Here is a 72089-nt window from a genome sequence, read left to right as displayed (position 1 = left end):
TGTGACCGGAACACAACAAGAAAACTGGGAAGCGATTACATGTGGTGCAAAGATACTAGAAATTTAGATTAGATATTTGATGGAGATTAAAAATATACTTCCACATACCTAACATGATCATACATGAGACAAAAATTGCTATGGTAGTATGTTCGGAAAATTTGTCCATAGAAAATGGATACATTTTCATTATGTAAACAAGGATTAACTTTGCGAGTTGTTTGACATTTCATTAAGGCTCATTATTGTGCATTGTTAGCTATGTTGTGTTCCACGTCCACGTTTCTTTGGGCTTGCAGATCAATGAATTGACATCATAAGAAATCCATTTCTTCTTCTAATTCATTAATATATACATATACATATACATCTACATATACATCTATATATATATATATATATATATATATATATATATATATATATTCTTTTTCTTTCTGGAATTCTTTGCATAGGAAGAGAATGTGCTCAGACTATTGGCTCACCTAATCCTTAACTTCAATGATCTTCTCATTTCCACCAATTAGAGGATGAGGGAAAATTGGGAAATGAAATGGACCCCGAAAGCATGAGGGAGGAATGTCTTGGTTTTCCATGAGCTTGAGTATCAGAAGCTCAGCCCCACAATATAGTCATCTTTGGAAATTATTATATAGCTGGGAGAGTGAGTGTAGAAAATGATTAACTTTCTAGTTGTTGAGATGCAATCTTGTCTCTCTTGGAGTGGCTACAAGCTTGGCCAAAAAGATCCACAAGCGCAAGGTTGGCTAGAATGATCCACAAGCGCACAATTCATTGACTAAGATGAAAGGTATGAAAACACTAACACTGAGTATGTTACTAGAAACGAGAAATGAGAAACAGATTGAGAAACGATAATGGGACAAGAAACAAAGTTTGGAGGTTTCGCATTCAAGAAATGAGGAGAGAGAAAAGACCAAGAAAAATATGAAAATATAAAAAAACTCATTCATTATCAACATTATATAGTATTATGATTCATAGTGAGTTTCTCATAAGCTTCAATTGCTTTCATGGACCATTATCGAATACTCATAGTGAGCAACAAAGTTTTAGTTGATCACATGGGCCATTATGATATATTCATGTTTGATCTTCTAGGATGGAAAATATAATGGTGAAGAAACCCTTGGTACTTAATTCAAGATTGATTTGGCCTTTGCATTTCCACTTGATTTGGACCTACTGAGAGTAGGATTTTTCTGAAGGCCAAATTCCGAGAAACTTCTTGATCTATTGTATATACTCTCTGATGTGACCTGAGTGGGCTTCAGATTTGGGGTCTATTGTAGCATTTATAAGACATCTAGTAGGTTTTTATTTCCCTCATTTGGTAATATGATTGTGGAGATTGATTTGATCTCCATTAAGAATAGAGCTAGAAGTAGACGCTTGTCAGGAACTATTCCCATCTGCAACAAACTTACTATTAAAAGGAGTGCCACTTTCTCCACTGGCATTTTCTATAGAATGAATGGAAAATTTGAAAGCCATAAATGCTACAACTAGTGTTTAGAGAGAAAATCTAAACAAATTTATTAGTAAACTTTCAAAATTTTATTATTAATCCATTATAATAGTAAATTAATTGTTATAAAAATAAAAATAAAAATAATATATTTTAAAAGTATAATTGAACTAGATACTGAATTCAAAATTTTATTATTAATCTATTGTAATAATAAATTAAACTTTATAATCATAAAAACCATATATTTTAAAAGTATAATTTAACTACATACTAAATTGATATATAAGATTTTTATTGTTTTTTATTTCTTAATAAAGTTTACTAAATTATTATTTATATTTAACTGTTCGTTTATAAAATTCTTTATAATGTAACAGTCGACATTTAAATTTAAATTTATAATTTTGTATAATATAACTTTGACAAAGAAATCCCTAAATGGTCGATATTGTTAAGGAAATATTTTTTCACCAAACCTCTATCCACTACACTTGTTTAGTGACCGCGATTTCTTTCAAAGTCAATTTTACAATAGAGATGACTTTATGCAACCATAATTACTCATAGGCTCATCTCCTTTCACCAGACTTCCTCTGCTATATATGTTTTAGCTTTCCCACATACACCCTATGCAATATAAAGCAATGCCTCTCCAGCAGAACTGGAGTCTGCTTCCCCAAATCAAGCTCAGAATCTCATCAAGGCTACTGCCACATACCTTCGGCCACTACCTCCATGATATATAGTAGGTCTTTAATCACTGCCACATATATAGCTGATTTTCAAACATGTTAAATACTCGTTCCCACCAAATTTGGATCGCTAAATAATGTGACTGGCTGTTTCCAAAATAAGACGGCCAAAATTGGACTTCCGTTGTTCGACTTCCAACAGCAGACCATGCAACCACCTTCGAAAACCAACCCTGGTACATCACAAAAGAACTAGAATAGTTTTTGTCAGAAAACTGTATTCGCTTGTGGAGAAACCATTTCTTAGTGTAAGAAACGAAAACGGTGGTACAAAACGTTGTTTTCCGTGTTGTGCCATTTTCTGTACATTTTTTCCTGGGAAATAAAAGCTCCCATCCTATTTCTAGTAATCACTACCAGATAGAAGGATCTTTTATTTGCAGGCCTTTCAATTTACCAAAGAAAGGGGAATAATTGGGCACTCTAGGATAATTTCCAGATTTTGTTTCCTTCTTTTGTTGCTTCTAATGAGGATGAGCCCACAACCAACTTGAAATTCTGACTAGACGACACTGGAGTGATGAATATAATTATCCTCTTAGGCACTGGACTAGCTAACCTGGAGGGATTAAGGACATCCAATACAGTGAGAAAATACCAACCAATCGTTGGATATTAGGCTCATAAACACCAGTTAAAATATATTGAATGCTCTCCATTCCCGTTGATTTATCTGTTATGTTCTCCTTCTCAAAAACTTGATTTGATTGAGGATAATTCAAACCATCATTTCCCACCTTGAATGCCTCATTTGTGCATGGTGTTTCCCACGCTTTGGGATGTCTCTCATTCCTTATTGGATTGAATTTGATCTGTCTAATCATCAAGGGTACTAAGGCCATGCTGTAGGAGGAGATCCAAAACAAGTCGAAGACCAACCTTCCTTTGTGCATTACCTCAGTTTGTCTAATTCCATACTGACGAATTTCACCCACCTCACGATTCATGACGTGAGTTCGACGCCAATTGTTGGACTTGTTATTGATTATGAGAGAGATGTGGAGAACTCTGGGGAATTTCAAAGGATTATTATTGTATGTGCCTATTTTAACCTTGTTCTTTTTTCCAATATGCTCATTAGGGAGGGAGATTATAATATACCTGCTAATATTCTTCATCAGATAAATTTCTGTTCTGATGTGCCATTCAATTCTTGTTACCCTTCCACTAGCTCATAAGCCCTGCTGGTTTGTGGCTTCCTCTTGGTTCTTCCCTTTGGACATATGAAAATAGGCTTTAGATGACAAGGCCTCCAACATGGTTCTAATTTTATTAAGGAGGAGAGATTTTGATTTTTTCTGAATTTTATATTTTGAGGAGGTGTTGGATGGTAATAAGAGAGTCCCTAATAATTACTATTGAGGATACATTATGGTTCTTTCCAGTGTAGAGACTGCCATACAGACTATACATCTCTACAAGGTTGTTTGGTTTATGACCAAGCCTCTAAGCATAATTAATTTCCAATTTTCCTTCAAGATTTAAAAGAATCCTTCACCTCTTACAACCCGAAAACATATTCTAATTTGTTAGACTAACAAAGCACAGCGGAAACAAAAATAAGCATAGACAGCACATTAAAAAACCACACACAAAACCATAACACAGATTTAACGTGGTTCACCCAACCAATCTGGGCTACGTCCACCAGAATAGAGGCATTGGCAATCTTATTATTCAAAGGAGATTACAACAATTCTAATTTCTCACACATACTCACATATCCTCAACGGATTTTACATTTCCTTTATAGCTGGAGTATAGAACTGAATCATAAATTCCCTCACATCAAATATAGGATGCATTAACTCCTCCTCAAAAAATACTGGAGCTAATATAACAACTAATCCTATTGTTGTCACATACATGAGATTTTTGCCCAATTTAATAAAACCGAAAATCTCAACAATCTCCACCTTGACAAAAATTAGCATGATACCCTGTTCATTTATTATTTTATATTTTCTGCAAGCCAAGAGAAGCCAGACACCAACATATCTTCTCTAAAAAAACTGGTTTCTTGAACATGTCTGCACAATTTTCCTTTGTATGCACCTTTTCAAGAGAAACACCCCTTTCAGTGATAACCTGTCTTACAAAATGGTACTTGATAGATATATTCTTTGATTTACTATGATAGGCTATATTCTTAGCCAAATGAATTGCACTTTGACTATCACAAAATAACTTGATGTCGTCTTGTAACCTACCAAACTCACCAATCAAACTTTTCAACCAAACTGCTTCTTTGCAAGCATGTGAAGCAGCTATATATTCTGCTTGAGTAGTGGATAAAGCAACAATATTCTGTAGCTTTGACATCCAGCTAATAGCTCCACCGACAAGAGTAAGGACATACCCTGAAGTTGACCTTCTCTTATCCAAATCACTTGCAAAATTGGAATCAACATAACCGCAAACAAATTCACTACTTCTGCTATAAGTAATACAATAACCACTTCTGCCTCTCAAATACTGAAGCACCCATTTCACTGTTGACCAGTGTTCTTTTCTTGGATTTGCCATATACTTGTTGACAACCCCAACTGCATGTTAAATATCTGGTCAAGTAGAAACCATCGCATACATCAAACAACCTACTACATTGGCATATGGAATTTGAGACATATATTCCTTTTCTTCATTTGTACTAGGACATAAACTTGAAGAAAGCTTAAAATTGGAAGCTAAAGGGACTAAAACAGGCTTCACATTGTTCATACCAAATCTCAAGTGTATTTTCTCAATATACTTTTGTTTTGATAGCCACAACTTACCATGGCTCCTATCTCTGGAAATCTCCATGCCCAAAATTTGTCTTGCTGCTCCTAGATCTTTCAGATCAAATGTCCTAGCCATTTGAGCCTTTAACCTGTTGATCTTTGTTATGCTTTTGCTTGCTAAAATCATATCGTCAACATACAACACTAAGATAATGAACATGCCATTACTTAATTTCTTAAGGTAAACACAATGATCATATTCACTTCTTATATAATTTTGACTCAACATGAAAGAATCAAACTTTGTGTACCATTTTCGAGGTGATTGCTTCAGACCATATAATGATTTCTTGAGCCTGCAAACAAATTTCTTGTTGCGATCTTGAACAAACCCTTCCGGTTGTTCCATGTAAATTTCGTCATCTAAATCTCCATGTAAAAAAGCAGTTTTAACATCTAGTTGCTGTAATTCTAAATCAAGCAAAGCCACTAATGCTAATACCATTCGAATTGAAACAATTTTTACAACTGGTGAAAATATCTCATGAAAATCAATGCCTGCTTTCTGAGAAAAACCTTTCGTGACCAGCCTTTCTTTGTACCTGTCCTTTGAACCATCAACACCTCTTTTCAATTTGTACACCCATTTACATCCCACAGTTTTTATGTCTTTAGGAAGTTCTACCAGATCCCATGTGTCATTCTTGTGTAATGCCATCATCTCGTCCTTCATAGCTTCTTTCCACTTTTCACTCTTTGAACCTTCTACAACTTCCTGATAACACAAAGGTTCATAATCATTAGCGGTTAAAGCAACTGAAGTAACATAATCATCATACCTTCTAGGAGGACATTTAATTATCGTGGACCTCCTTAAACATGTTTATGGTACTTCCACAATTGGCTAATTATTATCTATAGGAACTTGTTCATGATCAGCATCTGAATCATGTTCATGATCTACATCTGAAACTTGTTCATGACCTACATCTGAAACCTGTTCATGACTAACATCTGAACCATGTTCATCTTGATCATCATCAATATTTGGATTGGTTTCAAAGTGAGTGTGTTGAAGCTTAGATACATTATCCTATTTCCCTTTATCATCTACATCTAAATTTTTAAGAGAGGATTCATTAAATTTAACATCTCTGTTAATGATGATCTTGTGAGTAGTAGGATCCCACAACCTGTATCCCTTAGTCCCATCACCATATCCAACAAAGATATATCTTTTTGACTTGGGATCTAATTTAGAACGTTGATGTTTTGGAACTAGAGCATATGCATCACAACCAAAAACTTTCAGTTTAGAATAATCACAAGGATGACCTTTCCATACCTCTTGAGGAATTTTGCATCCTATTGCAGTTGATGGTGATCGATTTATCAAATAGTAAATTGTAGCAACCGCTTCTATCCAGAATTCCTTCTACAAATTGGCGTTACTTAGCATACTTCTTTCTCTCTCTAAAAGAGTCATGTTCATGCATTCAACAACTCCATTCTGTTGAGGAGTATACACAGTGGTTTTATGTCTCTTGATCCTAGCTTCCTTGCAATAATTATCAAATTCCTTTGAAGTAAACGCACCACCATTGTCGGTTCTTAAACATTTAATAGTTCTTCTAGTGATATTTTCAACTAATGCTCTAAACTGTTTGAAAACTGTAAACACATCAGACTTCTTCTTTAACATGTAGACCCACACTTTTCTAGAGAAATCATCATAAAAGATACAAAATATGATGAATCTCCATATGAGGTTGTAGGAGACGGACCCCAAACATCAGAATGGATATAATCAAGGATTCCCTTACTAGTATGTTTTCCAGTTTTAAACTTCTGCTTGCTTTGTTTCCCAAACAAACAATGTTTGCATAAATCTAACTTAACAGACTTTAGACTAGGAAGTAACTTGCGATCAGATAAAATCTTTAAACCTCTTTCACTCATATGACCCAACCTTCGATGCCATAAACGAATAGAACTATTGTTGTTTTCAGACACTACAGAAACATAATCTGACTCTGTTCTTCCTTCTAACTGATAAAGATTTCCAACCTTCTTTGCTTTCATTACTAGTAAAATTCCTTTATAAATTTTCATTACCCCACCTTGAACAAAGGTTTTATATCCATTTTTGTCCAGCACTCCTAATGAAATGAGGTTTTCCTTAATTCAGGTACATGTCTTACATCAGTTAAAATTTTATTTGTCCCATCAAACATTTTAAGCTGAACAGTTCCAATTCCCATAATGTTGCATTTGACATCATTTCCCATGTAAAATACTCCATCATTGATTGTCTTATAAGTTTTAAACCATTCCCTATGAATACACATGTGAATTGATGCACCATAATCTAACAGCCAATGTTGATCATGACTAGACAAATCAATTGATAACACTTCATCACTCATACATGTCTTGGATGATGACCCTGTATCTGTCGTGTTTGCTTCATTCTTCTCTTTTGAAGAGTCTTCTTTGGATGCCTGATGTCTCTTCCAACAGTCCTTCTTCAAATGTCCCAATTTGCCACAAAAGCAACACTTTACTCTACTCTTCTTCCCTTTCGATTTTGAACGCGAGTCACTGTGCTTACCAGAGCGTCTTTCTCTAGAATGCCCTCTAGCCATCATTGCTTCTGATGTAGAGGTTTCTGAATTTTACCTCTTCCTTGTCTCTTCAGACAACAAAGCTCCAACAACATCATCAAATTCAATGGTTTCTGATGAACTAAGACTTACAGAAGTAACAAAGTGATCCCATGACTCGGGAAATGAGCACAATAAATTTATAGCTTAATCTTCTGATTCCAATTTTACTTATTTACTTTCTAATTGCACCAGGAGAGTATTAAAGACATTCAAATGATCGGTAATAGATGTACCTTCCTTCATGCGTAAACTGTACAATTGTCGCTTCAGAAGAATCCTATTGGTCAAGGATTTTTTCATGTACAGCTTCTCAAGCTTTGTCCATAGCAGCAGTTTTCTCTGACACGATGTTAAATAAAACATCATCCGCCAAACATAGTCGAATATCGCTCAGGGCTCTTCCATCCAATTCATTCCACTCATCATCTGTCATGGTGTCAGGTTGTTTGGATTTTACCAACAACGCCTTCACCACGGCTTGTTGCGCAAGCAGATCATGCATCTTCACTTTCCAGATTTCGAAATTATTTTTTCCATTGAACTTCTCGATCTCAAAATGGGCACTTTGAGTTTTCGCCATGTTGTAAAAACAAACAATCTTCAATTCCAACTTTTTAATAAATAAAGTTAATATATGAAAATGCCTTTGCCTTATATTACACTGCCGTTAACTTATCATAAAATTCCTCTGCTGTTCAAATTTCAAATTACAATTTAAAAATTGTGTTTTACCAAAATGAAAATGGAATGGCGCGCCGAAAAGGGACTTGGCTCTTCTTAAACAGCAGAAGATCCGCGCCAATCGTAAAAAGGTGCGAGTGACAAGCTTGGCGCGAGTATACCTATTGTTTCCGCACCAATTGAGATCCTGGCGCCCTAGCATGAGAATTATCCTCGGGACCGCGCCAATTGGCGCACCTGTTCATAAAGAAATTGCGCCAACCCGTTCATAAAGAAATCGCGCTCCAACTTCTGCAACTGTACACAACGATAGTGTCTCCAAATGCATTCTTTGGCATATGACTTGAACACTTAGACATCGTAAAAATTTGCTTCGTCCATGCCGATACTCGCTCTTTATAAAGATGGGACATCAACATCCAGAAAACATGCTTCACTGATCACCGTGAATGTCCTTTGTGTGCCTGACAAAACCGCACCAGGCAGTTTCAACGCTCTAGTATTTTGCATATGCAGTCACACGCAGTTTCAACGTTCTGGTATTTGGCATACGCAGTTCCACAACCATGTTCCAACGGTGCAATTTCAACCAGTAGTTGACTTGCCACAAAGGTTTCAATGCTACCTGGTGTCTGTCCCACACAGCAGGTCAACGCCTTAAGTCTTAACCACAGCCAGTCGTCGCTCTGTTAAACTTATGCACGCAGGACCTCTAGTCCATCACACTGAGCGGAGTTCAACGTGCTGGTCCAACACATAAACAGTCTACGCACCTCCAGCAGACTTGGGCCTTCCATGCCTCCACTACGTAGCTTTGATACCACTTGTTAGACTAACAAAGCGCAGCGGAAACAAAAATAAGCATAGACAGCACATTAAAAAACCACACACAAAACCATATCATAGATTTAATGTGGTTCACCCAACCAATCTGGGCTTCATCCACCAGAACAAAGGCATTGGCAATCTTATTATTCAAAGGAGATTACAACAATTCTAATTCCTTACACATACTCTCAGCTCACCCTATTTTCTCTACACACACATATCCTCAATGGATTTTACATTTCCTTTATAGCTGGAGTATATAACTGAATCATAAATTCCCTCACATCAAATATAGGATGCATTAACTCCTCCTCAAAAAATACTGGAGCTAATATAGCAACTAATCCTATTTTTGTCACATACATGAGATTTTTGCCCAATTTAATAAAACTGAAAATCTCAACATAATTTTCAAAAAATATAATAAAATTTCATTCAAATTTTATAATTAAATTTGAATGAAAATAATGTGTAAAATTCTAAGATATTAAAAGTTTTAATTGATTTTGTAAGTGAATTCCATTATAATGATGGAACTGGACATCATTTCCAATTTAATTATAATGAGATTTTATAATAAAATAATTTTCAAGAAAATAATTTTAAAATAACAAATTCAATATTTTTCTAAATTTAATTTCTCTCATCTCCAATTTTATAACCGAGCGTTAAATTTTACTAGACATAACTAAGAAATTAGTTATGGACATGAATTTATGTTTCTACCACCATCATCATATTAAAATATGAACATTAAAACTATATATATATATAGAGAGAGAGAGAGAGAGAGAATTATTTACCATATTCTAAAACATTCAAACATTTTAATTTTAGTTATTTTTAGTGAATTTTCCATTTATATGTTGATTATATTTTTGTATTTATATAAAAATGTGTATTTTCAAGCATTTTAACATTTTACTTTTCTTTGTTGACATTCCCATTTACATGTTGATTACACTTCTTTGTAAAAATGTTCATGTTTATTCTCGTAATCACAAGGTGGATTGCATAAAGTTGATCAAGAATTTAATGAAAATGGGTAATTTCCATGTAGGTTATAAAGCAATTAAACTAGCAATTCCACCAAATGTTGCAAAGGAAATTATGTTAGTCATAAATTAGAGAAAAATCATGATATATAGAAATGATTGAAGATAAAAATTAGTAGACAAAATGTTATTCAAAGCTAGAAGGTAAAAATAAACCACTTACATTATGCCAAATTTACAAATTCTATAACCTTTCCAACCTAGATTTCCTCTTAATATTCAAAGATGCTCTTCCAAGTTCCAATAGAAATATTTCATAGACAAATTCTATAACCTTTCCAACATACATTTCCTCTTAATATTCAAAGATGATCTTCCAAGTTCCAATAGCAATATTTCATAGATTTTGAAGAAGTATAGGCACTAGATGACTTCAGATAAACTAAATAAAATGATATTAATTCATAAACAATATGATGGCTGTCTTTCGAAATCTAAATTTGGATCACAACCTTACAAATTCTAGGCATCATCACCTATTAGATGAAAATGAACTAGACATCAACTCCTAATTATTCATAACTTCCGGTGTAAAATATGAAAATTTGATGGGATCTAGTGCATTACAATTGATAAGGTTTAGTATCTCTAGTGTTCCTGTGAGAACATCATCTCTACTGGTAGTTCAACAAATAAATTGTAAAGAAAGATTTTGAATTGCACTAACGCTAGCAACAAATTATTTTAGTATTTTGCATTTCCTCCTCAATAGTACAGGGTTTACATCTCCTCGTGACCAAAATTATATTATGTATTATAACTTCTTGTATATATCATCAATTTATATGGACAAATGGAACAAATCATTGCAAAAATTTACATGGTGAATAACCCCATACATGGTTGAAGACATTGATTATTCACATAATACAATAGAAAATCTTTACTTCCAATTTTTCTTTAGAAGTTCTTATTGTGTTACAATTAGTAATCAATAATATAATGTTATATAGATATTTTTAGGTTGATAATTTATTTTCAACTAGATAGTATAATGTTATATAGTTGTTTTTGGTTTGATAATTTATTTTTAACTTGATATCACATATTAGACATGGAGTTCTTCTAACAATCAACAAAAATAAAGTGATATCACATAGTTGTTTCTAATTCTCAAGCATTGTTGTACTATAACATCCCTCACCTCACATGAGGGACATCCTTCAACAGTGAGATGTTTGCTCTCTAGATCTTTTAGTATTGGTTTGGAATTTTGTTTGAATTGAAAGAGGTATGAGTTACCAAAATAGCAATCAACAATGGAATGCAATATAATGAAGCAACAAGAAAAATTCCAAATGAAACAAGATGAATATCATTTAACCCATCTAAATATAGGCTTGATAAACACATCGAGATTATGAAGCCCAAGTATACATATTCAGGTTTCATACATGAACCATTTCTATATTGTCAAAATACACAGTTGAGACTCACAACCCAAATATACATATTAGAGCAGGTTTAAATGGATATTTGTTAATATATATATTCAATGCAATGTACCTTGAATTCACCTATACAGACAAAGAGTGTTTAAGTCCTTTAACCTCACCCAATAGAGCACCTCAACATCGACATATGCAACCTAGGATTGATATCAAAATTGGTTTACAATAGTCTTTGCTAATGTCCATATTCAATGGACCCTAGATTTAATGAACCCAACCCCCACCATGTATAGCACATGGATCTCTCAATACAATAACCTAACCCTAAAGTCCTAAATAATTATAGGAGAGAAGGAATAGAGGATAATACTTCCATCAGTGAACTCTTTAGTTGTAACAATGCAATAAATCTAAACCAAGAATCGTAAAAAATTATAGGAGAAAGGCACATTATCATTGGAAAATATTTTTGGTTGCAACTGTGTTAGAGATATTTTAATCCTACCCATATTGAAACTTTGATGGATCATCAAGAATCCAGTAAGAAACAAAGTGGTTCTCATAGAACTTTGTCTCGCAAGCAAAAACATATTTGAAATTCTAATAATTTAACAATAAAAATATGAAGTGAGCTTCACAAATGCAAAAATAGAAAAAATATTGTTGTAATGTTACTCTTCATTAATTTCTTTAAAATGAACAATAAAATTATAGTGAATAAACATTTATTTATTTGAATTTTGTACGGAAGAAACAATGTAATGTAATACACTTAAATTCTAATCACAAAAGATCCACTAATGAATTACATGGTAATTAAAAAATAATGTGATTTCATAAAACTATAATACAATTTAAAACGAAATTCCCTCCTACTAAAAGAGGAAAAGGAATGGTACACAAGAAAAATAACTTACTAATGATTCTTTGAGTTTGGAATGGTGCAAATTTTCGTCATAAACGAAAAAATAAAATAACTTATTAATGATTCTTTGAATTTGTCTTTTTTATTTATTACTTTTCAGGTATAAAAACGAAGAAGTAAGTCAAAAAACTAAGAAGAAGAAAATTGAAAGAACACAAAATTAAAATTGTTGTAACATGCATAAAAATTTAATACGTACGAGAAAAGATATAATATAGTCAAAAAAATATTATATTGATATTGTATTTTTTATAAAAATAAGTGAATGTTAGATAAAAAATATTAAATAAATATTTGTGTGGGATAAGTAGTATATGAAGTAAAGTTTTAATGACACAATGTGAGTAATTTGTTATAATTATTTAAATGAAATTTAAGTTTAAATGTGGTTGGTTTTCAGTGTAACTTTTATATTGGTATCAATAACTTTTCCACGTGTTGTGTTGGGATAAGGTGGCTTGTTTGGGTGAGCACTTTTCACATTGATTGCTATCACCTCCTTCGTTTGGTCAGCCTACAGGACTACTGTCTTTTGGACAGCAGCTACCAACAGTCTTGGATCCTTGGATCGTCTTCACTAACTGCCCTCTTTTATTGATGTCATACTGCCTTACTTATTAGTTACCGGCTTGGGTACATCTTTTTACTTGTCGTATTACCTATGCCTATTCGCCTTTACTTAACTGTTACCACTATCAACAACCTACGTGGGGTCAATTTTTTTAACTTTTGAGTCATTTTTGCAATATTTTTTTGTAACAAAGGTAAAGACTCTGCAAAATGTGAAAAGCAGAGCATGAATCTAAGTAGAGTCAAAGGGGCTTTAGTCCCTTAGGTGGGTAGGTGATAGAGATGTTTTGAGACCCACCCATGGTCTACGGGCCATGGTATTTTAAAGCAAATGCTATAAGTAGTTGAGTCATAGTGAGTCTTAGAAGATAACTTGAAGTGAAGAACCACTGTAAGGGAAAGGTGCTAAGGCAGGAAAATTATGTTTTTAGTACTTAGGTGAAAGGGGAAGGCTCCTGTAGCTAAGTGCGTGGAGACCTTTGTAATTCCACAAGATGAGTTCATGGGCCCTTGTAGTTGAGTGCGCAGGGAGGAGAAGTCTGTAATTGAATGCTTATTCATAATAAAGACTACTTGGGAAGCAATTTTGATGCATCTGTGCCTTGTTATTTACTTCTATTTAAGTTTATGTATCTTCGCTCTGGGATCTATTTTATGTGAATTAATGCTTATTTAATGCGCGAGAAGGGTAGATCTGTAATATCTATGCATAATAAATATAATTATCCAACTTCGCGAAGATCGGGAATTCGTTAGATAGATATGTTGTAGTTAGTTGTTTGGAAAGGGCAGATCTGCGCGTCGATAGATCTAGGCCATAAGGTCTTCAGAATACACATTTACTGCACAAAACTGGTATATCTGTAATCTTTCTACATGATAAGTACAATTAAGTACCTTTGCAAAGATCTGAAGGTCATTTTGATAGAGTTGCATTAGTTGAAAATAGGAAGGAATATATTTTCGTGAAGGTAGATATAAGCCCTAAGAACATTAGGAAACTATCAAACAGGCCTTTAGATGCAGAAACTTGGTTCTAGCATCCCCTAGTACTGCTTTGGGTGAGACTATAGCCTGCAATATGTAGGTTCTTTCTAAAAGAGCCAATAGTTATGGTTTTGTTGGTTGGTGGAGTTAAAGTTGAACTTGGGTCACGACTCCTTAAGCCAAAAAATGGTTTCGTTGTCGTGACCGGGATCAATATAAGGAATTTTCAATGTCGAATAAGTGGTTTCCTACTAAGAAATAAATTGAGAAGTGGCTCGATCGGAAGGAACACACATTCATAGCTCACGAGAACATAAATCTGTGGTTATCCAAGGAACAATGGTTGAATAGATACCTATACTCAGATGAAACCGAATTTTTTATTATTTATTTATTTATTTATTGCGAATTGCATGTTGTCTGGATTAGCAGATAGTTAGGGTATGTGGAGATTTGACGGTCCTATTGTCTGGATGCCAGAGTTGGTGAGGTGCTTAGAAGCTTATGAAAATAACATCGCACAGGTTTTTGATCACTGGATTGATAGTATCATAGGAGGATTTGTCACTGATCTTGTGATTGATATGTCCATCAACTATATTGAAGCAGAGCGCAGGCTTGTCAAGGGACTGCGGCGTAAGTATTTAAAATATCTGAAAACTTGGATCAATATATTGTTATGTGAAAAATGGGTTATGCTGGTACCTTGATGTTTGGGACTATGCGAAGTGAAAAACCCCTCAGAAGGAATGGAGAATCAGGCTCTGAATATAGTTCGCTATTGGGATCCTCTTCAAGCAATGCTGGAGGAACTATTTTGAATACACCGTGAAGTGCATTGTAGTTTGTATGTCAAGGTATCCCATAGATACCTCATCCATCCACTCCACCTCCGCCTCCACCTCCATTGCATACACCTACACCTTTTCCTCCACATCCACCTCCACCTCGAGCATTCAACATGGAAAACGCAATGAAGATGTTGATCTTTAAAGGGGTAGGGAGTCAAGACCTCAAGAAAATTCTGGTTTGTTGGAAATGCTATGTGGATAGTGCACCAGATCACTGATGATAATCTAAAGAATGCATAGTTGGTCACAACGCTGTGGAATAGGGTGCTGACTTGGTATATCAGGTACTATCAAGAAAAGCCTGGTGCGACATTAGCAGAGACTCAACAAGTTTTCAACAGTGAGTTTAGGAAGCCTAAGTCTCAGGCACAGTCTGTTACAGAGTTTAAGGAAATACGAAAAATGGTAAATGAATCCTTGTGGGATTTCGATCAAAGGCTAAAATGCTTGATCCAGCAGGCTAATATGAACATCAAAGATGAACAACACAAATATTGGTACATTGCTTCATTATTGCCTCACCTAAGATTACCATTATCACATCAAAAGATAGCAACACAAGTAGAAGTTGTGGAGATTGCAATGAGGTTGGAAGCCTCACCAATACAAGATATGGACATTGGATTACAAAAGATTCACTCACAGCTGGCAAGTGTAAACCTGGAGTTGCAAAGCCTAAAGAAGGGAAAGGAAGCCCAACTTGAAGTACACGCAGAAGTTTGGTGCTTGAAATGCAAGGGCCACAACCATTATAACGACCATTTTCTGGTTTATCATAATTATCTTATTGGGGGGGGGGCGCTATTCCCATGAAGCTAGAAAAAACTGTTGGGCCGAAAACAAGAGTAGCACCGTGGTGTGCTATTTGTTAGGTTACAAGACAACATGTGACAAACCATTTCCATCTGCTACAAAAGTTTGTATAGACTGCCCAATAGTTGTTTTTCAATTTCTACAAATCTGTAGGTCATGATGAGTGCCACTATTGAAGTTGTAAATTAATTATGGATATAACCCCTACCTATCGAATGCGTATGGAAACTCGAACTTAAGATCAGATCGCGGGTGCAGTGGGTGGAGGATTTCAAGGTCGTGGAAAAGGAAGAAGAGGTGGGGCTCGCAAAGGTCGTGGACAAGTTATTTGCTATAATGGGGGTGAAGCTGAACATTTTTTGTGTGATTGTCCAAACCTAATCCATCCATCTTATCAATATTCCAGGCAGTTCAACCATGTGATAGAATATTGTCCAATACTTATAGAAAAGATGCATGAAAAGAAGACGCAAACCTAGAATCCTATGTAGAATATCCAGATGATGAGGGCGGAGCCTCACGAAGAGGATCATAATATCGTGACGCAAAGTTGTATGGCCATAGGTGAAGATAAGGGAAAGAAACCAGACACCGAGGTATGGGTGTGCAAGGCTGTTGAAAAGGAAGTTGGGGTTGACCTCAACCGGCCTAAAGAGACTTTCATGGAATCTAAGAAGAACTTTGTTGAGGCTTCTACGGTAGGAAGTTAGGAAAAACCATGTGGAAATAGTGAAGTGAAAGATGTTGATCCTTCGTTGTTAGCCACTTTTCTCAAAACTTGTATGAAGTTGTTGGGAGATCAAAAGGTAGTAGAAGGGTTGCAGGAATTAATAGAGAATTTTATGGGTAAGATTAATATTCCTTCATAATAACACGTTATGATGAAATTAGGTAAGCACAAGAAGTGGACAGGGCATGAGATGAGGCTAACTGCGCAGACAAGAGAATATGAAATGGACCAAGTCATCCTGGATTTGGGTTCTGATGTGAATGTACTACCTAAGGAGACATGGGAAAGGATGGGGAGACCTACACTACAATGGTCTCCTACACATCTACGCATGGCCAATCATCAGAAGATCATTCCTATGGGGCACTTGTATGGAGTACTTATGGAGATTGAAGAAGCAAGTGTGTTGGTTGACTTTGAGGTAATTGAAATAGTCAATGATAAGAATCCTTATCCCGCACTACTAGGAATTTATTGGGCCTTCGACATGGATGTAGTGATTAATTTGAAGAAGAGAAAGATGAAATTTGAGAGGAAGGTGATTAGGGTTATTGTGCCACTAGAAATTATAGAGGAAGCGCGATACACTGAACCAGTCAGGGACTATGAGGAGGATGATGATTTGAATAAAATCTACAAGATTACTATGTGTGATGAAGATTGGGTCAATCCCAATGCAGACGGGCGGATCACATGGGATAGAGACAATTCCCGTACCTTAGACTTAGATGAGGAGCTCAAACATTGGCATAATAGGTTACATGAGGTCTCTACACTACGTTGCATTATGATGAAAAAATTGCTTCAATCCATATCTAAGGAGGCAAGAAAACTGTTGGGTTGTGTTATATTCTTTCCACGATTGGCCCACATAGTTAACTGGGGGGTCAGACGGGGGGTGGAGCCTCCCCTTCAATGTGTTGATTGTGTAGTGGCAGGGGGGTCATAGGGGGCTTGAGGGGTGTAGGTAACCCCACTCTATGGGGTCTGGGGCAGCGCCCCAGAAAATTTTGGTTTTGGAACCTATGTTAGGTTGGGAGGACCCACCTATGGTTTTGTGGATGATTTTTGTGCGTGTTTTTGGACGCGATGGTTTTCGTTCCATGGTATTGGAAGTTTCAACATGTATAAATATGTATTATAACATTGAAAGAACATAATGAAAAATCAAGCTGGTAGTCTTGGTTTTGGGATCCAGGGGAAAGTCTCTGTGTATATTTGTTTTAAGTGTTATGCTCTTTCATTCTTTATTTTCTATGTTTTAGAATTCGTATGTAGGTAACTTTTGTATGGGGTTAAAACCTACATTTGGTATTGGAGCTGTTTTGACTTCAAGGGGATGCCTTTGTTGCTGAGGGGTTTCACTTGGGCCTGTGGTAGACCTTGTTTAGTGGGAGATCTGCGAGATCAATTCTGATGGTGAAAGAAGATGGCGAGCAGTGGAAAGATAAAGATCGAGAAATTTAATGGTCAAAGTTTTGAGTTGTGGAAACTGAAGATGGAGGATTTTTTGGTGGATAAATATTAGTGGATCGCGGTAGATCCGAATACTAAACCAACGAGAGTGTCCGATGAAGAATGGAAGAAGTTGGATTGGAAGGTAAAGAGCACAATACAATTGTGTGTCTCAGATTCAGTATTGCCGAATGTATCAGGGGAAGCTATGACGAAGGCTTTGTGGGACAAGTTAGGGACTTTGTACCAATCTAAGTCTCTAGTGAATAAAACGTTCCTACATAGAAAGCTATATAACCCGAGGATGAAAGATGGAGACTCGATGATAGAGCATCTGAATACATTTAATACTGTGGTAATTCAGTTAGCATTTGTTGATATTAAAATTTTAGAATATTCATGGGATAGTATGGTTATTGTAATAGGTAGCAATGCATCTTCCTGTCATTTGATGAAATAGTCTCATCCTTGCTGACGGAGGAGATGAGACGAAAAAATATGGAGAGCCAGAATGGTGATGCCTTGTCTGCATGAGGACGGTCCTAGAATAGAAACAAAACTAAGTCATCGAGTGGGATATCTAAATCTAGAGGGAGATATAAATCTCCAGTAAAAACTGTAAAGCTGGTGTGCTAGAAATGTTGAAAGGAAGGGCACTACAAAAGGGACTATAAATCTAAAGCTCATGATAAAGGAAAGGGATCTAAAGATGCTCCTTCTATAGATGCAAAAACCACCTCAGGTGAAGGTGGGGATGTGTACTTGGCTTCTTCAAGTACACATGTAGATCATGAGGCATGGTTGATTGACTCAGGTGCATCCTTTCACTTCACTCCCCATAGAGAGTGGTTTTTCGAGTATGAGAAATACGATGGTGGTGATGTCTTCTTAGGGGATGATAGGAAGGCTAGAATCATTAGTCGCGGAAAAGTAAAGTTGAAGTTGCAAGGTGGAAGGGTTAGAACACTTCTGGGTGTTTTGCATATTCCTGCGTTGGCCAAAAATCTAATTTCTGTAAGAAAGTTGGATGATGCAGGTGTAAAAATAGTGTTCGAGAAGGATACTTGCAAGATGGTTCAGGGAGCACTGGTATTGATGCGGGGAGTTTGGATTGGAACTCTGTACAAGTTGCAACGTAGAATGGTTGTTGATGGGTGTAGCAGTTCTGTGGTTCCTGAAAGTGGAGTAGAAAATCTAGTGGTCTCTAGAGAGAAGACCATGTTGTGGAATCAAAGGCTTGGACATATTGGAGAGAAGGGCCTTCAAATACTTCATGGTAAAGGTATGGTAGAAGGTATGAGGAATAGCTCTCTGGATTTTGATTTCTATGAAAATTGTGAATATGGGAAGCAGAATCGGGTGACTTTCCCCTCTTGTGGTAAGAGGGCAAAACATATATTAGAACTTGTGCACAGTGACATGTTTGGACCTGTGAGAGTTCCATCATTGGGTAATTCTATGTACTATGTATCATTTATAGATCACTTCTCAATGAATACATGAGTATATTTCCTTAAGAAGGAATCTGAAGTCTTTGACAGGTTTAAATAATTTAAGACTCTGGTGGAAAACTAGACAGAGAAGAAGATAAAGGTGCTGAGGACAGATAATGGTGGAGAGTTTTGCAGTAAAGAATTTGAAGAATTTTTTAAGAAGTGTGGTATAGCACAACAAAAAACTACTCCATATACACCTCAACAAAATAGAGTTCCAGAAAGAATGAACAAGATGTTGATGGAAAGGGAAAGAAGCATGATCAGTGGTGCCGGGTTAGGATAGGAATTCTGGGCAGAGGTGGTGGAGATAGCATGTTACCTAGTCAACAAATCACCTTCATCAGCATTGGAGGATAAGACTCCACAAGAGGTATGGACTGGTAAGAAACCCTCTCTTTCACATCTGAGGGTATGTGGATGTGATTCATATGTACATGTTCCAAACGAGAAACAAACTAAGTTAGATAGTAAATTTGAAATGTGCATATTTATTGGGTATCTGGATGGCTTAAAGGGTTATAATATTTGGAACCCAGTAACAAGCAAGGTCATGTACAGCGAGATGTGGTGTTTAGAGAGCTAAAAGATGTTATTAAATATGAAGTCCAACTAAAGGAACCTAAGAAGATATACTTTGAGCTAAAGGACGAAGAATCAGACTCTACAATAGAGGAGGAATCAAAATATGAAGAGCCACAAACCCTAGGTGTGAGAAGATCAGTTCGAGAAAGAAGGCAGCGAGAAAGGTATTGTCCATCTACCTTCTGTTCAAATTTTTCTTCATATATTACTGATGATCATCCGAAAACTGTGAAAGAAGCAGTAGATTCAGAGGGTGGAAAACTCTGGAAAGAGGCCATGGTTGATGAAATGACATCTTTGCACAAAAATGAGGCTTGGGATCTAGTGGAGTTGCGACCTGGAAGGAAACCCATTGGTAGCAAATGGGTGTTCAAGAAGAAGACAAATGTAGAAGGAAAGGTGGAGAAACACAAAGCTTGGTTTGTAGCAAAAGGTTATTCCCAGATGTCGGGAATTGATTTTGGTGATATTTTTTCTCCTGTTGCCAATGTAGCTTCTATTAGATTACTTTTATCTGTTGCTGCTACTTTTGATTTTGAGGTAGAACAGATGGATGTGAAGATAGAATTTCTTCACGGGGATCTGGAAGAGGAGATCTACATGAAGCAACCTGAAGGCTTTGCAGTGAAGGGTAAGAAAGAATTGGTATGCAAGTTAAAGAATTCTATGTATGGGTTAAAACAGTCACCAAGGATGTGGTATCAGAAATTTGATACATTTATATGGGGACTTGGCTTCACCAAAAGCAAAGTAGATCACTTTGTGTATTTTGAATTAATTGGTGATTGTGTTATTTATTGGTCTTGTATGTGGATGATATGTTACTAGTTGGAAATGAAAAGGAAATTATCCAGGATTTGAAGACTCAATTGTCCTCCAAATTCAGCATGAAAGATATTGGTGCTGCAAACTATATCTTGCACATGGAAATTAAAAGAGATCAGGCAAAGAGGAAGCTTTGGTTAAACTAGAGGAATTATGTCGAGACAATATTGCAGAGGTTTAATATGCAGGATAGTAAACCAATGAAGGTTCCTATTCCTGTAGGTGTAAAGTTATTTGATGAAGTGTCCCAAGACACAAGAAGAGGAAGAGTATATGTCTCGTGTTCCATATGCAAGTGTAGTCAGTAGCCTGATGTAAGCGATGGTCTGTACTAGACCGGACATTGCACATGCAGTGGGAGGATTGAGCAGGTTTATGTCAAAACCATGGAAGGAGCACTGGACAACAGTGAAGTGGGTTTTCAGTTATTTGCATGGCACTTGTGATTATGGTTTGTGCTACCAAGGAAGACTAGGATTGGAAAGAATGTTGGATATTTGTAGCTTTGTTGATGCGGACTGGGCTAGATATTTGGATAAGAGAAGATAAACAAGTGGGTATGTGTTTCACCCATTTGGAGGTGCAGTCAGTTGGATGAGTAAGAAACAATCTGTAGTGGCACTATCAAGTACAGAGGAAGAATACATGGCAGCCACTCATGCAAGAAAGGAAGAAGTTTGGTTGTAGAGATTGTGTTCAAGTATGGGGTTAGTATAAGGAGCTATAATGATATACTGTGATAGCCAAAGTGCAATATTCTTGGCAAATAACCCTGCACATAATTCAAATAAAAATCACATTAATGTTCAGTATCACTTTGTGAGGGATATGATAGAAGACAAAAAGGTGTTGCTCGTAAGGGTGGACACTTTGAAGAATATTATAGATGCATTGACAAAATTTGTGAGCTCTGAGAAGTTCTCTTGGTGTAGAGAAGCAATGGGCATTGCAGGGCTAGATAAATGACTAAGCTCTCTTGTGCCCCCTGTAGAAAGAAAACAACAAGTGGGAGAATGGTGCGTTGTGTTATATTCTTTCCACGACTAGTCGACGTAGTTAACTGGGGGGTTAGAATGGGGGTGAAGCCCCCCATTCGTTGTGATGATTACATAGCGGGTGGGTCATAGGGGGTTTGAGGGGTGCAGGTAACCCCACTCTCTGGGCGGACCCACCTATGGTTTTGTGCATGATTTTCGCACATGTTTTTGGACGCGATGGTTTTTGGTCCATGGTATTCGATGATTCAGCATGTATAAATATGTATTATAACATTGAAAGTTACAAAATGAAAAATCAAGTTGGTAGTCACAATTTTGGGATCTAGGGGAAAATCTCTGTGTATATGTGTTTTATGGGTTATGCTCTCACATTCTTTATTTTTTGTGTTTTAGAATTCATATGCAAGTAATTTATGTACAAGGTTTTGCACATTATGATGGCTTAAATGATGTTAATCTCATTTTGGATGAGTTTGAAAGGGAGGTGCCCAAGGAACATCAATTCCAGGCACTTGAATTAGCACTATGTGCTATGCTTGCTCATTGGTGGGGTACGCATAAGGAATGGTTTGCTAGCTAGAAGGAATACGAGTGAACGAATAAGTTAAGGTTTGGATACGGTAATACCTGGATGACCGAGAAATATAGCAGAAGGGATGATCCACGCAAGCACTTTGCATGGTGGACAGCTTGGGAAGAAGAGCCGCAACCAGAATGGGCACACATCTTCTCTGACATCTTAGATACTATTCCCATGAATTGGTACTTGGAAACAGAGCTACACCACGAGACAACTGAATGGGATATCTTGAGGGAAATATTATACTAACTTTCACCTTTGAGGATTTGAATTCATTGATGAAGCACTACAAGAGATTAAGGTCGCTATCTTTAGAATGCTTGAAGAACTAGTGGAATGGGTACAACCAAATTGTAGTACACATCTGTTCCATGAGCTGGAGTGCTACAATGTGACTATTGAAGAAGAATAAAATGATCCAATAAAAATTAGCATTCCAGAGATTGAGGGACAACATGAGGTTGAGGGACCTAAACCAGAGAACCCTGACATGTCAAAACCTTTGAAGACCAGGAAAGTAAATATTGGGACTGAGGCACTAGGATGAAGATACAATCGATAAGGTTGTGGAGCTACGCACATGTACAAGGACTTGTTTCCTACTAAGTTATTGGACCTGAAAGGAATAGTAGGGGATCTAGGTGTCATGAAGATCACTCTAAAGATTGATGCGAAGCCTATGAAATAAAGATCCTACTGACTGAATCCTAGGTATAAGGAAAAGGTGCGCAAAGAGCTTGATGAGATGTTGGAGGTCAGAATCATTGAACCAGTTGAAGAACCTGATTGGGTAAGCCTTATGGTGGTTCAGGAAAAGAAGTAGCAGGGTGAAATTAGAATATGCGTAGATCTAAGGAAGTTGAACGATGCATGTGTGCATGATCTATTTCCAACACCATTTACAGATGAGGTTTTAGAAAATGTTGGAGGATGGGAAGCTTATTCAGTCATTGATGGGTTCTCAAGTTACCATTAGATTAAGATCACATCGGAGGATCATAGCAAGATAACCTTCGCAATAGAATAGGGATGTCTCTAGTACATAGTGCTACCATTCGGGCTGAAGAATGCACGAACGATCTTTTCAAGGGTCATAATTGTTGTGTTTAAAGAATTTATTCATAAATTTCTCGAAGTATATTTTGATGACTAGACTGTGTTTAGATTGGTAAAGCACCATGTTCCAAGTCTGCGATTGATGTTGGATACTTGTCACAAAAATCAAATTGCGCTAAATTTGAAGAAATGCATATTTTGTGTGTCATATGGAATCTTGCTGGGTCATGTGGTTTGCAAACAGGGGTTAATATTAGACCCCGTGAAGATCATAGTGATCGTTAATTTAGAAGCTCTGAGGAATGTAAAGTAGTTGCATGCAATGTTAGGGCACACTGGTTATTATAAAAAATTTATCAAGGCTTATGCTCAGATAACCATGCCAATGGAGAATTTACTAAATAAGGATGTGACCTTCTGTTGGGATGAAGGGCATCAGCGTAGCCTATATGTCTCAAAGGAAAAGAAGGTTACTGAACTATCTTGGTGTTCCCAGATTGGAAGAAGGAGTTTCACATTCATGTGGATGCCTCCTATATTGCACTGGGTGCAGTATTGTCTTGGGAAGGAGAAGGTGAGACTGATCATATGATAACCTTTGTAAGTAGGAAATTGTCTAAGGCCAAGAAAAACTATTTAGCTACAGAGCATGAAGGGCTTGCGATGGTCTACGCATTGCATAAATTTTGACATTATTTGTTGGGTGCACATTTCAAAATGTATATAGATCACTCTGCTCTCAAGTACCTGGTCAACAAGTCTGTGCTAGGGGGGGAGATCTGCAAGTGGTTATTACTATTTTAGGAGTATGACTTCGAGGTGATTGTGAAGCCTAGATGGTTGAATGTGGGACCGGATCATCTATCCAATATTGAGACAGGTGAAGAGCCAACTAATTTAGATGAAGGATTAATGAATGTGAAAATATTTTTTGTATGAGTAGAAGATGATCATTTGTAGATATAATTCAATTTATAACTAGGGAACAACTTCAAAAGGGTATTCTACTCAGCAGAAGAAGGAATTGATAGTCTGTGTTACTAACATTTCTCTGATAGCGAAACACTTGTATAAGATGGGCACTGATGAAATACTGGGCATATATGTTTTGGAGTTTGAGCGCTCTAGTATCCTCACCGAAGGACATGAAGGAGGGGTGAGAAGACACTATGCAGGTAGAGCGACCATGCAGAAGTATTTACACGTAGGGTTATGGTGGACAACAATGCATATGGATTCGAAAGCGTATTGTAAGGCATGTGATGCTTGTCAAAGGATGCGAAAACCATCACAGTGAGATGAATTACCCTTAAATCCTCAAACTTCATTACAAGTGTTTGACAAATGGACTATTGACTTTATAGGTCCGATATAGCTACCAAGGAAGAAGACAGGTGTGTGTTACATTATTACTACAACAGAGTATTTGACAAGATGGGCAGAAGCACAACTGGTGAAGGAGTGTACCACTGCTACAACCGAGAAGTTCTTGTTTGAGTACGTGTGGACAAGGTTTGGATGTCCAAAGGTACACACTTCCTTAATGAAACTATTTTCGGATTGCTCGAATAATTTCAGGTGTATCATCAGAAGAGTATGCCCTATCACCCTTAGGCAAATGGAACAATTGAAGCATTTAATAAGATCCTAGAGAACGTGTTTACTAAGGTCTATAATGTGCAAAGGAATGATCGTGATGTGCACATACAAGTAGTCCTATGGGTATTTAGGATGACATATGAGAAGCTAACATGACAAACCCTGTTCATACTAGTCTATGAAATAAAATTAGTCATGTCGATGGAGTATATTGCACCAAGTCTACAGATTGCAGCATTGTCTGAGATGGTTGATCGCGAGACTATGGAAGAGTGCCTCGCATGTTACTAGAGCTTGAAGAAGATTGATTTCTAGTCGGATTTCACCAACAAGTGTAGAAGGAATGTGAGAAGGCCTCGCATGATAGGGATATTAATTTGTGCACCTTCAAGGTGAATGATCTCATGCTCCTATATGATAGCAAGTTCACAAAGTTTCCAGGAAAATTTGAAATGTGCTGGTTAGGGCCATATTTTGTTAAGGAAATCACGGATGGTGGTGCAGTTAAACTCGAAAAGCTGAATGGGGAACCATTCTCAGGAAGAGTCAATGGAAACCACTGAAGTTGTATCAAGGAGATCTTGCCCCTATGCAATGACTATATGATGGTAGGATAGTCTTGGTACTCTAGAAAGTTGCAAGGAGGTACGTGACTATAAACTACACTACCCAGGGAATGAGGAAACGAAGTAAGCAGGTTGTGCGAGGAATGAAAGTAGCATGCCAAGAGGAGGAGCACCAAGAGGGCTACACCATGGCGGATGGTGCCATGTAGTTAGGTCCAAAAATAGTTGTTGAATGCACTGTAGTTGATTGGATGGAAAAAATCTCATTAGGAGGAGCAGGTAGGTGACATTTATGGAAAAAATATTTGGAAATTTTCCACCAAAGATGCATTTACGGCAGGATTTTGGAGGGAACGATTGGATTTGAATTCAAAATTACCTATAAATCTAGCATGTTAGCCTACATTATAACACTTTTCTTTTCAGCAAATTTGCTGCCAGAAAGATTACTATATGTCTATGATCCAAGCATATTGGGAAGATATTTTTAAGTGTCCAGGGCTAGCTAACGTATCTGAAACCTTCGAAAAGGCCTTTGTAGACAACATGACAACCAGTAATCCCTCAAAAGCCACTGTCTCCGAAGAGGCTATCTCTGAAGCTGTTGTCTTTAATGTCATATCCCCTAAAATTGCATCGATAGAAGCTACAACATCTGTACCTACAACACCGAGGTTGTCTAGGCCAAAGCCATATGCTGCTAAGGAAAAGAAGAAGAAACCCCAAGTTGTTCTGGTGAGGCAGTCACCGAGGAATAACCTCGTGGAGGTTCAACAGAATGGAAATATGGACAAGGCAAAACAACCATATGAACCCCTGGATTTGGACGAAGAGAAGCTTCGTCATGGGGTTGAAGAGTTGGATGTTGAGGAGCACAAGCCTATCACTAGGCTCCCATATTATATCCCTCCATGAAAGGGAAAAGCGAAGATACCCAACGATCCAAATTCTAGAAAATTTATGGTCTCTACCATGCTATTACCAGAGAAAGTGCCATTTGAAGGCGTGCAGTTAGGATGTATCCCTGCATTGAAAATGGAGGATTAGGATATCGCTGGTCATGAGAAATTCCCACATTTGGCTACAAACAAATATCTGGCAAAGATATATTATGAGGAGACTAGAGTCACGTGACTAGAGACTATGAAGTGGGTTGTGGGGATTGAAAAAATCGGGTTGCTGAATATTATATGGGTACCAAATTTTAGCTGAACCACTATCAACATAGTGTGCATACACCAACATCATGTGTTGGTGCATGATGGGTGTCTCTAGCTCAGAGATCCCATCCCAATCACAAATATGTTGATCTACTGTATCTCAAGGTTTTCCTACCAAGGAATTTGGAGGCAAGAGTCAAGAGGAACAAATTTCCGAAAAAAAAGCGCAAGTATGACTTAGTCAAGAAGTCACACGGATACCCATCGACTCCATCACTGATAATGCAGTACAATTTACTGCTCATATTTTACCCTGCAAGATTATGAGAAAATGTTGTGCAGACAAAGTGTCAGCGCTACTAATCTCATTGGTGGCACAATGTGCGAGGGGGTGAAATATAACTGGGTGCAGTACCTATGAAAAGGATTCTTGTTGAATTGTCATAAAGCATAGGATGATGGAAAGGCTTTTCACTATGCCTGGATTTTTTTATCGATTGTTCTATGGCATGGGGACTTCTGGAGGATAGCCAGTTCCCTTTGCAAGATCAGGAAATACCAGAGGCAGCAAAGTTCACTTTGTTGTGGGCAACCAAGGACCTAGAAAGGGTTATGGAAACGAAGGTATTTTGGGTGTTGATGGAGATGGACCTTCTCATCATGATCAATTATAGGCCAAGGTTGTCACCAACATTGTTTGAACAATTAGAGGCCTACGTGGAGTTTAAAGTCAATTTTCATAATTTATCCGTCTGCACGCAGCAAGACCCTAAGAAAATATGGTACAAGTTGCCATACCTAGTAAAGATCGTGGATGTGTGGGAAGTCATAGGAAAATGGCTAGTTGAATAGAGGTAGCCACCAGATATTGATGCAGGAACAAGCACGACTGGGGAAAGTTCCTCCGCGAAGGCAACAACAACGTAGAAAAGGGAAGAGGTTGAACAGGCTATAGCCTGAGAGAAATCAACACAGAAAAAGAAGGAAGTTGTTGCTAAGGCAACTGCTGACAAAAAACGTGCCGAAAAGGAAGCTACTGACAAGGAGCATGCTACAAAGGAGACCATAATGGAAGTGGAGGAGTCCTCTTCTCAATAGACTGTGGACAAGGAAGGGTCCAGGGAGGGGGAAGGAATTGGTTCCAAGGAGAAGGGAACCACCTTAAAATTGCAAAAGAGGACCAGGGAGACCACTTCCAAGTCCAAAAAGAAGCAAAATTTTGACAAGTGGGCACACATGGTTCCAATCGTCCTCACTGAGGGGGACTTGGATGAGATCAGGGACAAGGTCTGTGATACAATGACAAAGTTGTGAACATAGTTCAATTAATAGTACATGCATATGATGGGGAACATCCAAAAGGATCTGCACGAGTTGTAGATTCAAATAGGTAGAATTCAGGTGAGCGCGGGACAAGTGAGCGGGATTCAAGTGAGCCTACAGCAATCCAACATATCGGTACTAGATGTAGAAAGGAATTTGGACCTCAGATTCATTCCATTACCTGAGGGATCATTGTGCATAGACGCAGATGAAGAAAATTCCCAACTCGAATAGATCAAGGACATAGGTATCAATTTAGTTGCACTGCCCATTTAGGCCCTCCATGCTCTTCATTAAGGGTTCTCTGATGAGCTTACAATTAGGGATAAACGAGCACTATCAGTCATAATTGAGGTCAAGATGAACAATGAATAGATCTTCTCAGAAGAGGCTCACACACTGAAAGAAAAGGAAGCACTCGTTGCACAAAGCCAGAGCTTGGAGGAAGCAATTTCAAAGGATGCAAGACGCCGCCAAAGCTTCACAATCCAGAGAATGCATAAACAACAACAAATATTTGGAAGTTGGCTACTGCTATCATGGAATCGAAGGATGAGATTGGGAAAGTAACCTTTTACTTCCAAATGAATGTGACAAAGCTACAGTTGAAATTACAACCAACCACTCTGCCAGAGGTCCAGGAGTAGCGCAGAGCATCCATTAGGGAGAGCATGGGAACTTTGGATGTAGCAGTCAGAAGTTTCACACTGATATTTGAATAGGCCATGGAGCTATGAACAACTCTGCAGGAGGACCCAAAACTACAAAAACTTGGCACATACATTTGAGAAACATAGTGATAATTTGATGAAATTAGGGCAACTACACACACTTTGGCACCAGCCTAGCACCTCACTTGGTTGCAGGAAAGAAAACAGTTTCAATTGCAAATGGTAGAGATGTAGAGAAAAGAGGTCGTTTTAAATGCTAGAATATAGCCATGGACATAGGAAGAATGTCATCTTACTCTATCGATATAGGAAAAGTTGAAGACACTTCAGCAGATAGAGAATGATGTGCCAATGGTAGAAGGCCCGATGACAGAAAAGCTAGTGGAGGAAGTGCAATAAACCATAGTAATGGGTTTTGTTGACATAGAAGAATTGCAGATCGAGTTCAGTGAACTCCGCAAAAAGATCGAGGTACCAGATAAGTAAATATAAGGAAGGTTACCATATTTGTGTTGGATGCTTATTGGGATAAGGCCCTCGGGGTCAATTTTGTTAAATTTTGAGTCATTTTTGCAATATCTTTTTGTAGAAAAGGTAAATTGTCCGTGAAGTGTGGAAAGTGGATCGCAAAGATAAGTAGAGTCAAAGGGGCTTTATTCCCTTAGGTGGGTAAGTGATAGAGTTTTTTTGAGACCCGCCCATGGTACGCAGACCATGCTATTATAAAGAAAATACTATAAGTAGTTGAGTCATAGTGAGTCTTAGAAGATAACTTGAAGTGAAGAAACATTGTAAGGGCAAGGTGCTAAGGCATGAAAATTTTGTTTCTTGTACTTAGGAAGAAGGGGAAGGCTCTTGCAGTTGAGTGTGCAAAGACCTTGGTAAATTTTCAAGATGAGTGCACGGGCCCCTGCAACTGAGTGCGCATGGAGGAGAAGTTTGTAATTGAACGCTTATTCATAATAAATATTTTTTGGGAAGCAATTATGATGCATCTGTGCCTTTTTATTTACTTATGTTTAAGTTTATGTATCTTCACTCTCAGATCTGTTCTATGTGAATTAATTCTTATTTACTATGTGAGACGAGTATATTTGTAATATCTATGCATAATAAATATATTTAACCTCCTTCGTGGAGATCGAGAATTCATTATATAGATCTACTATAGTTTGTTGATGGGAAAGGGTGGATCTTTGTGATGATAGATCTAGGCCATAAGGGATTCATAATACACATTTACTGCATGGCATTGGTAGAGCTATAATATTTCTCCATGATAAGTACAATTAAGTACCTTCGCGAAGATCTGAAGGTCATTTTGATAGAGTTGTAGTAGTTGACAGTCGGAAGGAATAAATCTGGATTTTTTGTGAAGGTAGATCTAAACCCTAGGAACCTTAGGAAACTATCACATAGGCCTATGGATGTAGAAACATGGTTCTGGAATCCCCCAATACTGCTTTAGGTGACATTGCAGCCTACGATACGCATGTTTTTTTTGAAAGGGATAGTAGTTGGGGTTTCACTGGTTAGCGTAGTTAAAGTTGAAATTGGGTCAAGACCCCTTCATCCAACATGTTGTAACACCACATGTCACAAAATATGCTTAGAGTGGGATCATGTAATGGCATGGATCTACTGCCCAAAGTTGAAATTGAATGAATAATCAAAAACCTACTTCTCAATTAAACCTTTTCACACATTTAATTTCTTCCAATAAACAATTCAAATTATTTTTCCCCAAAACTATCATGCATACGTCATATATATAGTGCTAAGGATTTGTATCTAATTAGGGTTGGGGTTGGCATTAGGATTAAGGTAGTTTTAGGGTTCAGTTTCACCTTTAGTCAACTCTGATAGAGGTCGGTGCTTGTTATGGCTCGCCGGACGGAACTGCTAGTTGTGGCGAAGTTAAGGGAAAGGAAAGATGATGTGAAACTTAGGATAGTGAGAGAAAACAATATTTTTATTCCTTCAGTTGTCAGAGTAAATGGAGGCAACATAAACAAACTTTTTAAGTGCAGTAGTAATTGAATTGCCAAAACCAAAGCACTATAATGAAGAGATTTATATTTTTAGGAAGTTGTCCAAACCACCCTGCATGTCATCTTTTGTAAAATTGTCAATAAATTCACAAAGGATTTCACAATAACGTCTACAAAATTATAATATACAGTTTAATAAGGATTGCACACTCCAAATTCTAGATGAGGTACAAAATTGTTTAAAATATTTTTAGCAAAATCCTAAATCTGTTAAAGTATCAACCAATGAGTACACCTCCAATGGCTATATCGTAGCATAACATTATTATTGTTGCGCTACTTTCATGGATAAACAGAATCCAAAGAGAGTTTGTCTAAATCCTGATTGACGCAAAGGGTTCTAATAATTTCTAAAAAAACTAGAGAAACATGTCATAAAATTACAATTTGCCTCTTTGCCACACTACAACTTGGAGTAAAAAAAAATTCTTATTTTCCCACTATAAAAATAATGTTGAGCCTAATTCATATTGATGACATCACCCACTACCATTGTGTCACTCTCATGGCGAACAACATTATACTTTTCTGAAAGAGCATTTGACTTTTTGATAGATTCCACTGATGTTTTGAATTTAGCACTACATTCACTGCTACTGCATTAACAAAAGAAAAATAAGGATTCAATTAATTGCATGGTTAAAAATCAAGAGCAATATTATTCTGCACAAGTTTTTCAATGTTTAAAAGTAGAAATGGTGAACTGATTTTCTTAAACATGTCCCTATTGTTATAGAATTGTCACTTGTGAGGGTAACCACTTCAAGTAAAAAGTAGAGAAAATAATATCTAGATAAGATAATAGGGTACACAAATACTAAATTTTATGGCACATTGGTCTTTCCATGGATCTTCCAACTTTGACCAATTTATCATTAGAAGAAAGATCATAAGACAATAAAATAACATCCTGAAATCTATCCTAAGAGAATTAGGTAAATGCATGACAAACAATTTTCAGTCAAATCACTATTATGTCATTACATTTGAGGCCCTAAATAATTTCTTCCCTTAAATATGTATTTCTATAATTCTTAATCCTATGATATCTCTTAATTTACCAAATGAAACTTACTACAAGAGAAAGTGAAGACCTCAAAAAATTATAAATCATCAACTCGCGACAGAATAAAAATAGGAAGATTAAAAAATTTAAAAATTGGTATCATTATATCAAAAGATCATATTTTTTTCATTATTTTGAATAAGAGGCATTATAATAGAAAAAGGAATTGTAAGCATGGAGTGTTGGTGTGCAACATTCATTTTCACATTGCAATGTTTTCTTGGTGATCTTGTTCTTATGATGCAGAAATGGTAGTGTTGATATCATATGAAATACATGCATATCTTATATGTGTTCATATTCTCATAAATGTTGATCCTCAAATACTTGCCTCACATGTTCAATGTCTCATACATATAATGATCTATGTGTTTATATCCTCTCACAATAATGTGCAATGCACTTATTAATTGGAAATTATTATTTAGAGCTTATTTTTCATCTATATACAATAGTAATATCTTACAAAGTGTTCCCGCAACAATTTTCCTGCAATGTGTTCGACAATTTGTTCATTTAATGAGTTCTTGCAATTTTTTAAAAAGTGTTCTCACGACAATATTCTACAGTTCTCTTGCAATGTCAAAATATTTTGAAACCTATTTGGAGTAGTATTTATATGACATGTGTAGCAAAATTCATTTTGGAGCATCCCTAATTTTCCATTTAGAGTGGCATTCATTCAATGAAAATGTTAACATTGTTTATGCAGCACAAAATGTTTTAGGTTGTAGAGCATTAATGCGTTGGAGACAACTACATTAGGGACCAAATTTTTAGTGAGGAAAAAGAACAAATAAATGTGGATTGCAAGGCTACATTGAGGACCATATCTTTCACTGAGGAGAAAGAATAGATTAATGCAGATTGGAGGGATAAAAGATATATATAACCCCTTTCCATTGATGTCATAGGGGGAGGTAAGAAGAGGTTGTTGAAGTTGTTTCTCAATAAATAGTGGTTCCATCAATGCCAAAGGGGGAGATTGTTGGCATTGTTCTCATTAATGTCAAAGGAGCAGCAAAATATTAGCAAGGTAACAAGAGTCGTAGGGTATGTAGGAGCAAGGCAAGGAGTAACAACAAGGTGTACATGAGAAAGGGACAAAGGAGCAACAAGGCAAGAGCAGTAACAAGGTTAGTAATACCTGGCTGCAGGAAAACCTCTAAGGTAACCTCTAATATTCATGTTATCAACGAATACTTGATAACGTTGACACCCCTATTGTCAACGTATTCTTGTTGATCATTTTCTTGAGACTGATAAACATTGGTAACTGCATTATCAACATTTCCCTGTTTATTACAAATTATTTTCACTAACACTGAAATTGTCAGAATTTTACATAAAAAATATGAGATGTAATACATGTTGGTCAGACAGATGCTAGGTGTTGATGACACATTTGTTCATGCTAGAAACAATGTAAACATTGAACAAAGAACTAATGCAATTACCCATATTTTTTGGGTAGAAAAAAATCAACTAATTTTGAAAAGTGGTGATTCATAATACAAACACACACGCACACATGCACACACACATATCTTTTTTAGCATAGCTTTTGACACTTTAATTTTTTTATGTACATTATTTTTAAAATGTTAGCGATTTCAGGTTGATTTTAAAAAGTGTCGATGCAGCATCAAGCCCTTTTCTTTAAGATTTATTTATTTTACATAAAATATTCTAATGTGTTAAATGTGAATACCTATTTTCTAACTTTAACAAATTTTTAAGTAGTTCTCTTATTCATATTTTTTTCTTTTACTTTTTTTTTTGTAGTGACATCTTTATTTTTTTGCATAGTTAAGAAAAAGGTTGGTATTTTAAAGTTCCAATATTCTATATATTTATTTATCATTAATTAATTTTTTGATGCACATGAAATATTCATGCTGAAGAGTCCTCACAGTGACACACACTATCTCAACATACATACTATCTCGACATAATTCCCTATCAGCATACTTAATACAGTCATGTTCTTGGCATAATAGTCTTGATCATAATAATATCGAAGACTAGATCATGATTGAAGATATTAGAGCCTTACATGAACCAAGGTCATGATGAAGAACATTATGATGACCTCGTTGATATGGTCAAGATCTCTATGAAGATGCAACAATGATGTTCTAAGTGATGGAAGACGTTGAAGATCTCAACAATGCAATGATGATGATCCCAACAATGAAAAAGAAGAGGATTTGTTTCTTGGTCTTGGAGTGTCTTAGTAATTCAAGGGTCATGATCATGGTACTTGTCAATTGGAATCTCTATATGAAGAATTTTTTGCTGGTTTTCATCTCTAAGAGGGAGAAGCTTTGGTCCTGGCAGAAAACCAAAATTGTGTTCTTGTCTCTTTGTTATGGTAGATTTTTGATTAATTAAAGAAGACATGCTAATGTTAAAGAATCTTCTAATAAGCTAAATTTTAAATATCTCACAAATATTCATCATGCTAAGAATAATCTCATTAACTCCATGCGCTAGATTCTTCAACATGGTATCATAGGTATGGTTATAGTCAAAGGAAGGGCAAAAGATAGACATTTCAAGGGTCAAGTTTCTAGCAGGGCATCAAAGAAAGTTGAAGGACACTAAGATCTACATTAAAGAAACAAACCCTGATCTTGATCAAACCCTAGAAATCAACAACAATAGTCTACATGAATAAGGGTTTTTGTCGATGCAATCAAGGAGACAATCTACAATAGCAAGAACATGTGTCTCCACAGTCATCATGAAAAGGCCACCAAGACCCTCATCAAGATGTCTACAGTACAAGATAAATCAAAGGATTTCAAAATGAAGATCACATCATCTTGGAGAAAGTTGAAATCCTAGCAACAATCTCGATCTACAAAAGAAGGCAAAGCATATTGAAGAATCAAAATCATTGTCATCATCTTCAAGGTTATAAAAGTAAGGATCATTTCCTTACCCTAGAAGAAAATTATCGAAGGAAAGCAACAGAGAATCCTCATCAAAAGAAGCAACCTTTTCCATTGGAGAAAGGATTTCCATCAGAGAGAAGATCATCCAAGAATAAAACTCCAAGACATCTTCTCCAAGAAGCATCAAAGTGATCAAATAGAAGAGTTCATCTTCACTTGTCAAGTAAGTGTCTTTCATTTTTATAATCGAGTTTGGTTAATTGACTTCATGATTGCAAGGACATCTATGGGTTGGATAGGTAATCAAAAGTGCTTGCATGAAATTAGGAGGATTTTCATAGTCCTCATAGATAAAATATGTCAGTGAACATATCAAGAAATAGGTTTCCTTCGAATTCATAGGAAAGAACTCTTAAGGTGCTCTCATCCCTATGTAGCAGGAAAGAAGACATAAAAGAGATATATGAAATGCAGTGAAGAATATCATATCACTTAGACCTGGTTGAAGGTATCAAATAATGAAGGAATATCTTCATGATATCTCAATTGAGAGATCTAGGAAAGATGATAAGATGACAATCATCATTGTTCTAATTGATAAGAAAGGAAACAAATGTTCATAAACAAGAAGGTTACTGCATTCAAAATTTTGTTATCCCTATGATAAATAGAGAAAGACAATATGAAGGAAAACATGTTGAAGGTTAAAGCACTCAAACATTTACAAAAAGGAAAGGAAAGTTTGTTCCTCAAGTAAGACAAAAAAGTTCTATGGAAATACTGTGATAAGAAATCTCATATCAAAGGAAAGATGGAGGAAGCTGAAGAAAAGGGCCAAGGAAAGAGGGAGAAATAGATCTCCACTATGATTAGATGGCCTCCCTCACAAAAGGGGTCGTATCATAAGCTCCTAAATCTCTATATATGACCATGATATTAAGATGCATCATGGCATCATGGAAACATTAGAAACAAGACTTCATGTCAACACCTTGGGAATCATGAAGGACTAAATCCATGGAAGTTAAAAATTAATAATGTAACTCTTGGGAACCTCATTAGACATTGAAGGAATGGAAGGAGTCATCTAGGATAGGTCTCATCTTACATCAAAAAGGAAAAATATGATAGATGGGGATATGCAAGATCATCAATATTCTTTGATGGAATCCTTATCAGAGGATTAACTAATCTAGAGAGGAAGCATGTGTTTAATCAAGAACTCCAACTTATGGAATTTATGGATGATGTTATGACGACATAAGAAAAGAAGCAGATCAAGGCTTTTAAGACACTTCAATTAGGGATGTTGCTAGAAGAAGCCTAGATGACTTGCTGATAAAATGAGGTATGTATGCTTATGTTTAAATTTTATAATGTCATGTCATATGGTTGCAGGTAATATGGATCATTACTTCTATCTTAAGAAACATGATCGAGGGAAATGATCTCCTCCTATGAAACGATGAAGAAAGGCATAAGTCACACTAGATGAAATCAACATAATATGTCCTCATATGAAGTATGAGGTGGTTGAATATGATTATAGAACTCTGATTAGACACCTCAGAGAATTTAATGTGTGAGGAAGGAAGAAATCATGAAATATGCAACCATGATGAAGGAAAGCAACATCCAAAGACCAAGAATACTTAACTATGAAATCTCACGAAAACATATGAAGACTATTATGAAGGTCTGGAAAAGATAGAGACCCTTGAAAATGCATATATTTGGGAAATTTGTTCACAAGTATGTAGGATGTTGATACCAAATAAAAATATGTCATGATAAAAATACATCTTGAAAGGTACAATTATTTTTAATGCTATTTTTTATTTCTTGAATAATATATGGGTGAAGTTCATGCAAGGCTACTAAAACAATATTTGTAAGTACAAGTACAACCAACATTCATGCGATGGATGGAAACTCCTTAAAGATGCATGAAGAGAAAGAAGTATTCATATGAATAAGGTTCCAAATATGTACCAAGAATGCCACTTTCCATGAAGAAAGAAATGATATGAAAGAAAAAGAAAGAAAGTGATCGATGGTCGTTGCCCTACAAGGTAGAAGCTTAACTAAATTTCATGACATCAAGGAAATAAGTTGATCAAGAAGGACCCATGAAAAGGAAGTTGTTTATTAAAGGATAACCGCTAATAAAGAGGGAACATGGATTGAGTCACCCTTGATTAAAAAGGAGTGATAGATGTGCTTTTCCATTTCATGTGTCATGCACTAGACCAAGACTAACATAAATATGTCTTAGTGAATTCCATGAATGGAAATGTAAACACACGAGAGACACAACATTCTTGTCTTCACCTAGGAAGAAAGAATGGGGGATTGGGTAATTATCTGGAATTCGATGCTCTTTGAGGATGTGTAGGGAATCCAAGACAAGAGTAAGCAAGAGGACAAATTCTTTGAGGGATGGGAACCCAAGATAAGTATATTCCTAGAAGGTCATACTCAGTGAACACCTAGGTGGGTATGTACCTTGAGAGATAATGATGAAGCTATCTATAATCATTGGTCTCCACAATATTGTGCGCTAATCTAATGAGAGATAGGGTTGTCTATCAAGGCCTTGTTGTGGAAACAATGTTGGTTACTATGATTCTATACAGATGGGTTACCAATCCGATTCTTCTTATGAGAAATTCTTCAGATTGAGAATCATCAAGTACCAACATAATACCTCCCTAGTTAGGAGGGAGTGTTTAAGAAAGTGTAACTAGCTTTGGTATTTACAAATTTAATTTTGATCTTTGTACTTGTCAAGAAAAAGAAATGTTATTTTTGTAAGTTATAAGAATGAGTTTCTTCCTCATTCCATAGGTCTAGGAATGTCAAAGAGTCAAAGACATATGTAAATATCTCTTCTTGAGCATATATGTAATGTATACAAGTCTATAAAATGGTGTCTACCAGCCCTCCAGTAATGACAAGCACAATCCTCTTCACGTTGGCCAACAAACGAATTAAATATAAGTCATGTCGGCTTGCAAAAGGAGACACACTAGTTCACTTGGTTAAGTAGGCTTAATATGGAGACATAACCACTATATATACCAAGCTAGGGTCATGCAAAAGAGTAGAAAAAAAACTTGCATTTCTCTGAGATAATTTGTTTAGGTACAGGTCTGTAATCTGCATTACAATAGGGCACAAATTTAGACTTCTCTACAACTTCGGGTGAGGATAGAGACTCACATTCTCTGTGAATTTTAGATGGTTACATAATGGGTATAACTCTGAGCTTCTTGTAGTTTGGATGGAAAAATAGTGAGACAATTTTGGATTGATTCCAGAGAGATATAGTCTTAGCGGTCATAAAGAAGCTCTTGGGTGTATGTCTCGACATATAGTCATGATCTCGGTATACCTTATGAATAGTCATGATATTGGTATACATACTATCTTGACATAATACTCTATCAACATACTTAACACAATCATGTTCCTCGCATAATAGTCTTGATCATAATCCTATCGAAGACTAGATCATGATGAAGATCTCAGAGAATTACATGAACCAAGCTCATGATGAAGAATGGTATGATGACCTAATTCATATGGTGAAGACCTCTATGAAAATGCATCAATTTTGTTCTCAGTGATGGCAGCAATAGTTAAGATCTCATCAGTGCAGTGATGATGATCTCAACAATGACAAAGAAGAGGATTGGTGTCTTAGACTTGGATTTTCTCAGTAAGTTAGGGTTCATGTTCTTGGTATTTGCTAGTTGGAATCTCTATAAGAAGAATTTTGTGTGGATTTTCCTCTTGAGAGGGAGAGGTTTCTTCCCTAGCAGAAAGCCAAAATTTTGTGTTCGTATCTCTTTGTTGCGGTACCTATTTGATGAATTAAAGAAGACACACTAAAATTAAAGAATATGCTAATAAGCTAAAAGTTAAATATCTCACAAATATTTATCATGCTAAGAAAAATCTCATAAACTCCATGCCCTAGATTATTCAACACATATTGGATGTACTTGCACTAGTAAAGTTTCCCTTCCTATGGCTCACTTTCAAGCCATTGAAATGTTAAGAGGGATTTTATTTCCACTACATGTTCTATTGTGGAGACTTCTCAATGGCCATCACATCGTTATTTATAAACTGCGAACAATATTGATCATATTTGTGTATTGCCTATCGATAATTATGCTCCAATAGTAGTATTGAGTATTGAAATTTATATGGAAGGCCTTCGTATTTGTAACTAGATTATGGGTGAGTACAAAGTTGATAGCCCCTTGGTGAAAAGGTATCGTGACACTCTGAGAATTTTCTTCACAGTTTGAGAGCTTGGAAGAGAAGCATATTTTTGTGACCTCCATTTATTTGGATGCATAGAAAAAGGAATTGTAAGCATGGAGTGTTGGTGTGCAACATTCATATTCACATTGCAATGTTTTTTTAGCGATCTTGTTCTTATGATGAAGAAATGGTAGCACTCTTATTGTATGAAATACATGCATATATTATATGTCTTCATACACTCATACATGTTGATCCTCAAATACTTACCGAACATATTCAATGTCTCATATATAATGACCTATGTGTTTATATCCTCTCACAATAATGTGCAATGCACTTATTATTTGGCGAGTATTATTTAGAGCCTATTTTTCATCTATATACAATTGTAATATATTACAAAGTGTTCTCCCAAAATATTTCTGCAATGTGTTTGACAATGTGTTCATTCAATGAGTTCTTGCAATATTTTACAAAGTTTTCTCACAACATTGTTCTACAATTCTCTTTAAATGTTAAAACATTTCGAAGCATATTTGGAGTAGTGTTTACATGACATGTGGAACAACATTCATTTTGGAGTAGTTTTCAATATGGAGCATCCCTAATTTTCCATCTAGAGTGGCATTCATTCAATGACAATGTTAACATTGTTTATATAGCACAATATTTTAGGTTGTAGAGCATTAATGCATTGGATATAGCTACACCGAGGACCATATTTCTAGTGAGGGAAAAGAAAAAATAAATGTGGATTGGAGGGCTACATTGAGGACCATATTTTTCATTGAGGAAAAAGAATATATAAATGTGGATTGGAGGGCTACAAGACATTTGTAACCCCCTTTCCATTGATGTCATAGGGGAGGTAAGCAGAGGTTGTTGAAGTTGTTTCTTAAGAAACAGTGGTACCATCAATGCCAAAGGGTGAGATTGTTGGCATTGTTCTCATTGATGGCAAAGGAGTAGCAAAAGAGAAGCAAGGTAACAAGAGTAGTAAGGTATGTAGGAGCAAGGCATGGTGCAGCAACAAGGTGTACAGGAGCAAGGAACAAAGCAGCAGTAATGCAAGAGTAGTAATACGGTTAGTAATACCTGACTGCAAGAAAAACTCTAGGGTAACCTCTAATATTCCCGTAATCATCTAATACCTGATAACATTGACACTTTATTGTTATTGTATTCATGTTGATCGTTTTCTTAAGACTAATAAAAGTTGCTAACCACATTAACGACATTTCCCTATTTATTACAAATTGTTTTCACTGACACTAAAATTGTCAACATTTTACATAAAAAAAATAGATGTAATACATGTTGGTGAGACAAATTCTAGATGTTGATGGCACATATGTTGATGTTAGAAACGATGTAAACTTTGAAACAGGCACTGATGTGATTACCATTTTTTTTAGGTATAAAAAAATCAACCGATTTTGAAAAGTCTTGATTCAAAATACACACACACACACACACATAGGTTTTAACATAGTTTTTGACACTTTAAATTTTTTTATGTACATTATTTCTAAAGTGTTAGTGGTTTTCAAGTTGATCTAAAAAAGTGTTGATGCAACATCAAGCCCTTTTTTTAGAAGACTTATTTTTTGACTTTAAATTTTCTAATGTATTAGATGCGAATAACTATTTTTCTAAATTTAAAATTTTTTTAAGTGGTCCTATTCTTCATATTTTTTTATTTTTCTTTTAATTTTTTTTGTAGCGAGATCTTTATTTTTTTGCATAGTTAAAAAAAGGTCGATATTTTAAAGTTTCGAACTTCTATATATTTATATATCCTTAATTATTTTTTATCCAGGTCGATATTGGTGGCCACCTACCTATTCCACCTAGACCCCCCAATCAATTTCATCCATTTCCTTGTTCATTTCCGCATTTACTATTTTTAGCAGTTTTTCAGGTCCTGAACTTGTAGAGTAGTTTTGACTCCCTAAACAATGTCTTTTTTGGGTATGTGGTAGGATGATAGCCACAAGTAACGGCCAACAGTGAGACCTGTATCATTCTGAGATACCTTTCCAACAAGGTATCGTGCACGTGAAAAGAAGATAATATGACCAAGTTACGACCCTGGGAAGTTGGCTACCCAAATAACCCCAACGGGTCCCACAAGCTATTGGTGCTACATCTCCTGGGGTGCGGGTTTTGGCTGTTTAGGGTTTTCTCATGTCTTACAATAATAAATAGGCACATGAGCCTCATTGTAACATAGTTTAGAGGCATGTAGCCACCACATCTCTTCTCAGATATAAGCTACCATTGTCGAACTATCTTATTTCCATTTTGTTTGTAAGCATAATTCAATATTTTTTCTGTTAATGAAATGATTTTTTTTTTCTACATATATTTGTTTATGATTATATCTATAGTTTTTTGCATTCTTGTTTAAGTTAGGAAGTAATGGTCCCCATTGCGTGCAGAGCCTCCATGAGGTGTGGAAATTTCTGTTGAACCTAGTCCTTGGCGAACCACTTGCCCTGGTGAAGGAGTTGGCTTGCTTTGACAACTCGATATAGTTGTATCCTCTATTGGTGAGTGTTATTGATCTCTGTTTCCATGATCTGATTAGCTGTGGCATGTTCAATGAAGCTCTGGTTGGGCTCTGTTGGTGTGAGTTGTTATGCAATGTCAAATGTGTCCAACAATGGTGGAAAGTATAGCCGAAGCTGATCTACATTGAACACTAGCTGCAGACTAAAGAATGGTGGGATGCTGAGCTCGAACTCATTGTCACCAAAAACCTTGGTGATCATGTATGGCCCATATTAGAGTGGGTGAAGCTTGCAGTGGGGTCTAGAAAGGCACTCCTTCTGCAAATGTAGCCAATCTTTATCACCCACCTGGAACTTGTGCGACACTCGATGTTGATTATGGCGCTACTTGTGCTTAGTATTGGCTCTGTCCAATATAGCAGGAACTTGCTGGAGGATGGGTTGAATGCACTTAATAAAGTTGTTAGCAATATCATCTTTGGAATGAACGTGAGCTAAATCTACCTAAGTGGATAAAAATTGGATGGAAAAATCAATGGGGAATAATGTTTGAAATCCCAGCCCTAACTAAAAGGGGTTGTGGCCTGTTGAGCTGTGGAGAGATATATCGCAACTGTGTTGGAAATAGGGGGCACTTTCATCACACGTGCATTGACGCTTCAAGTTGTACATGCGCAGATAGTGTACGATCATCTGATTTACAAACTCTGTTTTGCCATCAGTTTGGGGATGGAAAGTCATTGACTTAGTAAGTTTTGTATCCAACATCGACTAGAGACTTGACCGAAATGCGCTCAAGAATCTTCTGTCCCGATATGGGACACTGAACTGTGGGATCCCCTAGTGTACCCATACTCCCTCGAAGAAGAGCTTACTAGTGGCCTCTGCTGTGATACTCTTCTTGCAGGCTGCCATGATGGCCATCTTAGAGAATCTGTCAATGATAACGAAAATGCAATCATTTCCATGCTTAGTAGAAGGAAGGCCCGACATGTAATTTATGGAGATAGATTCCAAAAGTTGGCTAGGAGTAGGTAGAGGAGTATACAGGCATTGCTTATTGATGGTTGGGTTGGCAATGGCATAGGCGGTGGAGGATCTAATGTACTTCCCAACATCTTGACGAAGTTTTGGCCAATAAAAATACTTCTACAATACTGCCACTATTTTCTCTACTCCAAAATATCAAGTGACACGATTGTAGTGTGCCTCCCAAATTAACTTGTCACACTCAATTGAAGGAACACAATTGTGGTCCAGGTGGCATAACACTACATCCTGAAGCTGAAAACTTGTAACTTGCTTCCCTTCTAGGAGTGTCTGTTGTATGCTACTAAATTCTAGATCGCTCTTGTAAATATGTGGCCACCCCAATGTCTTGTGCCCACAGGAGTCAAGCATGGTAATCAGCGCCATGAATGGTGGTCGGATGAGGCAATTAGTAACATTATTTGTGTATCCCTTCTTATACTTAACGTTTAAATGGAATTGTTTCAAATACGCAGACCATTTCTGATGGCGATCATTCTACAACTTCGCCTGTGTTTGTATGAATTGTAGAGGTCAGCGGTATGTGTGGATGACTAATTCCTTCCCCATAATCTAATGCTTCCATTGATGGAAGGCATGCACAATGGAATACATTTCTTTATCATAGGTGGGGTACTTTTGGACTGTGTCTGAAAGTGTCTCAGTGGTAAGCCATTGTATGCCCATGCTGAGTCAGAGGCATCTATCTCAATATCAAATGGTTGTTGTAGGTTTGGTAATGTGAGCACTAGTGTAGAATAAAGGTGATTATTAAACTCGAAGAATGCTTTTTGTTGGGTTTCTGAGCAAAAAAACTTTTCTTTCGCTCCTCCCTTGGTGACTTGACTTAAAGGCCAAGTGATATGAGAGATCCCCAACACGAACCTACGGTAGAAATTGGCAAGACCCAAAAAGTTGTACAGCTCTATTAGAGTGGTTAAGGTTGGCCAATCCTGAATGACTTGTATCTTAGATGGGTCCTCATGTACACCCTACTCATCAGTGATGTACCCTAGATATTGAACCTAGGTTAGGCAAAAGGTGCATTTCTCCAAGTTAGCACACAACTTGTGTTGGCACAGGGTTTGAAGGACCTGTCGAATATGGTGGAGGTGTTCTTCCCAACTCTGGCTAAATATCAAGATGTCATCTAAATACACCACCACGAATTCATTGGTGAAGGGTCACAAGATGTCGTCCATCAGTCTCATGAAGGTTGCATGGGCGTTCGTCAATTTGAATGACATGAACAACCATTCAAAAAGGCCCTCCTTGTATTTGAAGGCACTCTTCCACACATTGGAGTGTTCGATAGGCACCTAGTGATAACATGACTTCAAGTTAATCTTGCTAAAATATTTGTCCCCTTGAGTTGGTCCAGAAGGTCAATCTATGGGATTGGGTACCTATTCTCTAAAATGATATTTTTCAATTCCTGACAGTCAATATAGATCCTCTAGGTCCTATCCTTCTTTTGTACAAATACAATCGGGCTCCCATAAGGTAATGAGCTTGTCTTAATGTGCCCTTTATGCAATAGTTCTTGAATATGCGTCTTTATCTCATCATTCTCCATAACAGAGAGTCGATCGAGCAATCCATTAGGCAGTAGCACGCCCGAGGTCAGATCAATGGATTGCTTGACCTGATAGTGCAGAGGTACCCATGTGAGTGAGGCGAGGAGCCCTGCCTGGGAGTTGTGGCCACAACCTTCTTCTTGCCTTGGGGGCAAATCATAAGGAAAATAAATTTCCTAGTATGGGAAATGATCTTACTACATTTCTTTGTAGTGATCAATGATATGGCTATAAATGGGGCTACCTCTAGTATCCTGTACAACTCATTAGGCAAAGTAATAATCATAGAGCAAGGTCTAGACTCATACACAACATGCCACTTCCACAAGTATATTTGTCCTAACAATACATCACAAACTTCAAGAGGAGTAACACCACAAAGTACCTCATTCATGAAGGGTTTGATGCTATAGGGAAGGCAACACTACTGGCTGACATGAAGATCTCGTCCTTGGTGAAGCCACATGATGGTGTACGGTTGTGTATGTGCTATATTCTTTAGGCCCAACCACTTCAAGATCTTTGCTAAAATGAGGTTCTTTTAGCTCTTGCTGTTGACAATGAACTGCAGTGGAGAAACCTTCATGCACATTTGTGAGTGGAAATGGTGTTCCCCCTCCTCTCAATCTTCAGGCTCAATATTCTAGATCGTATCGGTGGCCATGGTCGTACTAGGGTTTGCATCAATGATCTGCATCCCTTTGTCAGTTCCCTTATCGGGTTCTGATTTAGATTCAGAACCTGCATTTGATTCAAAAGCCTTCATCTTGGCCACTAGTGAATGCTTGGCTCGACGCTCACTTGTATTGTGAGTGGAGCTCTTATGGAACTCACACCATTTTCCAATGTCTTTCTTCATCTTCAGGGTGTTGTTCTTTCCTTGAGGCTTCGGTAGGTTGTCCTGGGTAGTGTCACTTTGGCTTGGTCCTTTTTTCGTTTGGAGGAACCCTTTCCTTGCTTTGGATTCACAGATCCAAATTCTCGCTTCTTCTATTTAAAAGTATTCTCAATCTTGACATCTTATCGACACGTCATGTTGAGTGAGGAAATGTCTAGGAACTCCATTTCATCCTGGATGTACTTTTCTAGGCCGCAGCAATACTTGAGCACCAAATTGCACTCAATATCCTTGATACCCATCTTCATGCAAATGGTATGGAAAGTATTTGTGTATGACACCCACTGGAGAATTTTATTTTCTACTGAAAAAATATTGATAACACCCACTTGCAAATTTGTTGATGTCAAAATTGGCCACTGGCGAATTTGTTGATGTTGATGATGTCAAAAAAATTCCCACTATGTCTTGTTCTTGTTGTGAAAAACTACTCACTACTTGTTTTGTTGTTGATCACCCACTTGTGAATTTTTTGATGATGTCCACTGATTGCTTTGTCGATGTTGTTGAGACTTTCAGTTTGAAAGCCACCTTCAATTCCATTATCATTTCCCCCGTTTGTTAGCTGAAAGGAGCGACAATCATCTGCATTTTGATTTCTGAATTTCCCCCTTTCAGGTGTAGGGGAGTTTCACTGGTGTACTTCCACTTTCAAGTGCATGAGAGTACCATCATCAATTAACTATTGGTTGCAATAGGTGAGATTGAATTCTATTGTAAAACTTATAAAATTGTTTTATTGTTGACGACAATTCCCAAGTATCAATCCATGCATAATTGATCTTTAATATGGCAGGTTGGTGTTGTTTGCATCATTTCTCTGATGAGTGATTTTGCTTGCCAAATGGTGACAATGATGGAGATCAAAACAGTGATCTTCCATGTGACCTTTTCTTTGACAATGTTTGCATGTGGGTTTGTATTCAACTTTCTCATGGCTTGTTGATGTTATTTGATAAAGAAATTGTACACTGGTGAACTTGATCGACTTAGAATAATATATTATATCCAAGTTTATTTCATCTTTGTCATATCCAAATCTTCGTTTATTTTTGCTACTTTGGAGTTCTTCCCATGTCTTGATGGTTTGTTTGGAAGAAGCCAGTTCAATTTTATCATGAAAAACTTCTACACTTGAAGTTGTTTGGATGAGTGGCTTGGAATCAACATCTTTATCTTCATCTATATGGTTGAAATACTTGGAAGCATCACTCTTCTGTTACAACTCATCTCTTTGAAGTTGTGACTCTAGTTGAAGGAACTTAATTGTTTCATGTGCCTATTGTAGTTTCATGGAAATATCATCAAGATTTGCTTTGTTGATTTGTACCATGTTTTCAGTAGTTGAGAGGATTAAATTGTTAAGAATTTTTAACAGCTGAATGCCTTTTTCCATGTGAACTTGTTGGAACTCATGCCCGCTTGCTTTTAATACTTGTTGGATTTTTAGAACTCACTCGCTTGAATTCTTGATATTTATTTCTTGAATGCATGCTCGCTTGTTGTATATATGAACGGGCTTGATTATTCTTTAAATATCAAATTTTCTTGCTTTAGAGTTGAACTCACTCACTTGATGCTTGAATGACACGCTTGCTTGTACTATCTTTCTTTCTTTCTTGATTTTTCTTGATTCTTTCTTGTAACACTTGCGGGATTTGAAGATCTCACTCGCTTGAATTCTTGAACTTGTGTACTTGATTTAGTTTATTAATGTAATGGTTGACTCAAACTCGCTTGAGTTTTGATGAGGGTGTCGGATACCATGGAAAATGCACCCAATGTTTACAATGACAAGTTCAAATGATATTGACTCACTTAATTGACTCAGTTGAGGATAATTGACTCACTTTAACTCATATAAATTCACAATTTGGGTGTTGGTTTCGACCGAGAATGCACCTTTACAATTAAACTCAATTTTATTTGAATTTGTTTACAAGTTAACTTACAAATTATGATTTTGCAAGTTACACAATGACCAATTGTCATTGAATGTTGATGTAGTCTCTTGAAATGCATGAGTTTGTAGTTGAATTAACTTGATTTCCTTGCGTGAATTTGTTTGTTGATTTAGAATGTTGATGTTGTCAACTCTGATTAAGTGTTGTAGTTTTGCAAATGCATGTGATTGTTTGTTCTTGATTGAAAGCTCGTTGCAACTTCTTAATTTCAGGTGCTTTGATTAATATGATTTTTTCAATTCACTTGTTTTAGACTCCTTGTGTGTGTTAGATAAGATAACTGTAATGTCAAAACTAGACACAAAACAAAGACAATATCAAGAATCATGTGCAATCACAAACACACTCATGGTGTACCTAAGATCCCCTTATTCAATTTCAGGTGGATATAGGAAAAATCAACACCACACATAAAATATGTCTTTATTAAGTATTGAGTACATCAACCTTCACCTTCACAACATCATCATTGAAAATTTTCAAACAATGAGAATCTCATGCTCGCAACTCTAGAAGCAAATTGTCTTCAAAAACAACTCAACCTCCTAAAAGAAAAAATGTTACTTCAAAATACGATAATTAACTTCCATTTTTTTTTAAATATTCACTTATCACTCCAAATTATAAAATATATATTATCTCTCCACACCTTATTTCTCCAAATTACAACTTATTACTCCAAAATACAAATTATACCTTATCTCTCCATTACAAAAGATTCACTTTACTTGTAAAAAAAATTTATGAAATCACTTTATAAAGTGAATTGATTTCAAAAATTTAAAGCTCTCCTCATATCTCAAAACGAATATTTCCTTTTAAAATATACCTTATTATTCCACTCCCTTACACTCAAAATAAAAACACACTTGTCACTCTAAAACTTCAATATTTTTTTTTAATTTCTTTTAAATTCCCATTTAATAGAATTTTATGAAATTCTTTTAAAAGGTGAATTAAAAATTGAATGGAGTGACTTCAAAAGTGAACATATCTCCTTTAAAAATGTGAAAACGTAGTCTTACAAAAATTATTTTGATAATTTACCTATGGTAGCATATGGTGAAGGTGAAACAAACAACAACCTTCTCGCAGAGAGGATTTGAACTTTCACTTCTGCTACACTAAATCTGATATGTAGAAGATTCCAACGACTTTAGAAATGTCCACGTGGGATTTGAACCATCCCTTATGCTCTGAAGCAAAATCTCATTTGTATATTTGAGCGCAAGATGTTGTAATCCATGTAGTAAGATATTCCTTTTTTGCAAGCATGGCGGATGAGGTCAACTGTCTCCTTTGTTACATGATGATGTCGGTCAGAAAAATCCATCAAATTTGTTTGAGATGTTGCCCCTCTCTCTGTTGGGTAGGGCCAATAACACTAAACTCGATAGATCCAACATTGAAGGTTGGAGGATTTAAAGCGTAAACTCCAAATCGAATACAATTCCTTTTTTTTCTCACCTTTTGTGATCAACGAGATAGGTGGATGGTAGGTCTACTAACAGTGCTTTCAGAAAATATCTCTTCACCTTCACGCTGATAGCGACTTCTCACAATAGGTTTCAGCACTCGACACCAAAATTATCTACAATTGTTGCCTTTAGCTCATGCGCACCAACAGAGCACGTTGATCAGCACCAATGACTTCTCCGAATAATACAAAATGAGGACTTCTAGTCTCTAAATATATACGCTTTGGTCTAGTGACTACTATGTATGTCTCTTAGAAATAATTCACTAGAAGGAATTATGCAAACAATAGTCCCTTAATCCCAAAGAGATAAACCATGTGCTCTGATACAACATACAAGATATTAAAAAAAATTAACACACATAAAAAAATACCATAGACACAAAAAACCACACAAGGCAGAAAAATACCTGAGCGTTGATGTATTCCTCACATTCCCATTGTAATATACAAATAATGTTTATGATACATATAAATGCATGAGGAGAATTTGTCTCAAGATAGTGCATCTATCTTGGACACTATGGTTGAGCAAATATCTCAACCAAACACTAATATAGGAGCCTAACTAGTTGGAGAGAATCTCTCAACCAACTAGGCCTAACCTGACTCCCAATTATGAGGAACAAACCAAGTCTATAAAAGTAGGAATAATTTTTTGGGTTGTGTTATATTTTTGGACCCATGGTTTTGTGCATGGTTTTCGAACATGTTTTTGCGCACAATGGTTTTCAGTCCATGGTATTGGATACTTCAACATGTATATATATGTATTGTAACAGTGAAAGGAACATAATGAAAAATCAATCTGGTAGTCCCAATTTTAGGTTCCAAGGGAAAATCTTTGTGTATATTTGTTTTATGTGTTATGCTCTTGTTATTGCTTATTTTCTGTTATTAAAATTTGTAAGCAGATAATTTCTGTATGGGGTTAGAACCTACATTTAGTATTAGAGTTGTTTTCGCTTCAAGGGGACGCCTCTGTTGCTGAGGGGTTTCGCTCGGGCCTATGGTGGACCCTGTTTAGTGGGAGATCTGTGGGATCGATTCTTGTGGTGAAAGAAGATGGTGAGCAATGGAAAGATAGAGAATGAGAAATTTAATAGTTAGAGTTTTGAGTTGTGGAAACTCAAGATGGAGGATCTACTGGTGGACAATGATAAATGGATCATGGTAGATTTCGGTACTAAACCAACGGGAGTGTCTGATGAATAATGGAATAAGTTGGATTGGAAGGCTAAGAGCACAATATGATTATGTGTCTCAGATTCAGAATTGCTGAATGTATCAGGGAAAGCTATAGTGAAGGATTTATGGGACAAGTTAGGGACATTGTACCAATCTAAGTCTCTAGTGAATAAACTATTCCTATGAAAAAAACTGTATAACCTAAGGATGAAAGATGGAGACTCGGTGATAGAGCATATGAACTACTAGGTCCCTATAATACTAGTGATTACCCCATTACTATTGTAGTTGTATCCCTTATTAATATTGTTGTGCCCCTATTGTCCCAATATTTTTATTACTGTGCCCCATAGAATCCCTCTATTTTTATTTTTGTGGCTTTATATTATTATTGTTAGGTCGGCTAGGTTATATTGTGACTCCTTAGACTCCTATATATAGAAAGGAGGTTTTTTCATTTGAATCATCAAAGAATTGTTCATTTGTGTAATGTAAAGGAGGTTTCTCCCTTGAAGAGGCTAAATTCTAAGGCGTTGATCTCTCTTTTCTATCTTTTTGTGAGCTGGTTTCATAACATTTGGTATGAGAGCTTTGGATTCTAGGGTTTCATTGCTCCAAAAAGGTCATCGTGGCATTTTCGCTATAAATTCTTTCTGCGACATTTCAAATGAAAAAAAAAACCATTTGAGATGAAATCGTACTAAACCTTGGGTCCAAATTTCAGATCTTTTCGTACTATATTTGCGGAGATATGATCTGAGGAAGTTGGTCTTTTTGCAGACTCCTGGATTAAATTACAAACATGTGACCTGTGAAAAATCATCATAACTTTCTCTCTGTGCATCAGATTCAAATTTTGTAAGAAGGTACAGAAAGAGGACAGACTGTAGTTTCTTCTATATATTGTTTAGAACCAAAGGTTGAAACAGTGACACGTGACACTTCATACAAGTTCACTCTTCTGGGAAAGTCTATAATCAGGTCATCTTGGGAGATTGTGCATAACTCTTCCTTGGAGAATCCAATTTGGATCAGACTGGTGGCAATGGAAAGAGGACACAGAGGGCTACTATAGATCACAATTTTAAAACTGGATGATCCAAAATTGCAGAGATACATCAGATTCAATATCAAGCTTCTACAAAGTGAAAAAAGGTGTGTAGTTTTTTTTTTTTTTTTTTGCATAAACTTGGTTTGAAAAATTAGTTTGAAGGAATTCAAAAGGAATAGTAAAGAATTATTGTAGGTAATTGATGCACTGAGGAAAGAAAATGCAAACACCTAGTAAGCAACCTCAAAGCTCTAGCATGACTCATGAAGAAAAGGAAGAATTGCAACATGATATATCAAAATTATAAGACTAAGTGCAACAAGTGTCACTTGCAGAAAAAGCGACAGAATCTAAGATGGATGGTTTGAGGAAAGATGTAGAAGCTAAGATGGATGGTTTAAAGAAAGGTGTAGAAGCTAAGATGGATTGTTTAAAGAAAGGCGTAGAAGCTAAGATGGATGGCATGGAAGCTAAGATGAATGGCATGGATGCTAAAATTGATGGCATGATGATAAGATGGAAGAATTGAAGATAAATATGAATAAGTTGCTATAAGAAATGATCACTAATGGTGAAAGGGTAGTAAAGGAAACTCATGATGAGAACAAAAGAAATGTTAATTATGATTCCATAGACTCTAATGTTGGATCGAAGACCCATCATATTCCAAAAATTGATATGAGGAAGTTTTATGGCAAGGATCCCGCAACATGGATATTACAGATGGAGAAATTTTTCGATCTCACTAGTGTGCAAAACACACAAAAGGTGCATATTGAAACTTATATTTGGAACCAAATCAGTTTGTATGGTATCAATGACTTTGCTCTCGTAAACAAATTATCACTTTGGCAATTTTTATGTAAGAATTGACAACACATTATGAGGATACAAAATGAAATGCTTTTTTTAGCCAATTAACAAGTCTCAAACAAAAGGGTTCAATAATGGAGCACATTGACGAGTTCCAAAAATTGAACATAAGGGTAAAAAATATTCTAGAGGAGCATAGGATTGATGTGTTCATAGGGACTTTAAAGGATAATATCCAACATGATGTTCACCTTTGGGAACGTGATTTATTAGAGAAGGCATTCAGGTTAGCAAGAAAAATGGAAAGCAAAATTATGGCAACCCGGAAGCATACTAGTCACAACTATAAAGATGGAAGTGTTGTTACCCCTAGCCTTCCACAACCTATAAGATTGACGCCACAAAAATTGGAAGAAAAAAGAGCAAAAGGGATTTGTTACAGTTGTGATAGCAAATACACTAAAGGTCAGAAGTGTGCTGAGAAGAAATTATTCTACATAGATTGTGAAGAGGAAGAAGAAAAGGAGAAAGAATGGTCAAAAGAAGAGGATATACTCTAGTAACAAAGCCTAGATAAAGAAGAAATCAATCCGACCATATATTGTAATGCACTGGCTGAAATTACCTCTCCTCAAACCATCAAGATAGAAGGACAAATCAAGAAGAAAAAGGTAATAGTGTTGTTTGGTTCAGGAAGCACCCACAATTTTATTCATTGTAAGGTAGCAAAACAATTTAATTGCTTCCTATATCCAGCGCCAGAGTGTCAAGTGATGATTGCAAATGGAGGAACGATAAATTGCTCTGGGAAGTGCCCTAATATCAGACTATCCATGAGAGAATATGTATTGACTAGCCCAATGCTTTCCATTCCAATGGGAGGTGCTTATGTTGTACTAGGAGTCCAATGGCTACAATCCTTGGGTACAATAGCTTTTAATTTTCAAGAACTTTTCATGAAATTTTTTGCGAAAGGAAAGGAAGTTGAATTAAGGGGTATTGCAGGGAAACCACGAAAGATAATCAGCTCTAACGGTATGACAAAGCTTCCAAAAAAGGAACAGAGGGGTGTAATTTCACAATTATGTTTGCTAGATGTTTCCACATCGGAATCATCTATTTCTCCAGATCTGCAAAAAGTATTGGACAATCGTTCTAAGGTATTTGAGACTCCTAAAGGTCTCCCACCTATTCATGATCATGATAATGGTATTCATCCGATTCCAGGAAGTGTTCCTCCAAACATCAAGCCGTATAGATATCCCTATGCCCAAAACAGTGAAGTTGAACATATGGTTGTAGAAATGCTAGAGGCTGATATAATTCAACTAGTCAAAGTCCTTTCTCTACTCCAGTAGTATTGGTGCACAAGAAGGATGGATCATGGCGCATGTGTTCGGATTATAGGGAGCTCAACAAGTCCACTATTAAAGATAAGTTTCCCATTCCTATCATTGATGAATTACTGGATGAATTGCATGGATCAATTTACTTCACCAAGTTGGATCTTCATTCAGGATATCATCAAATCAGAATGAATAATGAAGACATTCCAAAAATAGCATTTAGAACTCATGAGGGTCATTATAAATTTTTGGTCGTGCCTTTGGGCTTACCAATGCATCTTCTACATTTCAAGGTTTGATGAATTCCATTTTCAAACCCTTCCTTAGAAAATATGTGTTAGTATTTTTTGATGATATACTAATCTACAACAAGTCTTGGAAGGATCAAGTTGAACATGTTGACAGGGTGCTACACCTATTAGAGGAGAAACATTTATATGCAAAAAGATCCAAATGTTTCTTTGGAGTACAAGAGGTGGAATATCTGGGTCATATTATATCTCATGAAGAAGTTAAGGTAGACCCTAGCAAAATTAAAGCCATTAAGGAATGGAAAATCCCCACATCCATAAAGCATCTGTGAGGATTTCTTGGGTTGATGGGGTATTATTGCAAGTTTGTTAAGAATTATGGGAGAATATCAACACCTATAACAACATTATTTAACAAAGATGCATTTTCATGGATTCCAGAAGCAACAAAGGCCTTCGAACATCTTAAACAGGCAATGTGCCAAGCACCGAGCTTAGCTACACCAGACATCACAAAAACCTTTATTGTCAGATGTGATGCTTCAGGAAATGGAGTTGGTGCCGTTTTAATGCAAGATGAAAGACCCATTGCTTTTGAAAGTTGTCCAATCAGGGGAAAGGTTTTACACAAAGCTATTTATGAGATGGAAATGTTGGCAATACTACATGCACTTAAGAAATGGTGACCCTACCTAATGGGAAGACACTTCAAGGTAAAAATGGATCATGATAGCCTTAAATACTTTTTAGAACAAATATTATCCTCTGAAGAGCAACACAAGTGGGTCACAAAGATGTTGGGTTATGAATTTGAAATCATCTAAAAAAGGGAAGCAAAATGTGGTGGCAGATGCACTCTCAAGAAAGGATGAGGATGCAGAAGCATTGTTGTGCGCCATTTCTATTATCCAACTAGATTGGATAAACGAAGCAAGGGAGGAATGGAAGAATGACGAAGAAGTGTGGGAACTTATTCGAAAGTTACAACAAGATTCCAGTACATCTGATACATTTAGCTAGCAAAATGATTTGTTATGGTACAAAGATCGCTTATACCTCTATAAGAATTCGCAACTCAAACAAAATATTCTTATGGAATTGCACACTTCTCCCTTAGGAGGGCACTCACGATTTTTAAAAAATTACCACAGGTTTAAGAAGATTTTTTTTTTGGGATGGACTTAAATTAGATATTCAAAAGTTTGGCGCGGAATGTTTGGTTTGCCAGCAAAATAAAGTTGAAACAATTAAGACCCCGAGTCTATTACAACCTTTATCCATTCCAAGCCAACATTGGGAGGAGGTTTCAATGGATTTTATCACAGGTTTACCCAAGTCTGAGGGAAAGAGTGTCATCATGGTGGTAGTTGACAGACTTACCAAGTATGCACATTTTTGTGCATTATCACATCCATTTAAATCCAGTAAAGTTTCTACTGTATTTATGGAAACAATTCAAAAGCTACATCGAAACCCAAATATTATTGTAAGTGACAGAGATCCCATTTTCATTGGAAATTTTTGGACATAATTATTTTCTTGTCTTGGTACTCAGTTAGCTCATAGCTCATCTTATCATCCTCAATCTGATGGGAAAACTGAGATAGTAAACAAATGTTTGGAAGAATATCTTCGTTGCTTTGTATCTGATAAACAGACACAATGGGTCAAATGGTTTCCTCTGGCTGAATGGTGGCATAACACTTCCTTCCATACAACAACAAAAATGACCCCATTTATGGCACTTTATGGATATCAGCCACCATCCATCACATCATATTTAAGAGAAAATTCTAAGGTTCAAGCAGTGGAACATCACATCGAACATCAACAACAAGTCCTCCAACTCTTAAAGGATAACCTCGTGTTGGCACAGAATAGAATGAAACAACAGGTAGATCAACATTGCAACAAAAGAAGTTTTGATGTAGGTGATTGGGTATTCCTATGGCTACAACCATATAAACAAATGTCCCTCAAGCAAGCTAAGAAGGATAATAAATTATCACCAAAGTATTATGGTATGTACAAGGTGTTGCAAAAGATTGGTACTATGGCATACAAATTGGAGCTTCCTGCAGCATCTTGAGTGCACCCAGTTTTCCATGTTTCATGTTTAAAGAAGGTTATAGGCAACCAGCTCCCAGTTCAAACAATATTGCCAGAACTTGATGAGGAAGGAAAAATTATATTGGAACTGGAAGTAGTCACAGAAACAAGAACTCGACAGCTACGAAATCGATCAATTTCGGAGTATCTCATCAAGTGGAAGAACTTATTCGCTGAAGATTCCACATGGGAGGATGAGAATTTTATACAGAAGCATCCAAAACTACTTAAGCATTGAGGACAACACATTTTTGAAGGAGAGGGGCATGTTAGGTCCCTATAATACTAGTGATTACCCCATTACTATTGTAGTTGTATCCCTTATTAATATTGTTGTGCCCCTATTCTCCCCATATTTTATTACTGTGCCCCATAGAATCCCTCTATTGTTATTTTTGTGGCTTTATATTATTATTGTTAGGTCAGCTGGGTTATATTGTGACTCGTTAGACTCCTATATATAGAAAGTGGGTTTTGTCATTTGAATCATCGAAGAATTGTTCATTTGTCTAATGTAAAGGAGGTTACCTCCTCGAAGAGGCTGTATTCTAAGGCGTTGATCTCTCTTTTCTATCTTTTTGTGAGTTGGTTTCATAACATGAACACATTTAATACTGTGGTAAGTCATTTCTTATTTTTTTATATTAAAATTTTAGATGAATATAAGTGCATCAGCTTCTTGTGTTCTCTACGAGATTTGTGGGATAGTCTAGTTATTGCAATATGTAGCAATGCAACTGCCTTGCAGTTTGATGAAATAGTCTCATCCTTACTAACGGAGGAGATGAGATGGAAAAATATGGAGAGCTAGAATGGTGATGCCTTATCTATATGAGGACAATCCTAGAACAAAAATAAAAGTAACTTATCGAGTGGGAGATCTAAATCTCCTGGAAAACCTGTAAAGGTGTGCTGGAAATGTGGAAAGGAAGGGAACTACAAAAGGTACTATAAATGTAAATCTTCAGACAAAGGAAAGGGATTTGATGATGCTCCCTTTGCAGAGGCGAAAACCACCTCAGATGAAGGTCGGGAAGTGTACTTGGCTTCTTCAAGTACACATGTAGAGGATGAGGTATGGCTGATTGACTCAGTTGCATCATTTCACTTCACTCCCCATAGAGAGTGGTTATGCGAGTATGATAAATATGATGTTGGTGATGTCTTCTTGGGAGAGGACTAGAAGGCTAGAATTGTTGGTTATGGAAAAGTGAAGTTGAAGTTGGAAGGTGGAAGGATAAGAACACTTCTGGATGTTCTACATATTCCTACATTAACCAGAAATCTAATTTCTATAAGCAAGATGGGTGATGCAAGTGTAAAACAATGTTCGAGAAGGATACATGCAAGATGGTTCGAGGAGCACTCGTATTGATGTGGGGACTTCAGATTGGAACTTTGTACAAGCTACAAGGTAGCACTATTATTGATTGGTGCAATATTTTTGTGGTTCCTAAAAGTGGAGAAGAAAATCTAGTGGTTTCTCAAGAAAAGACCATGCTTTGGCATCAAAGGCATGGAAATATTGGAGAGAAGGGCCTTCTAATACTTCATGGTAAAGGTATGCTAGAAGGTATGACTAACAACTCTCTAGATTTTGATTTCTGTGAAAATTGTGTATATGGGAAGCAGAATCGGGTGAGTTTCCCCTTTGATGGTGGGAGGGTGAAATAGATATTAGAGCTCGTGCAAGTGATGTGTTTGGACCTAGGAAGGTTCCATCACTAGGTAAGTCTATGTAATATGTATCATTTATAGATGAATTCTCAAAGAATGCATGGATATATTTCCTCAAGAAGAAATCTAAAGTCTTTGATAGGTTTAAAGAATTTAAGGCTTTGGTGGAAAACCAGACAAGGAAGAAGATAAGGTGTTGGGGACAGATAACGGTGGAGAGTTTTGCAAGAAGAAATTTGAAGAATTATGTAAGAAGTGTAGTATAGCATGATAAAATACTACTCCATACACACCTGACAAAAATGGAGTTGCAGAAAGAATGAACAAGACATTGATGGAAAGGGCAAGAAGCATGCTCAATGGTGTCAGGTTAGGACATGAATTTTCGTGCAGAGGCGATGGAGATTGCATGTTACCTCGTCAATAGATCGCCTTCCTCAGCATTCGAGGATTTGACTCCATAAGAGGTATGGATTGGTAAGAAATCTTCTCTTTCACAACTGAGGTTATTTAGATGTGATGCATATGTACATGTTCCAAAGGAGAAAAGAAAAATGTTTGATAGTAAATTTGAAAATTGCATCCTTATTGGGTATAAGAATGGTTTAAAGTGTTAAAATCTTTGGAACCCAGTAACAAGGAAGGTTGTGTACAACTGAGATGTGGCGTTCAGAGAGGTGAAAGATGTTATTAAACATGAAGTCCAAGCAAAGGAACGTGAGAAGATAGAGTTTGAGCTTAATGTGAGGCTCCATCCTAGGGTCCTCTAACAAAACTAAATTTCTCTAATTTTAAATACAATGAAATGGGAAATAACTTATTTCTAACTAAACATTTAATTGATGATAATTTACCATTTAAAATTTATTTCCCACAATTAAACAATAATCATTTCATTTCAATCACTTACATGAGTATTCTATAAATAGAGGAATACATGTTCCAATAGCATAGTTGAGATGCCCCTGAGCTCCTAATCTTGCTAGGATGCTCCTCTTGAATACCGACTATATTTACCTCCCAGCCAACTAGGAAGTATTTCCTAGCCCATGAAACCTCCATAGGTTCCCTAGTCCTCTGAGCCCAAGTCCAACCAGATGTAGTGAGTCCAAGATAAACAATACTCACCTTCTCTACCTTCTCTCTTCTCCACCTTCCTCTCAAAACAAATCCTCCAAAACCACAACCAAACCAAACCAAAACCAAGACCAAGCATCCCCCCTCCTCCCATCATCCTTCCCCTTTTATGCCCTTTTCTCTTCTCCACCTCGTCCACCTATCATTAATGTCATAACTACCCCCTCATACTTACATTTGACTTATCTTCTCCCTATTAAATAAGAGACGACATTTTGGGATGAGATATGAATATATAATTTGGTAATTAATTGGAGAGGACCATGTCTTCTCCCAAGTAAATTTGAGAGGACATTTTGGGGATGAAATATGAATATATAATTTGGTTATTAATTGGAGAGGACCATGTCTTCTCCCAAGCAAATTTGAGAGGACATTTTGGGGATGAGATATGAACATATAATTTGGTAATTAGTTGGAGAGGACCATGTGTTTTCCCAAGTAAATTTGAGAGGACATTTTGGGGATGATATATGAATATATAATTTGGTAATTAATTGGAGAGGAACATGTCTTTTCCCAAGTAAATTTGAGAGGAAATTTTGGGGATGTGGATATTTAAATTGCAATAAATGGAAGGAAACCATATGCTATCAAAATTTAAATTTGAGGAGGTAAGTTTGGAATTGAATAATAACAAAATTTATATCAGTAATAAATTTACAGTTTCACCAATGTAGGTATGTACCAATATTTCTTGATAATTATAACTCAATATGTTAAGGTAATTTAAACTCTAATAAAATTTTCATGATAAGATTAAGTAGGGCATTACATACACTCCTCCTTCAGAAAAATTCATCTTGGAGTTAGAGTGTAAAAGATACAAGGAGTTCGAAGCAGTTTGGCAATAAGGCATAACAAAATAGAGAGAGTTATAGTAGTAAAATTTGATAAGTCAGACAGCGACATCATGTCCCATCAAAATTCTCCAACTGATCTATATCCTCCTATCCTTCCTGACCTACTTTCGTTCCCACCCTATCCATCCTCTACTACTATATATGGTGGCATCGGCTATACCATTCTAACCACTGATAAAACCAATATGACAGAAGCGTTGACTATATCGACCTAACTTCCCCAGCAGGCAACTGGGAATTGTCATCACATGTTTAGGGGAGCGTGTCCACCACTTCCCTCCCATGATTCTAGGTTTGGAGGTTACACAGTGGGAAATATCTCCCCCCTCCTCGCAACTAGGGTCAATGCCCTAATATGGACCACACTAAAGGGCTAGTTGGATACTTTTCATCGAATAATCCAGTCAGGTATTCTTGTCACTTGTCATTTACATTTTACCCATGTCATAAGAGTGCATATCAAATGGATACCAAATGTAATAGAAAAATGTACATCATACCTTTCCTTATTGGATGTCTCGACCTTCTCCAATGGAAGAGTAGATCTTGGTTATCATATAGTTATTTCCAATCCGCAGATTAATTCTCATCCATGGATATATAAAACAACAAAAAATATATAGATACATGATTTTAAACATCATATTATTAAGTCTAGTATCAACGTATCAACTTTTTAGTTCATACTAGAAATAAATCTTACATTAGATAAATCATAATTTCACTAAGTCATTCATGAGATAAATCATATCCACTTAAGCCATACATGAAACAACTATAACTCTGATAAATCATGTATTAGATAAATCATAACCAAGTAAGTAATACATTAGGTCATACATCGAACATTTCAATTATCAATACCTAATCCATCTAATGATTTACATTAGTTTCACCTGTCCAACTACATGCATCAATATTACATAGTGCTCATAAATAAATAACATGGAACTACAAAATAAAGCCTTAGCATAGGTAGCTATCTAATTCAAAATGGACATCATAAATGGTCAAAAGTGAGGAGTAACTGCGACATATAGTCTTTGCATCCTCTCAGGTAGAATATCTTGGGTTAGACTTGTCCCATTGTATCTTAACTTGGTCCACTAAGTGATGCCTGAATTATCAAACCCTATGTTATGATGTATTTTATGTTTGAAACTTCTTTCAACCCCTCTCAATAGTATGGAATTCAGGTCATCCTAAATTTGTATGTAGCGAATATTTTACATCGTCCATCTTTCAAGTATTTTATTACCTTCTTCTGTACTCTATCACTTTATGCTTACAATGTTTATATTCCAAACAAAATTTATGGTCATATTACCGCCCAGGCGCCTAACTATGTGTTGCTTTTAAATTTCAATATTAAACCATTCAAATTGTTTCACCATTTCATTATGCATGCATGATACTGTGATGATTAGAGGTCTTTGGGAAATTGGATGCCCATGTTATTGGCAAGACATGTATAGTTGATGACTCTGTAGGTTGGCATGGTACCAACAACCTCACTCTTGCCTTCAAGTTGATAGCAAGGCCGATTTATTTATAAGAAAGGAAATAAGTAGCAGAAGGAATCTGAACTAGTAACAGGCCCAATATATAATTATAGCGCTCATTTACAGTCATGACCATTCTTTGCATATTTATAACCATGAATTAAAACTCAAAATGGCACAATTAGTTGAAGACTTTCCATGGATGACAACTTGTGTGAGTTGCCTCATTTAGCCAAAATATGCTTACTTGACAACCACATTATCCAAACGGAAGTTGTAAAAAAAATAAAATAGTTGCACACACCTACTAGGTTCTCTTCAGGCTGTTACATCAACCAAAAATAGGCAACCAATTCCAAGCAGAAAACATATGTGCATTTTGTAAACCTTTTAAGTGATCATACCATTCATGCTAATACTTTTTATGATCCATAGGTTTCAATACAAATACTTATATCAATATTCTAACCGCTAAAAAATATTTTACATTTAAACTGATGCATATTGATTTCTAATCAATGCTCATCAAAATTATAAACCATGGTATCCAGCGTAGTAAATACTAGTGTATATTTGTCAAACCTATATTCTGTTTACTTATTTATGTTAGTCCTTAAGGTGACGAGAATATCAGATATTTGAACTCACGCATTTTAATCTCTTACAACTTCTCATTAAGCATAATTAGATTGTGTTAAAGGTCAATGTAATTCAGCCATGATCATGGTCTCTTGTTTTTAGTTTATGCCCTTGCTTTGTACTCGAAAGAGATCAAAATCTGAGGAGTGGATATTACCGAATCTAAATTCGAGAAGGAGATGAGTGAAATATAGGATTCAAAACCAAGAATGGTTTGTATGAATAGTTGGTTAGATTTTTTGTGTTGATAAACACCCCCATTACATTTATAAGAGCAATAAACTAGGTGCTTATACTACACATTGATTTTTTTTTTATCGAATTTCATAATAATATATGTTAGGATAAACATGAATTAATATTTAGAGCACTTGTATAAAAAAAAATCATAATCAATCTTGAACAGAATGAGTCTTGCAAATAAAAGATGAACCTTTAGTACTTTGAAATTAAATTTCAGTGGATACCCTAAGCATGGATCCAAGAAGATCAAGGCCATACTTGAATGGCTTGTTCTAGAAAGTAAAGCAGAGTTAAGAAGTTTCATTTAATAAGAAAATAAAATCTATGCATTTACCAGTTCATAGATAGAAAAGGGGAAAGAAGCCAAATTTTATTTGTAAGGCCTCATAGAAACAACATTTCAAAACTACTGACAATATTTAAAAACTTCAAGTTGGATATGCACCTAAACAATCTTCCCACCTTTACAAAACAAAATATAGATTGCTTATACTATTCATCTTCTTCAATGTATAAAAAGTGATAAATACATAATAGTTGGTATAAAACATGGGTACTAAAAAAAAATTCCAATCTTTACTATAAAGACCTCATATAAACGACATTTGAAAACCACTGACAATATTTTGTTGCAAATGCAACTAAATAATCTTCCCATACCTATAAATTAAAATATGGAATACTTATGTTACTAGTCTCCTTCACTCAGAATAAATAAATAAACATATATTCTCTAGCTTTTGTATCTCTATGCTTGAGAAAAGAAACATTAGTAAGACTTCTCTAAAAGATATTAGCAATCATCTCTATCATTATTTGTATAATGCTTGCACAATAAAACTAGAATACTTGCACAGGTAGTATTTCCTAATTAAACCATCCAAAAAAAAAATTTAAGCTCTCTAAAGGATATTGCATATTACCCTAACATGTTCTAGAAAGAAAGTACAATTCTAAAACAATTTGCAAAAGAGGGTTTTTGTTGAAAATATTCATTGCATTGGTCATTTTGAAATGAGTATAATTTATAAAAGCTATAGGTAAGGTTCAATGAATCCATTTGAACACTTGTAATGATTGCAAGGTTAGGCAAAGGTTGGTCGGATCAAAAATAGCCATGGAAACAAATGACAACAATCCACATTTGGTTCCTATTACTTAGATCTAGAATTTGACAATTTCTAGCTTACTTTGATGATGAATGATGATCACCAATAGAAAGATTAAATAGTCTATACTTCTATTTATCCTTTTTGAACATTCCAAAGCTTATAAGAATATGCTTTTCTGTTCTGATAGTAAAAATTTAAAAAATACAAATCGTACCATTGTTTTTCTTTCGGAAATTTAGTAAAACTGCAAGCATTTAGCTCAGGAAACAATCTCCCAAATTGCAGTTTAAGTGGGAAGAAAATCTACCAACTGATACATTTTAGCGTAACATGTATTGGGCATAGCTTGCATGCTTGTTTTGGCAAGAACCTTGCAATGAACAACTATGGTAGACCACCTAGCTAGTGAAAAGGTCAGGCAACCTTAGTTAGAAGAAGTTGTTCTCAGAGAAGAAATGATTTGAACAAAGGAACTATATCAAATTTTCATTTCCTCCTCTTTTTTGGCTTTCTTTAATTTCCTTTATTAGTGACTTCCTTTGGTGAGGTGGTTTTAGAAGTTATTTTGGTAGTAAATATTTAGAAGAGGTTTATTAAACATTTCTGACATAGTTGTAGCCTTAATAGATTGCACCAAATGTCAACATTTAGATGAAGTAACACTGGAAAAATATATTTAGCTACCCAAAAAGGGAAAAAAATATGCCCCACACAACAATGCATTAAATGCTATATAGTTTGGGATATACAATATTGGACATAAATGGTGTATATCCCCACTTATATAGCATTGGATGTTCTGTGATGCTTCTTTTGTAGCAGTTGGATTAGTATTGAGTTAGACTCTTACATGTAGGCTTGTAGCACATTTCAACAAAATTGATGCCAAAAGAAAATATAACACTTCTGGTAAAGAAATATATGTTGTCATTCAAAAACCTTGTTGGCTCACTAAGATGTCTTTTTACAGGAAATCTTAATCCCTACATTAGTTGTCAACCCGAGGTAAGTCTTTCCATTTCAAGAGTGCCAACACAGTATGTGCAGTGAAGCTAGAGGTTATCTAATGATGAATCGCTGCAATCATTGAAGTCCAATTATTCAATTCAATTCACACAATTCTACAAAGAACTATCTATGAAAGGAATTCTCACAACACCCTATGTAATCCAATATAACTTTCTCTGAAACAAATTAGAATTGAATGGAAATGAGAATTACAGAGAGAATTATTCAAATAATCTTGAGACTAATCACACTTAATCAAGTAAAGCAACTATGATTATCGAACAACACTACCAGTCTATAACAACTCAAATCAATCTGCATTATTAAACAACAATAATAAATCAGCAACAATCAACAATCGGTAACTGAACAACAATCAATAAGTGAACAGTAACAGCTATAAAAGATTCCTAAATGGTAAACATTCTACATTGCAATTTATAGAAGTTACTTAGTCTTGTCTCTCAAGATCTATGATAAAATCTATTCAATTTGAACAACAATCAAACACACATTCACTCATTCTAATCAAGGCGCTTACTTAAGTCTATCTTGTAGCTTCAATATAAATCTAAGTGAACAATGGTAAAAATCAACGCTGCAAATCTTCAAGATAAATAAAAGAACTAAACATTAAACCAACTACAAAGACTGTATGTAAACTATAACATAAAGGAGCAGTGGAACTTCTTGTGACTGGGCCCAAAGCTGCTAGAAGCCTCTACTTAATAAAAACTCAGAATATAGAGATGTATCAAGCGCAACTTTCTTTCATTAAATTCAAAGTAACAACTGACAGAGTCACTGAATTAACATTTTTTTTGCTCCAAAAAGAATAATTACATATTAAAATTCTGAAATCGTTCTAGTTGCCTTTTGGCCTTATATAACATAAAAGAGAAACTTGGATAGAGGCAAATCTTCAGGATCAGGAGATTTGACAATTTCACAATAAAAAATCTGATCATATGATAAAACAAGAGTATTTGAACTGATCTTCTGATCCCTTGTCTGCCCCAGATGCTGTGGCGTTTCCTATTTATGGCCTTGTGTTGTCCTGCCAACTAAACAACTTTTGCCCAATCACATCTCTGCATACATAGATAGCAAAGAAACAATTTTTCCTACTAAATTCGCCTATTCTATCAGCAAATAGTTTCTTCCAACTTTGAGTGATATTTTCCTCGTTTTATTCTATAAATGGAGATAATATGATAAGGATGAATGATAAATGAAGCATTAAATGAAGAGAAATCATACCTTTTTCCCGTCCCAACAAACATTATATTGGAAACATTATTTCTTGCATAAAGAATTTGTTTTTCCCATTCATCAAGCACTACGATATATAAATTCTCGAGAAAATTTATAACATGGACATGCCAATTGGTTCCCATTATTTTAGATTGTCACTTTTGTTATTCAACATATAATAAGAAATGAAATGTTGTTGTGTAAACTTTAAGTAGTGCTGCCATTTAATTATAACTATGCAAACTGAATCATGGGCTTTAATGTAATTAAAAAAGCACAACTAGAAGCATTTTTGGAGAATATTTGTTGGTGGATGGATTTTGACTTATGCTAGACAATTTGCTTGAATGTAATAGAAAAGGATTACGTGAATTATGCATATTTTGGAAAAACGGTTTTGAATCCTACCAACCAATTAAACACTAGAAGAAGTTTTGAAGAATATTTGTTGGTGGATGGATTTTTGTTTAAAGATAGACAATTATGTATTCTGGCTAGATCAACGATAGAGAAATTGATCCAAAAATTGGATTCAAGTGGGTTGAGAGGAAACTTTTGGCAAAATAAAGCATTCAGTTAAGTGAGTTGAAGGTTTCGTTGTCCACAATGAGAGATGTCAGTAACTTTATTGTTGCTTTCAAGATTTGTTAAATTACAGAGGATATAAAAGCACTAGTTTGCATAAGACTTTGCTTCTATTGAATAAACCATGGGCTGGTGTTACTGTAGACTCTGTTTTGGGGTTGCCTCAAACACGAGGATGTGAACACTGAAAAGCTAATTATAGTTGAATGTGATGCTATTGTTGTAGCAATTGGAAGAGTATATATAGTACAATTTAATGAAAATATGAAAGAGGCGAAAGAGAAAATACAATGATGACTTTGCTTTAGCATTATCATGATCCTAAGACCACACTAAATCCTAATTCAATTCAGTCAATATCTTCATCATTAATGTTTTGTGAGTAACTGAGTTGTTCATTTATCAATATGGATTTGTCATTCAATAATAATATTAAACACCCCCTCTTTTTTTTCTTTTTTTTTTGATAGGATATATTCCGGCCAATTTTTTTTTGGAAGGGTACAACTGTGAATGTACTTAAAAGCTATGTTTTTGGCATATTGTGTCTATTTAGTTTTCTTGGAAATGCATAATAGCTATCTCTATGTACACTTCGTGGTTCAACTACACTGCAACCCTTTATAATATAAATTCTCTAGTTTTTGTTATAAGGAAATAAGCATGTACCTGTGGTCTCATCTTCCTCATCACCTCCATCCTATCCATTGGAAAATGTTGGGGCAAGGCCTTTCCTTCCTCATCAGAGACAAAACGCTGGTCAACACGATTATTGATATTGATCTTAGGTTTCTTTTCCTTTTTTTTAGTTCTTGTTGCCAACTTGTAGCTTTAGTATCCCCATCTTCAATTGGCCTCTTTTTGGTCAGAAATACGTCATCCCCTTCATCCTCATTCCTGGATCTCAATTTCTTATAATCTTATGATAGAAGACTGGTATCCTTATTGCTAGAGTGATGACCTAATTTGGAGTATCTTTTACTTGTTTTGACTCTCCATTCGTAACATTAGTAAGAAGTCATCATCTGCACCATCTACACTGCCATCTTCATTCTCACTTCCTTTACTGTCTACAGGCTTGTGTCTGTGCTCAACACATACAATGTCCATATTTTTTCAGTTTGTTTCCACTCCTTTTCAAGAAACGTATCAAAATAAAGGCATAATTTGATGATGAGGGAAATATCTTACGACTTTTACCTAAGAGATTCACATGCATCGATGTTTTGCGCGAGGCTAAAGAAACGTGTAGCAATTGGTTTTACAAGATTGGTTATATTCAAGAACTACTTTCTGGAATTTACTTGGAAGTGGCGATTTTCCGTTCACGATATTTTTGGATGAGAATCCGTTGAATGTTTGCCAACGTTTGAGTTTGATGACTAGATGGTTAGAAGATCCCTTAGCCTTTGCCTTTGCTTATTTGTACTTGGCTCGTTGCACACAAGCATTGATTCCTTACGAAAAAGGTTTTCTCATTACATGATTTAGTGATTATATCACAGTATTTCAAAGGGTTCTTTCAAGCAATCTAGTTACCAAAATGATGAAGTCTTATCATGAAAAAATAGATATAAGTCCACTTGATGGAACCTGTAATCAAATGGATTACTAGATGCATTTTTAGTTTTTCAGATCAGGAGAGGATTATTCATCTTTTAAGAGATTTTGGGGTTCAACCAAATGAGTGGAAACCAACTCAAGCATTCATCCAGTTTTTGTTTTCCTGCATTTCTTGTTGAAGCAGTTACTGGCAACAGTTGTTAGTACTCATACCTTGTGGCTACTTAAACTTGTAGAAATTTTTGTAGACCTTTCAATGGTCCAGTATTTGAATTGTATATTTCTTGGGTTTAAACACTGTGAGTGTAGTCCACCATGGAAACTGCGCCTTACCATATTGAATGAGGTGCTAGAGGTGGTTGCTCCATATTAATATGCAAATGAGTATTTGATGGTTATGGATGTGTATATTGATTATATTCTTGAAAATAACATGGAAGATCAACTGAGCATGATTTAGATTATATTTCAGAGCATGTAAGAGGAATTTTAGTTGATGATGTAGAACTTGCAAGTTTAGAGTCAATCATCCTCAAGCTGATTTCATACTTCACTAACCTAACACGTGTTCTTTCTATGGATCATTTTGGGTACATCATGGATGTTCTTTATGGCAGCACACATGAATCTGTTTACAAGAATATCCTTAATCATATTTCTAAGAGTAGCCAAAGAATTAGGGATCTTGTTATGAGGAAATTTCTATTTGAAGTTTCTAAGATTCTTCATGACTCCATAGATATCCTTAGTGGTGAAGATGATTGTAAGCAGATTGCTAACACCGTGAAACACTTTTTCCACCTGGTGGATTTTGGAGGTGATTTAGAGGAACATTTATCTTTTCTAATTCATTGTCATGCAACCTTCAGCAAAATGGACCCTTTTAAGGAACCATGGGCACATTCAAGTAATTATTTAGCTTCTAGAACCTTAAATATGGAAAAAGGGTCCCAACAAATGCAAGTTACAAATTTTGTCAAAGCTTGCATTTCCTTCAATGAAGTAACTATACATTCTGTTGAAAGCATTTTAAGGCATCTATATTTATTTCTTGAAACTACTGAGGTGGTGTTGAAGCCCCGAAAATCGGGTCTCCAACAAGGGGCATACCCACCTGGTCCAGACCTTGGTTAGCAGCTCCTTTTCTATTTGGTATAATGGGTCTGACTGGGGATATGGGACCAGTTTCCCAATTTATGTGTGTGTCTGTGAAGAACTGATATTTCCTTTCTAAAAGTTCCTAAGTGAGATGATCTAGTTCTAACTCTAATCTAATAACATGCAAATTGTATTTTAATAAGTAGAAATATCTAAGCCTACACTAACGTGCAGTGTAATCCTTCTGTTATGCGATCTAAAATGATTTCAGATAACAATCGATAATAATGATCATTCAACTATTATGAGAAAAGAATTCAATAAAGATGAACCATTTCGTATAAAAAGCTAGATGAAACAGTTGTGAAAAGCATATCGCATAATAAGCTACTCATATACTAAGCATAAATAAATAGCTATCACCATACAAAAGTGCCAAATGATAACTCAGACATTTACGCATCAATATATAAAAAACTGAACATGAATATCACTTTTAACACAAAGGCAGAAATAGTTAAGAGATAGAAGTACCATTTATAACTAGTCCTACTCATGAGCTTCAAGCGATACTGATTTATCTCTTCTTAATCCAACATCCACTAAGAGTACATAAGTGAAACATCAGTAGAAGATATTAAATGCAAATATCAATAAATCTTGTTCCATTCATTCATCAAAACCTCCTCAGAGGGTACAAAAGTGCATGTTCTGGGGATAAGTTTTTGACAAATTTCAGGACCTTTCTCTAAATGCATGAGAAGGGTTTAAATACTACTAAATAAATCTAAAAATAACTTATTACAAAAAAATAGGATGTGGTTTAAATGACCATCCTCATTTCAGGAAAAAATAAAGCAAAATTAAAACTAAAACTGAATCTAAAATTAAAACTACTAACTAATTATTTTTGTATCTACTCCTTGAAATCGCACGCATTCAACATTTGTTTGAGAAGAGTCGGCTGGCCGAATTCCTATTTTAGTTGTACTATGAAAACAAAATCAATAAAAGCTGGTGCCATCTTCTTGGCAGAATTGATGATACACTTGAGAGTCATGCACTGGCTGTGTGGTTTTACTAAATATGCCCAGTAAGAATCCCAATTCAATTTGGTTAACCTTTGGATTGATTCTGCCTTTTCTTGATCCTTTTGTCTCTAGCCTGTTTGTAGTTGTTGTACTTATACATACCATTTTAAAGATATTTCTGACAAATACCACTGGTTTTAGGATTCAATTTTTACATTTTTACCTCTATCATTGCTTTTACAAATTTCTGGGCTTACAGGTGATTGAGCAATTAGAAGATTTCCTTTTCAAGAAGTTTTTCCCAGTGATGCGCTAATCGCGCATCGAAAACAACCTCCGTTTCTTGATCCGGGCTTCCTTGGTGCATTCTTCGCCTTTTACGCGTTTTTCTTTTAGCGGATATAAAGCTCAAATTTTGTGAAAATAATGATTCCATAAGCTCTTGACCCTGAGTTTTAAATTTTCTATTTTCGATATCAGTGTTGTCCAGTATCCATTTAATCATGTCTGTGTAGGGAAGAATTTTGGACCTTGCCGCTATCTTATGTAAGAACGAGCAAGCTAGCTTTGTAATGGATGCCTCAGAAGGACCATGTGAGCCAGCAGTAGCCGTAACCTCCATCACCTTGGGATTCTCTTCTTCAAGTAGATTATACATGCCTTCCCAAGTAGCAATACCAACGTCTCTGTTATAGGCGGTGTCTGTATACAAGGGTGTCATTTCTTTCTCTTCAGAGATCGGGGTTTTGCCTTTCTTTCCCATAATATCTTGCATACTGCTTTGTATATTTCTCTGTTTCTCATTCCTGCAATTTATAATTGAAGTGAGAATAATGATAAGGAAAGGTGACGGGAAAGTTTTAAATGCCGAAGAAATATCAAATACACCACCTTATGTGAAATTACTTTTCTATAACCACAAAACCATATTCCATTAATGACTGGAAACTAACTCATTAATTAGCATTAAAGTGCATAACCTGGTCTCAGTTTATGGAAAATAATTTTTCGAACCACGAGCCCGAAAGATCTATGATGAAGCAATTTTTTGATTTCCTTTGCAATATCGCAGATTGTAACATCACAGAATTGCAACATCGCAAGATCGCTCTATCGCTTTATCGCTTGCTTGCTATATCGCAATGTCGCTTTGCCGCTCATCACAAAATCGCAATATCGTAGGAACGTCTCATATGAAAATTTTTGTTAATCTATTTTCTACGAAATACGATTTGAGATATGAGCCATCGCATAGCGACTGTTTGAGGTCTTTCAACATAAGTGATTTTTTAGGCATGCGATGCGATAAATGTTTTCTTAATGTGTAGTTTCGCATCGCGATCTCACAATCTTAGAATTCGGCTTGCAAGGAGGTATTCATTATCTTTTTGCGATGCGATATTTCCTAAGGAATAATTCTACTTTATCATAAAACTTAGGCTTTTTTTATTTTTCAAGGGTATTTTCCTAAGTTTATGATGGTAAGTTTTATTAAAAAGGAAATACAAGCACTAATTAATTTTTAAATTTTTGACTAAGGGTCCCCACTTATTTAGTATTAGGAATAACACTAAATAAGAAGGGGGGTTGTTGCTGGCCACAAAAATTGGCGATTCACTTGGAAGAACCAGTTATCTCTGCTTTTCTTTTGAATTTTCTAAACTTCCAAAACAGAAAATTTTCCAGAAAATTAAACTTTATTATAGAAAGACAAAGTACATCATGGTTTTACCTGTCAATGATATTTTTCTTCTTCTATTTTCAACTTTGATTATTTACTCCCTCAAGCTAGTCCTTGTATCTACATCAGTCATTACTTGGTTTATAAAGATAAAAACAAAGCCTTCTCTATAAATTAGTTTTGAATATGCTCATTTTTTGTAGGTAGAGCCTCTGCTACCAGCAGGTGTTTATAGCCTCAACAGGGTTACCTGTTACCCAGCAATGATCCTGTATCCTACTTAGAGAAATTTACAACTTTCAAAGAGAAATCCATATTTACACTTATTGCTTTCATTTTTCTTTTTTACCCTTAAAGAACAATGTCTTGGTTTGGTAGCCAATTTATGACACAGTCATTCACTTGATCTATAACTTTGCTAAACAAGTTGGTTTGTGATGAAACCCCTTGTCTTTTGATTGCAACAATCTTGAGTCATTTCCCTGTTGTGGTATGCAATATGGCAAATTCAGTAAGCTATAATATCTATGATCATGATAAGTTAGCTCATGATGAGACCTCTTACTCTTTAAGTTAGAGTGTATCATTGGATCATTCTCTAAACATTGTAGTTTCATAGGTGGGGAGGAAGTCATTGTTTCCTTAAGATAGCTCTGGATGACAATAGTAGAGTTCTTGGAAAGAGATTTTCTACAGAGAATCTTAATTTTATTATTGATACCTTTCATTAGACTGATATAAACAATTTCCCACTAAAGGTTTATTTTCATCAAAATTTACAAGGTCGAAACTAGTATCATTCCTAGGCATAGAGTCTTTAACTGTATCTTTCAATAATAATGATCAATTTTCTAAAAGAATTCTATTTATACAAGTGAAAAAACAAAATCTAAAAGAGAATTTGTGTCTTTTTCATGAATTCCTAATGTAACCATTTACAATTGGTTTTATTATGAAACTAAAACAACTACTCTACAAAATAGAAGAATGGTCTCCTATGGGAAATATTTTTTGAGGATATGTCCATTAACAGGTAAAGAAAATCTTTTTCCTGTTAAATCCTGTAACATAAAAGTAGATGGACCTATGACTTCTACGATTTGGAAAGGGCCAAGCCACATTCTTTGAAATTTTGTATGTTTCCCTTTTTCCTCATGAGCCTTGTCCCATTTTAGAACTAAATCTCCTATCTGAAAATCTTTTCTAGATATCATGTTTGAATCAAAAGAAGCTTTCACTAATGCTTGGTGATGAGCATGAGTTATTTTAGCCTGTTCTCGTTGTTCTTCTAACTTAATTATTTCCAGCTGCCTTAGTTGTAAGGAAGAAGTTGGTGCTTCATCAATATATTGAACCAAGGCTAAAGAGGGAATTGCCAAATGAGTTGCAAGAACCACTTCCTTCCCATAA

The 72089-nt window shown here is 35.9% G+C and overlaps 1 pseudogene; it reads left to right on the top strand.

Moving 5' to 3' along the window:
- Window positions 1-27285: 27285 nt before the first annotated feature.
- On the top strand, window positions 27286-68003 carry LOC149144733 (uncharacterized; annotated as a pseudogene).
- Window positions 68004-72089: the final 4086 nt, after the last annotated feature.

The sequence above is a fragment of the Pinus tabuliformis genome, chromosome X (assembly GCF_031772625.1).
Source record: "Pinus tabuliformis cultivar Carrire ecotype Pingquan chromosome X, CPIR1, whole genome shotgun sequence".
In the NCBI taxonomy this organism is placed as follows: domain Eukaryota; kingdom Viridiplantae; phylum Streptophyta; class Pinopsida; order Pinales; family Pinaceae; genus Pinus; species Pinus tabuliformis.
This window is presented reverse-complemented; position numbering and strand designations above follow the sequence as displayed.